This window comes from Taudactylus pleione, unplaced genomic scaffold, assembly GCF_031769625.1.
Source record: "Taudactylus pleione unplaced genomic scaffold, aTauple2 ptg000093l, whole genome shotgun sequence".
Taxonomy (NCBI): Eukaryota; Metazoa; Chordata; class Amphibia; order Anura; family Myobatrachidae; genus Taudactylus; species Taudactylus pleione.
In genome coordinates, this window is record NW_028284495.1 from 908,647 (window position 1) to 980,735 (window position 72,089).

At 46.4% G+C, this 72,089-nt stretch overlaps 1 protein-coding gene across 1 annotated transcript; it reads left to right on the forward strand.

The window, feature by feature from the left end:
- Window positions 1-3,034: 3,034 nt before the first annotated feature.
- Window positions 3,035-58,063, forward strand: SDR16C5 (short chain dehydrogenase/reductase family 16C member 5). Its single transcript, XM_088469518.1, has 7 exons — window positions 3,035-3,243; window positions 21,562-21,910; window positions 35,480-35,611; window positions 37,943-38,042; window positions 44,593-44,737; window positions 54,435-54,560; window positions 56,221-58,063. Exons 2-7 carry the CDS (start codon window positions 21,590-21,592, stop codon window positions 56,312-56,314), a joined length of 918 nt encoding a protein of 305 aa, XP_088325644.1. The 5' UTR covers window positions 3,035-3,243; window positions 21,562-21,589; the 3' UTR covers window positions 56,315-58,063.
- The last annotated feature ends 14,026 nt before the right edge of the window (window positions 58,064-72,089 follow it).

Genomic DNA, 72,089 nt, shown 5'->3' on the forward strand with positions numbered 1-72,089 from the left:
AATTAGCTGGTGTCTAGTAGGTAATTAGGGTGACCCACCACACAAGGTTGTAGCAATGCATCAAGGTAAATAGAAGTGCTCTGGACCAATGACCCCCGAGCAGAAATAATGGGGCGACCTGAGAAGTTGTTTAAGCATGGTGGAATAAGAAAATGTGAACATCCTGGAAAAGGAATTGCTACCCTAGAGCTTACAGAAAACGTTCTTGTTCCCGGAGTCAGTGTAGGTCATATAGTTAATGTTCGTCTCGATTATTCTGCATTGAATATTGCACAGGTAAATGAATATTAGCTGATTTCATACCTTTGGGCTTGATCCAGGCCTCCGTTAATTTGTTAGCAATATCAAAACTCCGCTAGCACACGGCCCCATAGCTGAACGTCCCTTTGTTCAGAACACCGTTGCCTTTCCCCTAACCTCAACTATACCTGTCCTGTCTTAAGTCTTCCGCTCCTAAGGAGTGGAAGCAGGCTAGCATAGAGGAGGTCCAACAGTGTAGGCATGCACCGAGAATACCTGGGAAACGTCTGCATTGCAAACTTAGCCTGTACATCCATTAATTGCTTTCGCTAACAGCGTGCATAATGCCAACTGTTTGCACATGTGCATGGGACGGTTCTGAGAAAAAATGGTGGGAACCGGCCCAAATCGGAAGTCGCGATCAGTGCACTTATTAGCAAATAAAATAGTAAAATATAAATGTATAATATTCTTTAAAAATCAACTTTGTTTTACAAGTCCATGATAAATTATAAATTAATAAATACTTTGGGCAAAATGTAATAAGATCCGAGTTTGTAAAATGTGTGGGTATAGAGCTATACTCTCACATTTTTAGAACTCACCCTATATAATTGAATGTAAGAACATGCAAACTTGCAAGTTTCTCATGCCCACCGCAACTCACAATGGCAAAACACGCATCAGGCAACGTAATACAGTGTGAGTGTTTAACTCGCACAATATTACTGTCTGAAAACTTGAGAAAAAACAGACCTGCTTCCGTCTGGTGAGTCTAGCCTTGAGCAGGTCCGAATCACAGAGAAACATGCACAGATCATCTGCGTATGTTTCCGTGTGTAAAAAAAAGTAAACCATTAAAAAAAAAAAAGTGGGGCCCCCCCGCCACAAGCATAACCAGTCTGAGCTCTATTGAGCCTGTCCTGGTTCTTAAAATACAGGGGAAAAAATTTATTTTATGAACCAGCACATTCTGTGTAGAGCCTCTCCAACCGACATGGGACTTCGGAGAGGTAAGTATTAGAAAGTATGGGTGCAGAGTGTGCGGTGTGGACCCCCTGGACTCAGGGGCCCCTGGAAAAATGCATGGATCTCATGGAACCGTGCATTTTTCTGTGTAACTCGGACCTGCTCAGGCTAGACTCAACTCTTTTTTTTCTGAAGTTTTCAGACAGTAATAGTGTGCGAGTTATACACTCGCACACTATTACATTGCCTGACTCGTATCCTCACAATGGCAAAACATCTAGATGCGTGTTTTGCCATTGTGAGTTGCGGGGGAGGGAATGAGAAACATGCAAGTTTGCATGTTCTCGCACTCTATTACTGTTTACACAGGAGTATAGTTCTATACTCGCAAACTTTACACACTCGGATCCTATTACATTTTGCAGCATCTCTACTTTCAATGATGGAGTGATGCAGAAGGTTGCATTACAGAATACTTAAATGATCTGAATATGGAAAATGAGAGGGAAGACAGTTTCGGGCAATTTGTGTTCACAGGAAGAAACAAAAACTACATGTACATACCACATTATGTGCAATATAAATATTACAAATAAACAACTTATTCCATTTGTTATTTTAGATGTGTGTAAATAGATATTCCTGGTTTGCAAGAAACGTTTATAAACTGTTAATTTTCAATTTGTATGCTCCATGTCATAAAATATTGATCTGATTTTAGTCATGATTTTCAGGGCCAGTTAAGTTGGGTTACACGCTTGTCGATATATTGTACGTTCAATCGACGAACGATATATCAAGAGTGCATCGTTGGGTGTACACGCCCAATATGTCTGTGAACTACGTAATTCAGACATATCAAGTTGGCCCTGCAGCACAGCTGATGCTGATATATCTTGCAGATATAACGGTACGTCTTGCTATATGTCTAAACACTGGCCGCAGGGACAGCCAAGAATGACCGCTGCGACATCCGACACTGACATCACGGCTGGGTGTGTAAATTGAAATGCCTGCCCAGTTGTGATGTCAGGCCAGACAAATTAAGCAGCCGATTGGTAAGTGTGTATAGCTTACAAATTGGTCTCTCGGATGGTGGATCAGTCTTTTGTATAAAATGGTGCCTGTGCCCACTTTACCACCCTATTTTCTGCCCAAAACCTTGTCGGCAAGTCCAATTTCAAGTGGGTCATATATAAGTGACCCCCCCCCCCCTGTGTGGAATCAGTGTCAAATTTGGTGCCCAAGGCTAATTAACCCTTGCACAACTACTTATTCGAATGTATAAAACCTGCCTGTGACGTCTGTACGACCCTATTTCATCCCCAAATTCTTTGTGGGCCAAGCACAATACAATTGAAATTTGTGTAAGACACCCTTCTTTGTTTATACACTGTAACCTTAGTGATCCAATTTGATTTGTTTTAATATAACATGTTCTGAATAAGAAGCTGGAAAATGAATAAGAAGTGAATAAGAATATAACGTCAGCCTCAGCAGCGTGCTATACAGTATATAGACAGACCCTCGCTGCTGCTCTGAGCCACCACCTGCCCCGGGACAAGCAATGTATTGCCATTGCTGTAGTGGGGGAGTCACATCGCCACCTGTCGGTTGGAAAATATAGGTACAGGGAAGGTGTCCTAGTCATGCTATATAAACTGTGATATTCCCTCTGGTTCTCCTTCTCCTCCTAGCCATATTTATTATTCCGGCAATTGCTATTAGTCGCGTCTTTTATCAATTTTTACTCCTAGCCCCTCCCCCTACTACCATATATATTCCTAGCCGGCTCAGCGCTCTCTGTAATATTCCTGGCTGCGCCCCCTGCTGGTTACCCCCACTTAGAGGAAGAGGCGCTGCCTCCGGCTGCTCGGACAGGGAAGTGCTCCCTCTTTCCTTCCTTCTTTTCTGCACAGGCGCAGTGTGGGGGGTTAAGGTTCCTGTATATATTCTATTGCACAATTCATCTTGTGTCACTCACTAGTACATCTGTAGTACGGTGCCAGCCTGTGTCCTATCTCTGCCTGAGTGGTGAGTCTGCAGTACAATACTTCCTAAGTCACTGCATCCCTTCATTGCTGCAAACCGTTAATAATAATATCGCTAAGCTGTGTGTACTGTACTTATAATGCAAATAACAAACACAAATGAATATTAATGTGCGTGCAAATAGTGGCAGACGTTCTAATATATACAGTATGTAGTTCTTTGTGGAATATTTCATTTACAGTGCTGCTCTTTATGAACAGACTTTGCACCAGGTTAGTAGCTTCCTATAGTGTTAGTAGCTTATATTTGATTGACGCCAGAATAGAGCAGTATGTCAGAAATGTCACTGGAACAATCTGTTACCACAGACCCTTCTTACTACATATACTTTGTTTAATCATCACTTTAGTTAAAATAAATAATCAGAAAATGAAGGTTGCATATTGTGTGCTGGAATGGGAAGTCTGCTTCCTCCCTTACATGAGACTGCATTTTTTTGGCATTGCAACATGTATTAATAAGATCAGATATGAATAGGGATATGACATTCACATTATGCTGCAATAAGAACGTAAGCAGCAATATATACAGTATTAGTTCTATAGGTGCCCACACACATAGCTATGTGCTCACGATCAGCCGATGTGTACGATTTCCCTTGAATCTGTCCCCGGCAGCTCTGCACACGATTTGGTGTCCAATCTTCATACGATCTCTCCTGCATCCAGACTTTTCACAGTGCATCGCGTCCTAGATTGTCAGATCTGCCCTACTGCACGGCAGAGCTGACAATGCGATGTGCGACCAGCGGTGACTCGCATCCTGAGTGGGGACTCACGATTTGGGCATATTTTACACGATTTGTCACGATTCGACGAAATCGGCCAAATCGTGTAAAATATCGCTGTGTGTGTGTGCGCACCTTTACCTAAAATGAGGTATTGTATCAATTTTGGTTTTCCACAGTCCCCACAATTTTCCTGTTTGCGTGACCTATTTGTGTTTAGCTATAATACATTATTTAGTGGTTTGTTTGATACAATATTTTATTGCCTATTTAAGTTGTGCACCCTTGTTGTCGTAAGTGAAAATCACTTTTCTCTAGTGTGTCTACATGGATGGGATACAGGATGCCGGCTGTCAAAAAACCGACAGTGGCATCCCGATGCTGAGAATCCTGACGGGATAAGTAAGTATGCTAACCCTCCAATCTTCACCCTCTAACCCTAACCCTCCCCCCTTAGTGCCTAAACCTAACCCTCCCCCCTTAGTGCCTAAACCTATCCTTCCCCCATTAGTGCCTAAACCTAACCCTCCCCCCTTAGTGCCTAACCCCCCTCCGGTGATGCCTAACCCCCCCGTGGGCCTAGCCTAAACCTAACCCCCCCTGGCACGTCTATGGGCGCCCGCTATACTTACAATCGGGATGCTGGTTGGCACGATCCCGGCGTTGGCATCTCCACTCATGTCGGGATTTCGGCGTCGGTCTTCTGTCCGCGGTTTGGGATTCCAGCATCGGGAATTCGTCAGCCGGCATCCAGATGGTAGGTAATGTATCTACATCCCCATTTACTGATATGGCAACGTTATTGCAGCAGCTCTTATTTAAAAAAAAAACAAAAAACTATAAGCTCACTTTAGTGGCTGATTGGTTTTTAACATACTGTCAGGTTTACCTTGCGATGTGTATTGTGAGTCCAGCGTAGCCTGACTGGATGTAAGGTGCATACACACGTAACGATTTAACTATAACGACGTCGTTATTGTTCAATCGTTGAAAGAAATCATTCAGTTTCTGAGTTATAACGATGAACGATTATCGTTCATGCACATTCCAGTTTGTAGTTCATTATGACTGACCAACTGAACGATTTTCATTAAGGGAAGCAACATTTTTCGTTCATCGTTCAAAAAATCGTTCATTACACTTCAAAAAATCGTTCACCTTTTCAAAGGAAAAACTGAACGAAAATCGTTCACTATCAAAATTGATACGTGTGCTTTAGTGTTCATTCTAGTACCCTGCACCTGTCACAACCCATGCAGTTCCTCTTTCTTACCTGGGGTGTCGCTCTCTGCTCTGGTGCTTCTAGCAAACTTCAACAAACTGCTATGATATGTACAGGCCAGAGTGTGCTGGAAGCACCAGAACAAAGAGCAACACCACAGGCAGGAAAGAGGAACTGCATGGGTTGTGAACTTGTGACAGATGCTGGTAGCTAGAATGAACACCAGGATGCATACGCTGTCTGTCTGTATATTAGATTGTGTATTTTTTGCGAACTCTCACATATGTGCATTGAGGCTGGCCAGGACACATGATGTAGCACATTAGCGCTGTGCTGATGAACTATGGGACTTGCAGAGATTGCAGATGAGAGGCAAATCAGAAAGCAGTTTTAGCGGTCACAATATTTGCTTTAGGGTCATTCCATATTAGATCAGCCCCCAAAAAAATGATGTCCACCACCCATCTCAGATTTTTCGAAATGTTTGTAGTGAAGAGCGGATGTAAAAAAAAAAAAAACATTTCTGCCAAATATCTCGACTGTCTGACTGTTAGTTTCCAAAATATTGATTTTTCAATTTACAGTATTAAACTATTTACTAATCGTCGCTTATTTATTCAGTTTATTTGAAATAATAAGGAATCACCACGAAATTTGGACCCCTAAGGTAATTTTTGCTCCTGAATCAAGAAATCGAAACCAAATTACTTTATCTACCTTACATTTCAAGTTACAGCAAAAATTCAAGATTTTAGAACAGAATTAAAAACGCAGGGTTGAATCAACATTAGTTATCCCAATTTTTTTTTAAGGGGCTTAACAAAGGTATACATTGCTACCAGCATGGCACTCTGTTTCATAGTGGAGTAAAAAAATTATGAAAATGACGTTCAATTACTGCTGTACCGCAGGGATCGGTATGAATGACCGTCCGGCCTATGTCCGGCGGTTCAAATCCCGACGCCGGAAGACCGGCAGCAGTGAGGATCCCGACAGGTAATTAAGGTAAGTATAACTAACCCTCAACCCCCCCCTCCCCTCCAAATTTGATTTGTTTTAATATAACTAACATTTTTCGTTCATCGTTCAAAAAATCCTGCATTACTCTTCAAAAAATCGGTCACTTTTTCAAAGGAAAAACTGAACGAAAATCGTTCACTAACAAAATCGATATGTGTGTATGCAGCTTTAGTGTTCATTCTAGCACCCTGCACCTGTCACAACCCGTGAAGTTCCTCTTTCTTACCTGGGGTGTCGCTCTCTGCTCTGGTGCTTCTAGCAAACTTCAACAAACTGCTATGATATGTACAGGCCAGAGTGTGCTGGAAGCACCAGAGCAAAGAGCAACACCCCAGGTAGGAAAGATGAACTGCATGGGTTGTGACAGATGCTGGTTGCTAGAATGAACACCAGGATGCATCCGCTGTCTGTCTATAAATTAGATTGTGTATGTTTTGCGAACTCTCACATATGTGCATTGAGGCTGGCCAGGGCACATGATGTAGCACATTAGCGCTGTGCTGATGAACTATGGGACTTGCAGAGATTGCAGATGAGAGGCAAATCAGAAAGCAGCTTTAGCGGTCACAATATTTGCTTTAGGGTCATTCCATACCAGATCATCCAAAAAAAAAAATATGTCCACCACCCATCTCAGATTTTTTTCTTACATTTTTGTAGTGAAGAGCGGATGTAAAAAAAACCCCCAATTTCTGCCAAATATAATATTTTTCAATTTATTAAACTATTTACTAATCGTGGCTTATTTATTCAGTTTGTTTGAAATATTACGGGTGTTTATCAAGGAATCCAGAAATCCAAACCAAATTACTTTATCTGCCTTACGTTTCAAGTTACAGCAAAAATTCCAGATTTTGGAACAGAATGAAAACGCAGGGTTAAATCAACATTAGTTATCCCCATTTTTTTAAGGGGCTTAACAAAGGTATGGTATATATAACTTCCATTAAAAAATCAGCATGGTAGTGGAGAAAAAATAATGAAGATGACGTTTAATTACTGTTGTACCGCAGGGATCGGTGTGAATGACCGCCGGACCTATGTCCAGCAGTTCAAATCCTGACGCCGAAAGACTGGCAGCAGTGGAGATCCCGACAGGTAATTAAGATAAGTATAACTAACCCTCTCACCCCCCCCCCCTAACATTACCTTAGTGCCTAACCCTAACCTCCCGCCCTACTAGTGCCTAACATCCAGCGTAAGTGTCTAAATCTAACCCTCCCGGCCTCCCCTAGCCTAACCCTCTGGGAGGGGGGGGGGGGGGTGTTCCTAACCTAACGCTCTCCCCCGTGGCCCAGCTTACCTTCGTTCGGTGTGCCGGACGTCGGGCTCCAGGTGTAGGGCTAATGATAGGTGTCGGGATTTTGACGCCTATCATTAGTCCCCTGTCGGGATTGCACAGTCGGGAAGCTGGTGGTCGGCATTAGGACTGTTTCCTGACTGCATACCATACCGCATGAAATGTAAAAACTTAAACATAACTGAAGTTGAGTCAACAATAACATTATTTTCCAATTGTTTGGAACCTGTTGTAACGGTCTGTAATTTTCTTTAGTGTCAGCAGACGGTGTATATAGTCCTTCCAGTACTTCCTTAAACGGTCAGACAGTCGAGATATTTGGCAGAAATAGTTTTTATTTTACATCCTCTCTCTTAACTAAAAAATGGGTGGTGGACACACCTGGTTGAACTGACGTGAAATGACCCCCTAATAATACATGTCCCCCCTGTATTTATAATAATTCACCCTTGTTTACTATGGATGTTAAAATACATATTAGAGATTCCTAACTTTATACTGGTATTATAGTAATTATGCTGTAATAAAAAAGAGAACTGTGAGGCATACTGGGTGGCTCTCCCAGATGCCCAGCAAAGAAGGAAGTCTGCCGGGGGCCGCCCTCGGCTACTCGAAGCCTCTCAATTTCCAAGTGAAGTGTGCAGTCTGGGCGGCTTCTTGCCATTTTCTCGGAATCGCGTCCTTTTTGGTTTACAATGATGGTATTGCCTGTATTGTACAGTGGGCGGGGCCATGATGATGTGATAGTGCTGTCACTCACCTCGCACCGCCCAAATAGCCACGCCCCACCCCCAGTACTGCTCAAAGTTGGTGAGTATGCTGTGAGGTGATATGGCTATTTTCTATGATCAGATATTACTGGTACAGTATATGCAAAGCTGAAGGTTTTTATTTTTTCTGCTCCGCAATCATTCTGTGGTGTAATGATGAGTTGTAGTCTGTAACAGCGATAAAAGGTAGAATTACAGGTGGTATACAATGTGAGAGAGACAGGAAATGGGGAGCTGAAGAGGAGAAGGTGGGGAGAAGACGGTAGAATTCATCCATGCATCATAAAATCTGATATATATATATATATATATATATATATATAATATATATATATATAAAACCAAGCAGGCGGCACTCTGTTCAATAATGGAGGCTTCAACACAGGGGTATCACCCCTATCAGACTCTTGGAAGGCACCTGAACTGTTCATTACGTTTATTGGGAGTGCCACCCTTTGGATAGAGAGATATATATCTCTCTCTATAATATATATATAATATATATATATATAATCTCTATCTATATATATATATATATATATATATATATATATATGTAATTCAATTCTAGGTGAATTTTACAGTGTTAAAGTCATTTTAGCATGCCCTAGTAGCAATTATGGGACAGGGCATGATGGGATCGGTAGTTCCACAGCAGTTGGAGGGCCGCATGTTCTATATCCCTTGTCTAGAGTAAGGAAAGTTGAGAGCTTGCAGCAGTGCAGTACTGAAGCCATCCCAGGGATTCAAGCTGCTAGAATGAGAGGTGTGACTAAAGGAGAGATATTTTAAACCTTCTAACGAGGGAAAGTGGAGAAGTTGGCCAGAGCAACCAATCAGCTTCTAGTCTTAATTTTATAGACTGTACTACATAAATGGTAGCTAGAAGTTGATTGGTAGCTATGGGCATCTTCTCAATTGTCCTCTTTAGAAGGTTTGATACATATCCCCTAAATGTGGCACATGATTGGACGCCTGTGACTAGTGTCTAGTTTGGTAAGCATCCCGCCATTTAAGCAGTCATCTTCATCTCTATACCCTCACAAGCCCAGCTCACATTTAAATTAATCAGGTGCTGAGACTTGGAGATGTCTTTGACAAAGGGACACATGCAGATTTAAAACTTAGGGTAAGGTGTTTGCCCCCCCAAAAATAATCACATTTCTAATTAATGGATGCACAATTATTGCAATTCAATAGTTTCTGAGCGCCCAACAATTATCACGCTTGTCGCGCATAATTAGACAGGTTTAGCCATTTAATACAGCTAAACACAGTCTAAAGAACTGATTAGGATGCACATTCCTGCTTTCCCCCTCAAGAGGGGACGGGCAGGAATGCTGGCGCTGGTGGCAGATCGCATCCGAAATGGCGCTAACAATTGAATTGCCCCTAAAGAATGGTTAAGGCAATTTAATGGTGCGTGAGTGGTAGGTGGCTAGTAATGCATGCAAAAATGGCCTGTCTCATGAGTTTGTTATGGGTGTGTCACGGGCGTGCCACTGAAAGTGTCTTTGTACAGAGATGCTCAGCCATTCACATAGGAGGCCAAGTTCAGACGGCAAAACGGCACCTGTCAAATGGACCAATTTTGCAGATCATCTCCAGTTTTGATAAAATGTTACATGGAGGTTGGCATTGGGTAGTAGGTAAGTGGAATAGCCTCCCATCAGAGGTGGTAGAGGCTAAAGGGGCCTATCCATTACCCGACTTTATGAACAATCCAACCAAAACTAGAAGGTTTTGGTTGCATTGTTCAGAGTTCCGACTGTCTACTGAACATGCCCGTCAACCTGACGACAGACGTCCGTTTCGGCATGTTCAGGGATAGAAAGGTCGGGCTATGCACTGAATGACCTGAAGGTCTGAACGCTTGCCGTTCACTTTCAGGTTGTGTAATGGATACTCCCCTTAAGACAGTAGAACAATTTAAACATGCTTGGGATAGGCATAATAATATCCTTACAAAGAACTAATGATCACATAGGGTTGAGGTTACCAAAAGGTAAAAAAAGGGCAGACTAGATGGGCCAAATGGTTCTCATCTGCCATCAAATTCTATGTTTCTATATGTCAGGCTAACTTTCGGAAAAATCATGCTACTGCAGATATGTGTCTAGTCGCAGAATGGTCCCTGAATGTAACTTGTTCTGTGCAGTGGCAGTGTTTCCACCGTAGTAACGATGGAGTAATGTTTATACAGTACTTCTTTCAGTGTTTGCTCTGCAAGGCAGCACACTATGGGAATATGTGTACTAGCCTTATGTCTGTCAAGGATACAAGTTCCGTTCGAAAGAGCAAAGAATCTCTTCTTATCTCATAGACTTTGATATAATGTGAATTTTATCTTGGTGGCCTGACCTGGACCTATATACCCTAGAGACTTGATTGCAACATCTTAAAAGCGATCTCAAGTTATAATACACACACTTGACAAAGCTATGTATCATGCAGATTTATCCTGATAAACTGGGGTTTCTTCCAGGTGAAAGTCTTAAGGCGCACATCCACAAGCAGATATTAATGGATGACTGAATGATAATGACATAGTTATCTTTCAGTCGTCCATTAATCGTGCATGAATCTGGCACTAAAATGTCGGAAACGACCAGCGATGCGCTCTCCCGTTGGTCGCTTCCGACATCAATCATCGCCCGAACATGCCGGTCATTCTGCCAATAACGACAGATTGACCATGTTCGGGGATGATGGAGGGTGCCTACACTGAACGACTAATTGTTCAGTGTAAGCACTGCAGGGGATGGGGAACGACTGTACTATTACGATGTTGTAATCGTACTGTCTTCCCTGGGTCGTGTAGTGGATACGCACCTTTAGGTTGATCTAAGTGAGGGAAGGGGAGTCTTCATGGAAATTAATATTTATCAAACTTCTGAAGAGGAAATGCCTTAACAATCCAATTCTAGATCATTTATCTAGTTTCTAGTTCTTTCTATAAAATGATACCTGGAATCTGGCTGCTTTGGGAAATACCTCAATTTGTCATCTTTAGAAGGTTTGATAAATATCCCCCATTCTTTTATTTCAGTAAGAGCATAACGCTTGTTTGTTGTCTGAGGCAATAAATACAGAGAGAAAATACTGATTCAAATATTTAAAATGAATTAGATATTACTGTAAACTATCTGTCGACATGAAGTTCAAAAAGTTAGAAGTGCTATTATTTGCTGGAGAGTGTATTACCACTTTCAGACCAAAGCCGGGCTTCGGCCCTGCTTTTTCACAGGTTATTGAACATGAGTTGGACCCGGGTCACAGCTCTTCACACTGCACCTTGGTCCCAGGTTATTTCCGGGTTGACCCCTTTCACACAGAACCCGTGTCAGCCTTGCAAAACAGTGTGTGTCATAAGAAAATTACTTTTTGGGGCACATATTAAAGCTGAGGTAATGAAAAGTGGGCGGTGACTGCTCCACAGTCGCCAATCAGCTCATTTTCGGCATGACCAAGGTTGCACCTTTCACACACCGCAGGCTACCCGGGTCTTTCCCAAGAATAACCCTGGTAGCGACCAGGGATGAGGCCCCGGCAATTTGGACACTGGTAGACCCTTTTACCCAGAGGAAGCACCCAGGCTGATCCGGCTTGCCCCGGCAATATCCCGGGTCCAAATCTCTGTGTGAAAGGAGTATGAGTCACCTAGTGATAGACAAAGTATAGGGGTTACACTGTATTTACACAATTTCCTGTGTGGAAATTGAATGTTTAACCACAAAATGGACCATGTAGCCTTTGGACGCATTTCAAACTTGTATGTTAGTATTATTATTTAGTGTTCATTCTAGCACCCTGCACCTGTCACAGCCCGTGCAGTTCCTCTTTCCTGCCTGGGGTGTCACTTTCTGCTCTGGTGCTTCTAGTACACTGATATGTATCTCAGTAGTTTGCTGCATCAGCTGAGTGTGATAGAAGCACCAGAGTAGTGACACCCCAGGCAGGAAAGTTTAATTGCACAGGTTGTAACAGGTGCAGGGTGCTAGGATGAGCACTATAATAATAATTTTATTTCATCACTCGCATTGTAGATTGGGGAAAAAACCCTCACAAAATGGCTTCCTTTGTGTGAGATCTCTGCCAGGAGATAATTACTTGCTGCTTCTATCTCCCATCTCATCCCAACAGTTTGATATTTTGCTCTTTCTGCCTTGTACAAATTATGGCATGTGTGATAATAGCAGGTGCTCAAATATAATGGTGCATGCTGGTACAGTATCTAGATAGACAGTCAATAGGTAAACACCAAATGGTCAAAAGGTTGACAGTCAAAAGGTCAACACATGGTTTTTCATAATTTTTAAGGTTGAGGGGAGGGTTAGTGTTAGGCAATAGGGGGAGGGGTAAATTAACAAAAAAAAAAGTCTACAATTTGTGTGTTAATAATTTGACGCTGCGGACCTTAGTGTTGACCCTTTGACACTGTCTACTTATTGCCTGTCAACCATTTGGTGTAGACCTATTGACTGTCTAAATACTGTAAATCTTTCAATCCACACCCACTGAAGTCACAAAGTTGGAAACCCACAATTCTGTATAATGTCATTGCATGCTGTAGCATTACAATTTCCTTTCCCTGGAACTAAGTGGCCCAGGCCAAACCATGAAAAGCAGCGTTAGGTCATTATTTCTCCTCCACCAAACTTTACAGCTGGCAATTCAGGCACAAAATGTTTTCCCGACATCCGTCAATCCAGGTTCTTCCATAATACTGCCAGATGGTGAAGTGTGATTCGTCACTACTTAGAACGCATATACACTGCTCCAGAGTCCACTCCAGCTTCATTGGTGATCTGAAGCTTGTGTGCAGCTGATCGGCCGTGGAAACCCAATCCATGGAGCTCCGACAAACAGTTCTTGTACTGATGTTGCTTCCAGAGGCAGTTTAGAACTGGTTAGGGGAGTATTGCAACCAAATACAGACTATTTTTACACACTGCTTGCATCCATGCTCATTGGTCATGTTATGTATGTTTGTGTTGCCTACTGGTTTGCAGCTGGGCTGTTTGTGCTCCTAGATTTTTCCACTTCACAACAGCACAGTTGACTAAAGCTCTGGCAAGAGAGAATTGTTACAAACTGAGTTGTTGGAAAGATGGCATGTTGACGGTGCCATATGCCATGTTGAAAGTCACTAGGGAGTGATTCAGTTCACCCAATATTACTAATAGGGGCCTGGCAGACCTATTCAAGTGTTGCTCCATTTTGGCGCAAATGCCGCCTGTGGACACCTTTCTTTTTGCACCCTCCTGAGGTAGCGAGCATAAATGTGCGAGAAGTTCTGTAGTGTTCACTCTAGCTCCGGCAGCAGGCAGGGCGCCGGAGCTAGAGAAGGCACTTCCGCACGCACGCTCCCGAAAAGGGGGTGTGGCCATTGAAAAGGGGGTATGTCTATAAGACGCGTCACCTTTTCGTCACTCTTAGGGGTGTGTCCGGCACTTACGGACACGCCGGGCAGCCCCCAAGCACATTTCCGCACCCGCGGGACACTGCGGCCCGCGGTTGAAGACGGCACCCACAGGCTGTGAGGGCAGGACGCTTTTTGCTCTCCAGAAGGAGGGCAGGGCGCAGCACCCCGATAAAACAGGGTTTTGGTGCGTCCAACTATTTGTTTAGGCATGCTGACAAGGACTTTAGACTGATGTAGCCATTTTACGCGGCTAAGCCTGTTTTTATGGGCTCGACATACAAAAAAAGGCATGGGCGCACAAGAACAATTGAATATTTCCCCCCCCCCTGATTTCCCGTCACTTTAGATAATCACGTGCGATAAAACAATTGAATCGCCCCCACAGAGCTCTACAGAACGACCCGTTCTGATACTAATGTTTGACTATGAAGACTGCGTGGCTGTGCTTGATATAATACCTGTTGCTCATGGGAGTGCCTTCAATGGACAACCCCAAATATTTTGTCCATGTAGTGTAATTGGTGGCATGTGAGACTGTTATTATGCATTTGATGGGTCATTTTGGTTTGGTGGTGTTTTCTTTTCCATACTGTGCATATGAAATATTTTTTCTTTTTTTTCAAGCATGGTGAAAATGTTAATATCACCTGTCTTGCATGGAGCCCCCGTTTTCTCCTCTTTTATATATTTTTTTTAAGGTCATGAATACATCTTTTTGCAGTAAAGTGTGCTGTATGGCATAGTTTTTACCGCTATAGTATGCTTATGTACAACTTTGGCAGAGTATTATAAATAAATATAAATATTTTTCTACTGCAGGGTCCATAGTCTCCACAGGTCATGGCTTGCCATCGGGCACCTCACAGTTAAAGATCCTCTCCCAGGATGCACCGGGCCCCTCTCCTATAACCTCGCCCCCAGGCCAAGGCACCTTCAGTTTGAGTAGGTGCCCGGCCGGAGTTGGGTCACTACACAGGGGGGCTGTGTCAAACAGCCCCTGAAGAATTTTACAGCAGAGCGGTCAGCACGGACAGTCCAGCGGACATCCGTGCTGCCGCTTCAGCATCCCCGCCTGTGCCGAGCCACCGGTACAGATCCGGGGAACTCGGCAGGCTCTTGGGGGTTCCAGCTAGCGAGAGCCCCCAGGGGCTGAGGACTGTGGCTGGACGCACGGGGGCAGCAAGGTAAGAGCAGCTGGGGTCTGCGGTAGGCGCCCGCTGCCGCACAGTCCAGTGTCCTCAGGGCTGGGGGCTCCCTGGGGACGGCAGTAGTGGAGCGCTGCCACTAGACCACCAGGATAAGGGGCTGGAGCTTTAAGGGCACGCTCCAGCATTTCGGGGGTTAAACACCTGCCAGGGGAGGATGCCTTCCCTGTTCAAGAGTATGGGAAGCTCCTCTCCCGCTGCTCTTGGCGCCTTTCTACAGCGGTCTGGTGGCTAAGACAGCGATCCTCTCCCTGGCCCTCCTCTGTATCTCGGCGGCCATCTTTTTGAGCTATAGGCTGGTGCGGAGCCTGGGTCCCCCCCTACATACCTCTACTCCAAGTGTCAGGTCAGAGTATGTAGCGCTATTCCCCCCAGACTTTAGGTCTGGGTGGTTGATGATAGCGCCATTTGTGCAAGTATTTTCGCTGCATGGTATGTGACCTTATGCTAGTGCTGTATGTCTGTTTTTCTACTTCCAGGCATTTTTTGCTATCACTAATATCTCCTATTATGCCCTCTCGGTGCACAGTGCTGTCAGGGTGGGTATTTGCCTCACAGTTAGTAGTTGCTTACTGTGCAGTGGGTCACATACCAGTATGTCTGGAAGTGAAGATTCTGCTTCGCTAAGTGCCACTCCCCTGGTTTCTTGTTCTAGGTGTTAAACGTGTGGGGGAGGATGAGTTAATTCAGGATGGATTATGCAATGCTTGTTTATTCCTTCCTGTTACTCATGTTGTGGCCAGCACGTCCAAGTGGCCTCCCTGGGCGGCTTTTACGCAAACAGTAAATGCACTGGCGGGTCGTTTGTCTGCACCTCCTGCGTTCCCTCAATTGGGGTTCACGCAGCGGTAGTCCCTTCCCCTTTACTGGGGGTACCAGGACAGTTAATGGTGGCGTCAGGTCCGCCTCCAAAGAGGGTACCCCCAGCACCTGCCTGGGTGAACACTCTGTCCACCACTGTACAAAACCTAATGGATATTTTACAGGTACCTTCACATCGGCCTGCTAAAAGACCGTTGGTATCCCTACAGCTGACACGTTATGACGAAGGATGTCATGACGTCAGATGAGGGTGAGCTTCCGGACTCTGACTCAGAACCACACCCGAAGGAGGTTGAGTCTGTGTCCAATATATACATATCTGGGCTCATTGAGGCTGTTCTCAGGTTCATGCTCATTGAGGATGACAGACTCCCTGTGACTATGCCTTCTTGTGCTTACTTTAAGAATATTAGGGGAAAAACTGCAGCTTCACCTCTATCTGGTCAACTGGTAGACCATATGGAGGAAGTGTGTAAGTATACTGGGAAAAGGTTTCAGCTGCAAAGGAGACTGACATATGCCTATCCTTTTGAGGATGATTATTTCACGAAATGGGAAATCCCCCCTCAGGTGGATCCCCATGTGACGTGCTTGGTTAAAGTGCAACCTTACCCATGTTGTCTATGTCCTTGCTCAAGGATACTATGGACCGTAAGGTCGAAGTTTGCCTGAATTCCATTTACTCCCTGGCTGATGGGTCCTCCAGACCGCTCATGGCTGTCTGTTGGGTGGCTAGGGCCATTGAAAGGTGGGCAGACGCTCTGGAGGCGTCTCTTTCCACTGATGCTACTGAGGAGCAAATGGTGCTTAGAGGTAATATCCGTGATTCCCCTGCTTATATTAATAAAGCAGCTTTGGATGCTAGCCTGCTTACTTCCAAGATTTCAGCAGCAGCGGTTTCGGTTCGCTGCTCCTTGTGGTTACCTTCCTGGAGAAGCTGAATCCAAGAAGGGCCTGGAATGCGTGCCGTTTAACTGTCAAGTTCTATTTGTCCCCGATCTGGATAGAATTGTGGATAGGTTGGCGGCAGCAAAATCCGCATGCTTACTATCGGCTCCATCTGGGTCGGGTACCAAGTCTGATGACAAGCCCTCAGCCTGATGGGACGGGCCTCCCCTTGGGGGATCCCAAGGTGGGAGGCTGACTTCATTGTTTCGCCCAGTGCTGGTGGCAGACTACTACAGACACTTAGGTGAAGGAAGTGGTTTCTCACGGGTACGCCCTCTCCTGCAGAAGGCCTCCCAATCGGTTCTTTTCCACAGGCCTTCATTAGGATCCAGAAAAGGCTCTGGAAATCCAGAAAGTGGTGTGCTCTATGCTCCACAAAGGGGTCATAGTATCAGTCCCGTTTCCCCTACAGGGGATGGGCTATTACTCAAGCCTCTTTCTGGTTCAAAAACCGAACTGATCTTTCCGTCCTATCCTCAACCTCAAGTCCCTAAACAAGTTTTTGAGGGTACCTCTGTTCAGGATGGAAACCCAACATTCCATTATTTTGTCTATGGAACTTGAGGATTTTATCAGCGGTTTCTCAGATTTGCTGTGGTGGATCACCATTACCAGTTTCAGGCGCTACCGTTTGGCCACTCCGTGGGTGTTTACCAAGGTAATGGCGGTTATGGCAACTCGCCTGCGGTTGCAGGGGGTTCGCCTGCTACCTTACTTGGACAACCTACTGCTGCTGGCAAGGTCTCCGGAAGTGGTTCAGTCATCTGTAACTGACAATATCTGTTTTGCAGACTCACGGCTGGCTGATAGATTGGAAGAAGTCCTCACTAACACCGTCCCAGAGGATGATCCATCTGTTGGACTCTCTTCAGCAGAAGAGAAGATCTCAGTCCTGCAGGCCAGGATACGTTCTTGCCTCCTAAGTCGGCGAGTGTTCATTCACTCAACGATGAGATTACTGGGGTGCAGGGTGTCGATGTTCGACATGGTGGAATATGCCCAGTTTCATTTTAGACCTCTGCAGAGGTTGATTCTCCAGATGGGATGGATTACCCCGCAGGATATAGACACAGATGGTGATTTCTCCGGAGGTGCGTCTGTCTCTAACTTGGTGGTTACAGATGTCTCATCTCAACAAGGGACGCCTGTTTTGGATCCCGGACTGGGTCCTTTTAACAACGGATGCCTGTCTTTGGGGCTGGGGCGCTGTGACAGGTCCACGCGTCTTCCAGGGATGGTGCACGTAAGCGGAATCTGGACTCCTGATCAGTACTTTGGAACTTCGGGCAGTGTTCAGAGCGCTGCTACAAGACTCATTCTGCAGGGGAAACCTGTGCAGGTTTAGTCAGACAACACCACCACGGTGGCTTACATAAACAGTCAAGGAGGTACTTGACGTCAGGCGGGCCTAAAGAGGTATCCCGCATTTTGACTTTGGTGTAAGACTATCTCCCAGCCATCTCTGCAGTGTTCATTCCAGGAGTACTCAACTGGGACGTGGACTTCCTCAGTCGGCACAATGTGCTTCCATGGGAGTGGTCCCTTCATCAGGAGGCATTTCGGCTCCTCATGGACAAATGGGGCCTTCCAGAAATGGACCTCATGGCCTCCAGACACAACCGCAAGCTACAAGTGTTTGGGTCCAAGACAAGAGACGCAGAGGCTCTCCTGGTGGATGCTCTGTCGGTACGGTGGACCTTCCAGTTTGTGTACCTGTTTCCTCCGTTCTCCCTCCTTCCTCGAGTACTCCGCAAGTTCAGGCAAGAAGGGGGCACGATCCTGCTGGTGGCTCCAGCGTAGCCAAGACTTCTCTGGTACTCAGATCTTCAGAGTCTCTCCATAGACACTCTGTTGCTGTTGCCTCAACGTCCGGACCTGTTGTCTCAGGGTCCTTGTCTTTATCCGGATCTGGGTCGTCTGTCTTTGACGGCGTGGCTCTTGAGACATCCCTCCTAATGGCCAAAGGGTTCTCCGGCTCGGTAGTGAACACCATGCTCAGAGCTCAGCAACCTGTTTCGACCAGGATTTACCACAGGGTGTGGCATACCTACTTTGAATGGTGTCGCCCCAGGGGGTACGATCCTCAGGTATTTCGGATATCAAGGGTTCCGGCTTTCCTACAGGCAGGCTTAGATACGGGTCTTCGTCTAAGCTCCTTGAAAGTACATGTCTCTGCACTATCAGTGTGGTTTCAGCGTAAGATTGCTCCGCTTCCTGATATCCGCACCTTTATGCAAGGTGCTCTTCGCATTCAGCCTCCCTTTGTCCCACCAGTGGCTTCTTGTGATTTGGCTGTGGTCCTTCGGGCTCTCCAAGGACCTCAATTTGAACCTCTGGGCTCAGTGGACTTCAAATGGCTTTCAACTAAGACTGTTTTCTTCCGGCTATTGCTTCAGCTAGAAGGGTGTCTGATTTGGGGGCTCTCTCATGTCGCTCTCCTTTTTCTGATTTTTCATGGGACTCGCCCTGGTTTCCTTCCTAAGGTGGTCTCTCTAGTTTCCACATTAATGAGGAAATTGTAGTACCGGCCTTTAACTCACCAGACCTTTCAGCAGTTAAGGCCTCAGTGGATGTGGTACATGTTCTCCGGATTTACGTGGACCGTACCAGTTACCTTTGGAAGTCGGACTCTGTTTGTCCTCTACGGTTCCCATAAGAAGGGCATGGCCTGCTAACAAGCAGACTTTGGCAACAATCTCTGAGGCTTACTCTCATGAGGTCTTTCCAGTGCTGCCCTCTTTTACTGCTAATTCTATGAGGTCTGTGGGTCCTTCGTGGACAGCTCGCCATGGCGCCTTGGCTGTTCAGCTGGTAAGGCAGCCACGTGGTCTTCTGTCCATACTTTCGTAAGGTATTATGCATTTAATACCTTTGCCTCTCAGGATGCTTCCTTCGGGCGGCAGATTCTCCTTTCGGCACAGGAGCATCCCCACCATTGAAGGGACTGCTTTGGGACATCCCCAAGGTCTCCTGTGGCGACTATGGACCCTGCAGTAAAAAAATAAGAGATATGGTAAGAACTTACCTTTGTTATCTCTATTTCTGCAAGGTCCATAGGATCCACAGGGCTCCCACCCTGTCGCACCTGTTCTTGATGGGTTTTGTTCTGGTCACTGGTGTTTCCACCTCCTATGTAAGAGTGTGACTCTTGTGTTTTCCAGACTTTCTTCTCTTTTTCGCCTCTGGCTTACTACTAAACTGAAGGTGCCTTGGCCTGGGGGCGGGGTTATAGGAGAGGGGCCCGGTGCATCCTGGGAGAGTATTTTTAACTGTGAGGTGCCCGATGGCAAGCCATGACCTTATAACTCCCAAGGTCTCCTGTGGATCCTATGGACCTCGTAGACATAGAGATAACAAAGGTAAGTTTTTACCATATCTTATGTTTTCTCTACGTACATGGTAATTTAGCGGTTTCACACCAATGCAATAAAAACATTGTGTGGCACATGTAGGTAAAGTGTTTACGTCTTTTATATGCATCAATCAGCCATAGTATTAAAACCACTGACAGGTGAAGTAAATAAGTGATTATCTTGTAACAATGGCAGTTGTCAAGGGATGGGGTATATTAGGAAACAAGTGAACAGTAAGTTCTTGAAGCCAATGTTTTGAAAGCAGGACAAATGGGCAAGCGTAAGGATCTGAGTGACTTTGACAAAGGGCAAATTGTGATGGCTAGACTAGAGCAATCTCCAAAATGGCAGGATTTGTAGGTTGTTATGGATATGCAGTGGTTACTACTTACCAAAAGTGGTCCAAGGAAGGACAACCACTGAACTGGCGACAAGGTCAAGGGCACCGAAGGCTCAGTGCGCATGGGGAGTGAAGGCTAGCCCTTCTGGTCCAATCCCACAGGAGAGCTCCTGTAGCACAAATTGCTGAAAACGTTTAATGCCGGCTATGAGAGAAAGGTGTCAGACCACACAATGTATCACCGCTAGCTGCATAGCCGCAGGCCGGTCAAAGTGCCCATGCAGACCATTGTCCACCGCCGAAAGTGCATACAATGAGCATGTGAGCATCAGAGCTAGATCATAGAGCAATGGAAGAAGGTGGCCTGGTCCAATGAATCACATTTTCTTTTACATTATGTGGATGGCCGGGCACCTATGTAAAGGAAGGCATATACAGCCCCCATTTTCATGTTTCTAGGTCCAGGGGTTTGGGCTGGGCATTGAGTAAGTCAATCAGTCAGGACTTTTGATTTTTTTATATTTATAGACTAGCTTACAGTATGTACCTTGTTTCACCCGGATAGACTTTAGATATTTACTGTTTCCATTTCCATCTTGCCATTCCAGTAACACATTAATCCTTTACCTCTATAGTAATGCATCACTGCTATAGTAACACATTCCCCTCCCTCGCCCCGTAGTAACAGATTAGAAATCCCCCCCCCCCTCAGCTTTCTAGTAACACATCCCCCTCTCATACCTTTTGTAGTAACACATTCCAGCACATATCTCACCTCTGCAGTAACACAGTCCCTTACCTAACTATTCAAAGATGGGAGCCACACCAACTGCCAGTGATGTTTGGCAGCACTTGGGGTGACAGTTGGTGTTTGAATTCTGAGCTATTCTACAGCCACGATTACAGCTAGTCAGGACTTTTCAGAGGGGGAGGAAGCATTTTAGCCCTTTTCACCCCTTTAGGAGTCACATTTAAAAAAAATCTTTTTAGTTGGCACCTACATCATTTACTCGTCGGTTTTCATGTTTCTGGTCCAGGGGTTTGGGCCGGGCATTGATCAGTCAGTCAGTCAGTCAGCCATGACATTTGATATTAATTATAAATTCTGTTTGTTTTATTGTTTCTGCTGATGTTTTATTTTTTGATCATAAACAATAATCTTTTTCAGGTTTTTACCACACAAACAAAGCTCGACCATGAACTTTTTCCTGGAGACACTGAAAGTTTTGCTTATTACAATCTATTTGATCTTTGAGTCAATCATTTTATGGTTTATCCCATCCCGAAGGAAGAATGTTTCCGGTGAGTTGGTGCTCATCACTGGAGCCGGCAGTGGCATAGGGAGACTTATGACGCTGGAATTTGCTCGTCTTGGAGCTACGCTTGTTTTATGGGACGTTAATGAAGAAGGGAACAAGGAAACCGAACGACTGGCTAAAGAAAATGGTGCTATCCGGGTACACACATATAAATGTGACTGCAGCAAAAGGGAAGAGGTGTATAAAGTAGCAGACCAGGTAAGTGGTAATTGTACATGAAGCCAATCTGTTCTCAATCCATCATCTGTCAGAAATAAATCACAGTAGCTGCATGTATTTTTGACATGAAGTTGCAAAGAGCAGAACAGCTAACAATAGGTTTAAATGTAACACATCCTAAACTAAGCAATTAGTACAAATCTACTTCTCTGTTTGGGTGGCGTTACCTGCGGGTGGCCACTCTGATTACAGTAGTCCAGCAGTGTAGTAATTAATTTTAATGTTGTACTGCAGCCTGACGGCACTATAATATTTAGAAAGTATTTGTATGTATTAATGATTTTAAAAATAGAGGATTTCAATACTTGATCCATATCACTCACATTGTCTTAGAGTACAACCATGTGATGTTAAATAGCGATATCTGTACAATAAGGCAAAATGATATGTCCTGAGATGGACATGCACATCGTGCCCCTCCCCTCCTTGTCGTCAGCTTTCACTGTGGTGATGGAAAGGGGACATTCCAGCAGAGGAGAGCCAGCTCTGGCACAGGTATGCATTACAGAATGGCGAGGTCGCGACGGGTGGAATGCAGGTGGGCTGAGCTGACCAGTAATATGCCACCGGGTCCATTCTACTAGTCTACAGTATATGAGAATGGCATGTCCTGCCTCTTGCATGCTCATGTGCGGGAGCTCTCAGGTAATGTCATCACTGTCACAAATGGGAGGGGTCAGAGTTCAGACCAAACATCAGTAACCGTAACGTAGCTGTTACTTAGTAAATGTGTGTTTTTCCATTCATTAGTAACAAGCTACAGAGACAATGGTAAGATGGAGAACATCGAGGATGCATTTTTCAGAAATGCTTTGTGAAACCATATGGCCACATACCTGACATCAAAGTGATCACTCCGATCACCCAACACATCTCACATCCATCGATCTATCAACGGTGTCACATCTCTCGCAGGCATGGCGTGGATGCTGACAGTACAGTTAGTGTTGGTGTGGACCCAGAACAGAGGCGCGGAGTGTAACATAAGTCTGCCTTCACCAGGAGCCCCTGCAAAGGAATTTATACTTCGCTGCATCTGATACCCAGGTTGCAGCCCTCTGACTGGGTTCCTATGTTCAGGGCTGGTGAACACTGGGGGCATTGAAGGCAGGTAGTGGGATTGAATGCTGTGAGGGGTACGGGAGTGTCAGGCCCTGGTGTTGGTTGACCTCTGATGCGGGTGCAGTGGCCGGTGGGCTTGGGTAAGTTGATTGTAATAGACAAGGAGGCAATATGTAAGTTTTCCTCCATGGCCACTCTCTGATGTTGACGAGACCTACTCTGAGGCGTGGAGTCTAATCCACTTGATGGTATTCACTAGTAACCCCTCCAAGCGGGATATGGGTTTCGCTGCACCAAGTGAACAGGTCGAGGCCCCCAGAGTAGGTATCTGAGAGAAGAGAGAAGACAAGGAACAGAACAAGGAATGTACTGGAGGAGTATCTGCTAGGATGAATCAGAAACTGATTAGCGATGGGGACAACTCCGGAGATCCAGATACTGTTTGTCATGAGTAGCTGTACTGGGAATCTAGATGCTGAATAGCGATGAGTAACAGCTCCAGTAATCCTGATGCTGTATAGCAAAGGATTGGTAACTGGTAATCCAGATGCTGAATAGCGATGGGTAGCAGCTCCGGTGATCCTGATGCTGTATAGCAAAGGATAAGTAACTGGGAATCTAAACTTTGAATAGCGATGAGTAACAGCTCCAGTGTTCCTGACGCTGTATAGCAAAGGATAGGTAACTGGGTATCAGATGCTGAATAGCGATGGGTAACAGCTCCGGTGATCCTGATGCTGTATAGCAAAGGATAAGTTACTGAGTATCCAGACGCTGAAAAACGTTGGGTAACACAAGGAATGATTTCTGATAGAGAACACTAAAGAATAGTGTGGAGCCTAGGACACAGGACCTCATTCAGAGCTGGTCGGTCTGAATGAGGGGAGGACGTCTTGAATTTTCAAGACGTCCTCCTTTGCGGTGGTAAGGCTGTGGGTTAACACCCACAGCCTTACGACCGCCTAAGGTGATGGTCGCGATGGTCTTTATCGGGGCTTACGACGAGACCCTAGGGTAGGGACTCCCTTGTCGTTAGCCCCGGAGAACTTTTGGCTCTGTCTGAGCCGGAAGCTCTCCACTGACATCACTAGTGATGTCAGTGGGGCTGCCCCCAAACTGTTTGGGCTGCCACCCCCCCCGGCCCGCCTTCCAAACGGGGCGAGCTGTCAATCAACATCGACAGCTCGCCCCCTTTGGATCGGGACCCGCTACGACCGGCGCTGTCGGTCGTAGTGGGTCTCACGCATGCGCACGCCACCGCCGTCTTGCGCATACTCTGTGGGGGGCCATCGACCCAGTCCGAGCGCATCGGCGCTAACGACCGAATCTGAATGACCCCCACAGTCTCAGCAAATTGTCACTAGAGAAGCGAAGTTGCACAGGCAATTTCCTTTCACGAAACTGGACTTAAATACCCTTAGGTAGCTGGTCATTGGATGCAAAGATCAGCTGAGTGACCGCAAGACTACCATTGGAGGGGCCAGATCAGGTGACACAGACCAACATGGCTGCCCCCATGATCGTGTTACGGAGACGCAGCATGGAAGTCTTAGCAGACCCTGGGAAGAATACTCAGTCCACTACACACCCGCGTGCCTGTCGTCGGACCGCCTCAGAGATCGAAGACGCTGGTACTTAGATGAGAGGTGGCCGCTCCCAGTCCGTAACCTGACAGGGAGCATAGTTGACAGAAATGAGTCAGAACCAGACTGGCAATGTGGCAACAGGGGATAGGCAAAACCAGGTCCGAAGAGTAGCCATGGTCAGAACCAGGAGCCCCCACAAGGGAATTTAGATGATGCTGCGTCCGATACCCAGGTTGTGTTCCTCTGACAGGGTTCCTATGTATGGGGATGGTGAAAACTGGGGCCACTGAAGGCAGGTAGTGTGGGTCATCGTGAGGCGTACAGGAGCTTAGCCGACAGAAACTGGTCAGAGCCAAATGGATAATGTAGAACCAGGTCAGAAGAATAGCCAAGGTTGGAACCAGGAGTTCACCAGAAGCAGTACCAAGGGAACAAGCAACAAACACTGAGTTCACCGAGAACAGACACTATAGTACAGGTATTGAGCCTAATACTCTGGCATTGAATAATGCCCAGAAACTTCACTTTATAGAGAGGAGGTTTGAATCTGGCACCAAACTTGACTTCACGTTTGGCTCGCCTGTCCCTTTAAATTTGAGACAGAGCGGCATGCGTGTTCCTATGGGAGCCGCAGCCGCCGGGAGAGAAGGTGATGCCGGCGGTCCCCACAGCTCCCAGGAAAGGAATAGCTGACGGCGAGGAAATACTGCGGATTAGAGCACCGCAGCCTCGGGGAGAACCAGCGCCGGCCGGACCATGTAACAAATGGCCAGGCTCCAGCGTGCTGTGATAGTAAAATACCTTGCTCAGGCCATTCATTCACCTTCCCCACTTATCCAATCATTTGTCTGCAAACACTTTATCTGAAGGTTAATGCACAATAACGTGTAAGGCGCGTGGCTGTCGTCGGTTCGACATAAATCTAATTTTTTTCGAGCATTATCCAGGTTTACTTCCCGGTGAATGACGGGTCCAATATTTTATATATGTAGTATAGCTACAATCACCTGCCTGCGCTTTATAAGCAGCCAGCGTATATGGATCTCTACCTCCCTGTCTGTCAGATGGTTTGTGTGTAGTATAATATAGCCGTAATATAAATGGATATAGTTACAGAATATAAGGTGCCAGGAAGCTATGGACCGTCGCCTTCTTTTTCCCTCTTACATACAAGCACTGTTTATTAAAGTTTGTTTTACATTGTCCTTGATCTAATACTGGGTTTTAATTGGAATTTTCCAAAAGTGTCTTACACAACTGCAGCTTCTTACATGTGTAATTTTCAGACAAGAACCCAAGTTAGATCCCTGGCAGCGCTATCCAGGTTTAGCTCTGCTGACAAATACAGAAACTGGCAACCTGCGCTGATTTGGTGCCGTCATTTTCTTTCTCCTTGATGTTGTTGACTGCCCTACTCACAGATTCCTAGAAAGACCCACCTGCGTAAAACTATTATTCATTTTATTTCTTCCAAGACTTGAATTCAGAAAATACTTTAGATTGTCCATGTAACATTTACTGGAAATTCATCTACCAAACAATGATGCTGGTTTTATGTATTTATATTTTGAGACATATGATTCGTATTGAGCAGCATCGAAGAAACAGCTGCGTGTTTGTGCCGCTTACATTAATAAAGAAAAAATGAAAGTGATGAAACTGTGCCCAATATCTAAATCCTATAAGAGTAATAAAATAAACTATAAAGAAAATGTGATGGTTGACGTAAAATAAATGTATAGATACACAACAGAGATGCTCCATTGTAGGCTATAAAATGCAGTTCTCAGTGAGGTGGGGGCCCAAGCCAGTAAGGGAGATGGAGCAATATTTGCCTTTATATTATATTGCTTGCAAGAAATCCTTTGTTTACTGTGCATTGCTTATGTGCATTGCTGATTGGGTTGCTTAGCAACATATGGCTGATTCCATTATAATTTCATTATGTTTTTATGCATACAGAATACATAATCAAATTGTTTGTTGAGAGGCCATCTGAATTGGTCCCTTATTCAGATATTCCATAATTAATGCACTGTTGCCCGCCTGTGGGACTGAACAAGTCTGTCCATCCTCTGATCCGCTCAAGCATCTAGTAGGCATTTACGACCACAGGCTTTGGGCTCCATCCCAGTTTTTTCTGCTGGTCCACACTGTGTACACCTTAACAGCTGCCGCCCTCAAACAATTTACCAGTATAGCAGTTCTCCAACAATCATTCCACGTTCAGAGTCCATCAGATCGTGTCATTTACCCATTATTTTGTGAGTGATGTGGAGGGTACACACGGTCAGATATTCTTGACGATATGAACGATAACTATGGAAAAAATTGTTACATCATTCATATCGATGACATGTTTGGCATGCATCGACCAACAATGCGCGTGCCCACATGTCCGATAACGATATCTGAAGTCGTCTGTGTTTGCAGTCCAACTTGGATGACTTCATAATTTAGATACTGTCAGAAATCATTCATCGTTAATGAGATCGTTGGTAAAATCGTTCATCGTTGATCTAGCAAGTCTGACTGTGTGTATGCACCAGTACACTACATTAGTCTGTCTTTTTATACAGATTCAGACATCCTACGTGCGCATTATCTGCTAAATAGCTACTTTGCATAAAATCGCCCGGTGGTTATAATAATTTGTCCATATATGTAATCATATATTATACACACACACACACACCTAATAATATACTTTTGTCACCAGGTGGCGATGTGACAATAATAATCACTTGAATAGTGCAACAATTAGTAAGTCAACACTTTACCGTAGAGCAGGCATAGACTGTATTATCAGCTACTTCTTTCACACAGTTTGGAAACCCCATGTGACTTTTCATTGTTTTTCTTTTTTAGAAACAATGTAGCATTCCTGCTAGACTGCGGGCAGGGCACTGGGGGTGCCGGTAGGGAGGGGGCAGGTCCTTGTGACATGCCTCCAATTTGCTACACTTGGGGGCGTGGCCGTAACGTACGGAAGTGCTGGGCTTCCCCAACGCTACCCTCTCATGGCGAATAGATCCCAGCGGTGATCGTTCACTGCAAGTTTTCCCACCTGCTGGAGGGGAAGGCTCAGGGCAAACTGTTTTAGCGGGGGCCCTGCTAAAACAGTCTATTGAGAACACTACAGATCTACTGGGAAGGATGCCATACCTATCATCTGAAAAACAGCATTTCACATCATGCACTGGCTATGCCACTTGACATGTTACTTTCTGCCATAGAGAATGCTATTCTCCAAATGGAAACTGTTGATGACAGAAAGGAGGACACATTGAAGAGTGTGTTGCGCTGATTTTTATTGGCACTTAGTGACAAAATGTGTGTGTGTGTGTATGTATGTATGTATATGTGTGTGTATATATATATATATATATATATATATATATATATATATAATTATGTCCTGACTCATAAATGCCCAGCCCAAGCCCCTGGACCTAAAACATGAAAATCTGGGAGTACATTCCCTCCGTGACATAGGTGCCCACTAAGAACAATTTTTCTAAATTCGACTCCTAAGGGGGTGAAAAAGGGCTAAAATGTCCGCCCCCCCCCCCCCTCCCCCTGGGCAATGTCCTGCCTGACTGTCTCATCATGGCTGTAGCACAGTTCATATTCAAACACCAACTTTCATCCCAAGTATTACATCACTGGCAGTTGGCGTGACTCCCCTATTTGAATAGTGAGGGAAGGAAATGTGTTACTACAGAGGTGAGAGAGGAAAATGTGTTACTACACAGGTGAGGAAGGGGAATGTCAAATGTGTTACTACGGGGTGAAGAAAGTGAATGTGTTACAACACAGGCGAAGGAGGGGAATGTGTTACTCCAGATGTGAGCAAGGATAATATGTTCCTACAGGTGGGACGGAGGGATTGTATTTCTACACAGGTGAGGGAGGGGAATGTCGACTGTGTTAGTACAGGATAAAGGAAGAGAATGTGTTACAACACGGGCGAGGGAGGGAAATGTTACTGCAGGGGTGAGTGAGGATAATGTGTTAATACAGAGGTGAGGGAGTGGAATGTGTTAGTACACAGGTGAGGGTGGGTAATGTCTTACTATAGCAGTGATGCATTACTATAGAGGTGAAGGATTAATGTGTTACTGGAATGGTGAAATGGAAACAGTAAATATCTAAGGCTAGGTCATCCTCTAAAATACCAACTGTCTAAAATGCACATCATTACGAGCCTTAGAATTTACTCCGGAGTGCTCTAAATAGGGTTACAACACTGTGTGTGTGTGTGTGTATGTAATATATATATATATATATATATATATATATATATCTCATACATATCTCTCATCGTCTTTTCAGTGTTGAGCTCTAACCACAGCCTATACATGTACTATCAATATTGTGACATTCTGTTGTCACCATGATGGCTACATACCGGGCCATCTACATCATGTGGTGAGACTTCATACACCATTCACCCATTTAGCTTGGATCAGTCTATCCAGGCTGTAGGTGACAATATAGATTATTGTTGGTAATACATCTTTCTACTTCAGGGTCCATAGGGGTCCACAGGGTGACCTTGGGGTATAGCTGGATCCTGGATCCTCGGGCACCACGGAGTTAAAGCTTTCAGCTGCTCCCAGGATGCACTTGGGTCCAACCTCCCCTATACCCCGCCCCCGAGCCACAGGCACCTCAGTTTTAGATGGTGCCCGGCCGGAGTCGGGTCACCCTGCGGGGTGGGCTGCAGGAGCAGCCCCCTAAAGCTTTTAATTTTTTATTTAACTTAGTTAAATTTATTTATTTTTTCTCTAGAGCAGCAGCGCTGGGCTGTCTGTACAGACGCCCACGCTGCCGCTCCTTCTCCCTGCTGGCGCCGCGACGCCAGCACTGAACTGGGGATCGCGGCGGGGGAAGCCAGAGTCTGTACTAGCCGGACTCTGGTTTCCCCCGAGACTGCTGCCGGAAGACGCCGGGGAGATCAGGTAAGCCGCGCACCGCTGATTAGCGGCGGTGCGCGGGTTCCTTTCAAATGCAGTCCCATGCCCCCGGTCTAGGGGACAGACCGGGGGCGCTAGCGGTGGCGGCGGGTTCCCCCTCCAGCGGAGGCATACCCCGCCAGACCACTAGACCACCAGGGTTAATATCGCGGCAAGCGGGATGCCGGCAACCCGGGGGTTAATATGCTAGCCAGGGGAGGAAGCCTTCCCTGTCTAGCGGCTCCTCCCCTCAGCTCAGCGCGCCTTTCAGCTCGGAGTCTGGCGTCGCTGAGCTGCAGCTACTCGGGCCACTCCTCCTCTGAGGTCTCCAGTGGCCATTTTCTCTGTGGCAGCGTGGATACTCTCAGGGAGCACGCGGACCGGTCCCCCTGTGTACCTCTCCCCTGCAGAAGGACAGTGTACACAGCACTATAGCCCTCCCAGACACTGAATCTGGGAGGTTGATTGTAGTGGAAAGGTGCAGTGAGTATATCTTCCTGCATGGTATGTGACTTTTGCTAGTGCTGCCTGTCTGTGTCTTTTTTCTACTTACTGTCAGCCTGTACCTATCCCTTTCCTTCTCCTACAAGCCCTACAGGTGTGCGGGGGAAGGGTGTTTCTACTGACCTCACCTATATAGATCACGTATTTGTGAGGTCCGTCACATACAGTTGTGTGCTACACGGTGCCATATTGTGGGCTGTTGTTCAGCACACTGGTGAGTGCGCACGTTTTCTTCCTAAGTCATGTCTGAGGAGGAGATTGAGCACTCCGGGGCTCCAGCATTGTTCTCCTGCAGGCGCTGTTCTGCAGGAGTGGATAGGGAGGATTTGTCACAGGACGGCCTGTGCGGACGGTGCCAGGCGGTCCCTGGTACGTCTAAACCTCCCATTTCGCAGGAGCCACCATGGGCGATGTTTTCCCAGGTGCTGGTGTCCATCGCGGACCGTCTGTCGGTCCCGACTGCCGCCCCTACTAGGGCGTTGCCCCAGCCTGCCATCCCCCATTCCCCGGGTGTCCCACAATTATTGCAGACTCCCCCGGGGTCTCAGCCTGTTGGTCCCTATGCGGGGTTGCCAATGTATATTCAGTCCACCCCTGTGGCACAGCCGGCTGTGGTGCCGTTTCAGGCTCCTGTGACAGCTCCTCCACCCTGGGTGGATGCGCTTTCCCACACTGTCCAAGATTTGGCGGCAGCATCTTCGGCTTTTCAGTCGATGTTGCGCAGTGACGTGCCCTCCAGGGCGTCTAAACGCTCAGTCATGGCACAGGCTGCGCATCTTTCGGATTCTGAGGGGTTCTCGGATGATGGTGAGGTACAGGATGACTCAGCCTCAGATGCCTCAGTCCAGGAGGTAGGTTACTTCTACAGTCTTCCATCAATGTGCGGGCTCTGGTTAAGGCGGTGCGGGCTATTCTTCTGATTGAGGATGAGGCACCCGCTCCCAAGTCAAGGTATCCTAGTTTTAAAAAAGCTAAGGTTACTTCTACAGCGTTCCCCTTGTCTGATCAGTTGACTGATCACATGGCGGTGGCCTGGCAGACGCCCAGTAAGCGTTTCCTGCCACAGAAACGCTTGGCGTCCAATTATCCATTCCCGGAAGCGCATTGTAAGAAATGGGAAACTCCGCCTGCAGTCGATTCCCATGTAACACGCCTCATCAGGAGTGCTACTTTGCCATTGCCGTCTATATCCTCGCTGAAGAATCCTACGGACAAGAAGGTGGAGACTTGTCTAAAGTCTATTTATTCTCTCTCAGGGGCTGTAGCCCGGCCGTCCATGGCCATCTCCTGGGTGGCCAAGGCCATTGAGGGGTGGGCCAACGCCTTGGAGGACACGTTTACGGATGAATCTCCGGACGTCCAGAGGGCGTTGTTAGGACAGATGAGAGATGCCGCCTCCTACATTGGAGAAGCATCTTTGGATGCTAGCCTGTTGACCTCTAGGGTTTCGGCGGCAGCAGTGTCTGCTCGTAGATCCTTGTGGTTGCAGTCTTGGAGAGCAGACGCGGATTCAAAGAAAGGCTTGGAGGCCTTACCTTTTAATGGGGAATTACTATTTGGTCCGGACCTGGACAAAATAGTAGATACCCTGGCAAAATCCAAGTCAGCCTTCCTCCCTTCAGCTACTACACCTGCTAAGGTCCGGAGCTCGGCGTTTCGTTCCTTTCGGGTTCAGGGCAAGGCAAAGGGTCAGTCCTTCCCGAGGCAGTCCGCACCCAAGACCGCCTCAAAGCCAAAGAAGCAAGCCTGGAGTGCTAGGCGCCCTTCTTCCAAGCCAGAAGATAAGCCTTCTGCGTGATGGGACGGGCCTCCCTCTGGGGGACCCCAGAGTGGGAGGCCGACTTCTTCAATTCGCCCAGTGCTGGCACAATACCACCACGGATGCCTGGGTGCGAGAAGTGGTCTCCCAGGGGAACGCCCTGTCTTTTCGGCACAGGCCGCCTGGCCAGTTTTTTTGCACAAGTCCTTCTCAGGACAAAACCAAGGCCTTGCAGGTTCAGGAAGCCATAGAGGCCTTGCTGACGGCGGGGGTCATTATACCCGTACCACAGTCTCAACGTGGGATGGGGTATTACTCTACGCTGTTTCTGGTGCAGAAACCCAATGGCTCTCATCGCCCCATCCTCAATTTGAAGTCCCTGAACAGGTTTCTCAGGGTTCCCAAATTCAGGATGGAAACTTTGCGTTCCATCATACTGGCGATGGAACCGGGGGATTATATGGTCTCCCTGGATATCCAGGACGCCTACCTCCATGTGCCTATAGCAACATCGCACCAACGGTTTCTGCGGTTTGCTATTCTCCACAACCACTACCAATTCAGGGCTCTACCCTTTGGTCTCTCCACGGCACCAAGGGTATTTACCAAGGTGATGGCGGTCATGGCGGCTCACCTTCGGAGCCAGGGGATACGGTTACTACCGTATCTAGACGACCTCCTCTTGCTGGCAAGCTCCCCGGAGGTACTGATCCAGCATCTCCACCTGACGGTCGCTTGTCTACAGGCGCACGGCTGGTTGATCAACTGGAAGAAATCCTCCCTCATCCCATCACAACGGATGGTTCATTTGGGGGCCCTGCTGGACTCTCGTCAGCAACGGACTTTTCTGACTCCAGAGAAGGTCTCCTCCTTACAGCTGCGGATTCACAGTTGTCTGAGCAGTGGCAGAGTGTCGGTGCACTCAGCGATGAGAGTTTTGGGGTCCATGGTGTCGGCATTCGACATGGTGGAGTTTGCCCAGTTCCATTCCAGGCCCCTGCAGGGGCTGATTCTTTCAGAATGGAACGGATTGCCACACAGGATCCGCTCTCAGATGCTGGTGTTGTCCTCGGAGGTGCGTCTGTCCCTAGCCTGGTGGCTGCAGACAGCGCATCTCCTGGAGGGGCGCCCCTTTTGGATCCCGGAATGGGTTCTGCTCACGACAGATGCCAGTCTCCGGGGTTGGGGGGCGGTGACAGGCTCCTTGTCACTTCAGGGTCGTTGGTCGGCGGAGGAAGCGATTCTTCCCATCAACATCCTGGAACTGCGGGCAGTATACAGAGCCCTGCAGTCGTCCGGCACCGCTCTTCACGGAAGGGCCGTTCAGGTGCAGTCGGACAACGCCACCACGGTGGCGTACATCAATCACCAGGGAGGGACTCGCAGTCGTGCTGCGATGTCGGAGGTGTCCCGCGTCCTGGCTTGGGCGGAGCGCTATCTTCCAGCTCTCTCGGCAGTTTTCATCCCAGGAGTCCTCAATTGGGAGGCAGACTTCCTCAGCCGTTACGATGTGCATCCCGGGGAATGGTCGCTTCATCCAGAGGTATTCCAACTACTCGTGGACAAGTGGGGGCTGCCAGAGCTGGACCTGATGGCGTCCCGTTACAATCACAAGCTGCCTGTGTACGGGTCAAGGACAAGGGACGCAGGCGCAAGTCTGATAGACGCGCTGTCGGTGAAATGGCTGTTTCAACTGGCTTACTTGTTCCCTCCGATATCTCTGCTTCCTCGGGTCCTGCGCAAGTTCAAACAGGACGGAGGCACACTGATCCTGGTGGCCCAGAAGGCCGTGGTACTCCGATCTGCGGAGCCTGTCCATCGACGCTCCGTACCTCCTACCTCAACGGCGGGACCTGTTGTCTCAGGGGCCCTGTCTTCACCCGGATCTGGGTCGACTATCTTTGACGGCGTGGCTCTTGAGACAGCCGTCCTGAGGTCTCGGGGCTTTTCTAGCTCCGTTATTACCACCATGCTGAGGGCGCGCAAGCCTGCTTCCGCGAGGATCTATCACAGAGTGTGGCACACTTACTTTCAGTGGTGCGAGGCCAGAAACTATGATCCCCAGGTGTTCCGAGTTTCGCGTATTCTGGCTTTCCTTCAGTCCGGTTTGGACTTAGGATTACGTCTTTCTTCACTGAAGGTACACGTGTCTGGTCTGTCGGTGTGGTTCCAGCGCAGGATCGCTGCTATGCCGGACGTACACACCTTTTTCCAGGGTGTTTTGAGAATCCAGCCTCCCTTTGTGCCACCTGTGGCCCCGTGGGATTTGGCGGTGGTTCTTAGGGCCTTACAGGGTCCTCCTTTTGAGCCCTTGGAGTCAGTGGAGCTCAAGTGGCTAACTTTTAAAACTGTTTTCCTCTTGGCAATTGCTTCTGCCAGGAGGGTTTCAGATTTGGGGGCGCTTTCTTGTCGTCCCCCTTTTCTAATTTTTCATCAGGACAGAGCGGTGCTTCGCACTCGTCCTGATTTCCTGCCTAAGGTGGTTTCCAGGTTCCACATTAATCAGGAAATTGTTGTACCAGCCTTTCAGTCACCTGATCTTTCGGCTGGGGAGACTTCCTTAGACGTTGTAAGGGCACTCCAGGTTTATGTGGACCGGACTAGTTCTGTGAGGAAGTCGGATTCTTTGTTTATCCTCTTTGGTTTTCACAAGAGGGGTTGGCCTGCCAACAAACAGACTCTAGCCCGTTGGCTTCGTTCTGTTATTATTGAGGCTTATATGCAGGAGGGTTTACCTGTTCCAGCCTCTGTTAAGGCTCATTCCACTCGGTCCGTGGGCCCTTCTTGGGCTGCTAGCCGTGGCGCCTCTGTTGTTCAGCTCTGTAAGGCGGCCACCTGGTCTTCCATTCAGACCTTTTTGAGGTTCTATGCGTTTGACACCTTTGCCTCTCAGGATGCATCCTTTGGGCGCCGGGTTCTCCTATCAGCACAGGAGCGTCCCCGCCCTTAGTTGGACTGCTTTGGGACATCCCCAAGGTCACCCTGTGGACCCCTATGGACACTGAAGTAGAAAACAAGAGATATGGTAAGAACTTACCTTTGTTATCTCTGTTTCTACGAAGTCCATAGGGTCCACAGGGCACCCGCCCTGACGCACCTGGCTTCATATCGGCTCTGTGACTGGTCACCGGTTTTCCGTCTCCCATTTCTGTGAGTATGGTTCTTGTGTGTTCCAGTCTTCCTTCTCTCTGTTTCGTCTCCTCCTCCGGCCTGGGCTGCTTACCAACTGAGGTGCCTGTGGCTCGGGGGCGGGGTATAGGGGAGGTTGGACCCAAGTGCATCCTGGGAGCAGCTGAAAGCTTTAACTCCGTGGTGCCCCAGGATCCAGCTATACCCCAAGGTCACCCTGTGGACCCTATGGACTTCGTAGAAACAGAGATAACAAAGGTAAGTTCTTACCATGTCTCTTGTTTTCAACTGTTTACAAAACAGTCTAAAGTGACAAAATATTGGAAGTGAGGGAGGAAAGTGGAATAACTAATTCTATCATGCTCAGAATTTTATAGAAATTCAAACAAAAATTTTATTACACCTATGTTATACATTAGACTAACCTTAATCATAAATATGTAAAAACTGTGTGATTTTATGATTTTTAAATACTTTTCATAAATACAAAGTCTGCCTTTACAGAAATAAAATAAAAAAATCATTGTTTTAATATCCTCTCTCTCCACAGGTAAAAAAAGAAGTTGGTGATGTTACTATCCTCATTAACAATGCCGGAATTGTCACCGGGAGAAAATTCATAGAATCACCTGATGCCCTTGTGGAGAAGACCATGCAAGTGAACACAATGGCCCATTTCTGGGTAATCCAGTTACAGCCCTGTTACTTACATTTTTAAGAAATATTTATACACTGAAAACATTAAACTTACTTTATCCCCTATATCAGAGACCATTAACATAATTGTTTTATTTTATTTAGTCATTGCAAATATTTAACCTAAATATAACCTATTTCATTTTACATTTTTTAAAGACCTTCATTTTCCTATCTTCCTATCTTGGCACCCCTAGTCTAGGAAGAGTCCTTTGTCTTCTTTTAAGTAGAGATTAGCGATTCAGTTTTGGCTCGGATCTTAGAACAAGGTAAAACTTCATCTTTCACGGACATCTCGGAACAGAGATGTTTTGTCTTTGAAAGATGACTTTTTGTCTCGTACCGAGATCTGAACTTGGCGGGAAGATCAGAGCCAAAAGCAAACCACTCATCTCTACTTTTAGTGAGTTCTAACATCTCCTAGGTCAAAATAGCAGCCATAACATTAGTCCAAGTGCTAATGTGAAATCAAAGTTTAGGAAGGACCCTGTTCTTGAGAGCTTACAATGTAGTTGGGAAAGAGCATAGCAGAGACGAGAGGAGCTGGTTCAACATGACGATTGGGACCGCAGCAAGGGTGTGAAAGTGTGAGTAGGGTAGGCTGTAGTAAATGGGGGGGATTTTAGAGAGAGGTGTCCATGGGTGGTTAGCAACATGAGTGAAGTCTTGTAGACTGGAGTGAGACATGGTTATTGGAGAGGAGGCAAGTAGTGTATGGAATTCCCATCGTTACAGCACTGATGCCCTCCCTTCTTACTCTGCCATCACTTAACCACAAAGTGTCTTGAGGCTAGTTGTATGAGGATACATATGTACCCTTCAATAAGGTGATTTTATTTATTTTTTTATTAGGTACTAATACATGCTAAATTATTTAGCAATGACATTGAATTACAAACCACATGTCTTTAAGGGGCATTCTGTCACTCTCTGTGCAGACTTAGGCCCTGATTCAGAGTCGGACGCTCTGACCAGAGTGCTCGCTCTGAATCAGGGCCCACCTCCATAATTATGGAGCGTCCTCCTGGACGCTCGTATAGCTGTGGGTCACCACCCACAGCATATACGAGCGTGCAGGTTGATGGTCGCGATGGTCTTGACCATCGCGACCATCGCCACTGCGAGCCAAAGCCTGCGGTTGAGTTTCTCAACCGCAAGGCCCAGAGTGATTTTGGCTCTATCAGAGCCAAAATCACTCCCACTGACATCACTAGTGATGTCAGTGGGGCCGGCTTCTGACGGTAGGCGTTCCCTTGGGAACGCCCCCGTCTGGCAGGCACGCCCACCAAAGGGGGCGTGCTGTCAATCAACATCGACAGCACGCCCCCTTTGATCAGACACAACGAGCGAAGGAAAGTCCTTCGCTCGTCGCGTGTCGCGCATGCGCACAACGGAGCTCCCTCCGTCGTGAGCATGCGCAGTGCACACCATCGACCCACTTGCGAGCGGACAGCCGCTCGCGAGTGGGTCTGAATCAGGCCCTTATTCCACAAATCCTGCCTTGTCGGAAGCTGCAGCAAATAGACAGGGACAGTTTTGATTTTTATATATATATATATAATGTGTGTAGTTACTGTATATTAGCAGAGACATCTGTCAGCCATCACAGACTCACCGTTTCGAAGTAAAGCTGGGTGGTGCTAGTGGACACAAGTACATGGTTTTTACATAGATGTTCCTTATGCACTAAATATTTAATGGTAAAATATACATTTTGCATGGAGATGCCCTTTCATATGTACTGAAGAGGAATCTGGAAAGTACGTAATAATTAAATATTTGTAACCATACTCTGGGAGCATACTTAGATACAAAGGGTCCTTGAAGATTACATCCAAATGTTGACAGTGTTGTCAAATAAACCTCTTAATCACAGTTAATGAAACGGTAACAGAAAAATGTGCTGAAACCCTTAAATCATTATATGTCCACATCAAGCAGTTTAGTGAAGTCAGACTACATATACAAAAGCTAACGTCTAATTCATTGCCATTGCTGGCAGTACACGTTCTGCTGCTTGCACATAGTGTGTGTGTGTGTGTTTATTTACCTATAGCAAACACTTGGCTCATGGACAGATATTGTACAGCAGTCTAAGGGGTATGTTTACTAAAGGTCGATTTTAATTTGTTTCAGGTTCTAAATCAGACATTTACTAACATGATTTTTTACTTTGTTTTTCTTTTAAACAATGTAAAAAATCATCTGTTAGTAAATGTCTGATTTAGAACCTGAAACAAAAAATCTGATTAAAATCGACCTTTAGTAAATATACCCCAAAATCTTTTATGACCAGTGCATGTTTCATTCATTATAGACCTATAAAGCTTTCCTTCCTGCTATGATGGCCTCCAATCACGGGCATCTTGTGAGCATTGCGAGTTCTGCTGGGCTTATTGGAGTAAATGGACTAGCAGGTGAGGACTTTATTTATTAAAACTTTGTATAGCACTAGCTGATGTACCTGGTTTCACCCTGGAAGTCCTTAGCTATTTACTGTTTCCATTTTCACCACACCACTCCAGTAACACATTAATCCTTCACCTCTATAGTAATGCATCACTTCTATAGTAAGACATTACCATCCCTCACCTGTGTAGAAATACAATCCCTCACACCTGTAGTAACACATTATCCTCACTCACACATGTAGTAACTTATTCCCTTCCATCACCTCTGTAGTAACACATTTCTCCTGCTCACCCCTTTGGTAACTTATTCCTCTCCCTCACCTCCTGTAGCAATACATTACCCCCCCACCCCTGTAGTTAGACTTTGCCCTCCCTCACCTTGTGTAGTAACACTTTCCTCTCTCACCCCTGTAGTAACACATTTCCTTTCCTCACTATTCAAATAGGGGAGCCACACCAACTGCCAGTGATGTTAGTCAGGAAATTGCACAGAGGGATGAAACATTTTAGCTTTATTCACCCCTTTAGGGGTCGAATTTCGAAAAATCCCTTCTTAGTGGACCCCTACATCACATGGATGGAATATACTGCCCGATTTTCATGTATCTAGGTCAAGGGATTTGGGCTGGGCATTGATGAGTCAGTAAGTCAGGACATTTGATTATTTATAATTGTGGAACTATGAGGAAAACCAGAACATTGAATAATCAGAGGTCCTTTATTTAAAACCAAATAATTAATTTTACAGGAATATTTTCTAATTGGCAAATACAAAGATTACAAGTACATACAGTGTAACAATAAAAAAATATACTTGCTGAAGTCAATATGCCTATGATTAGTTTTGTAACACTCACTAACGAGCACTGGCAGATTAACCATGCTTTCTGTAAGAGCAAGGGCCAACATTCCTCTTCGTTTCAGGGGCATTTTATTTATTCACTTGCTTGTTATCTTTTCTAATGATAAAGGGGAAAGCATTTTTCTTCTTCCTCCACTAGGGGGCACAGGGACGACAATGAGTAGCATTTATTAAACACTTTCCTGTTCAATGTAACTAATAACAGAATTAAGTTTCTATTTGAAATCATTCTGAAACAATGACTAAAGCTTTATTTTATTAATAGTTTAATCTGACAATATAGCTGTGTCCTCATACATCTAGCCTTAATACGCCATGTGGTACAAGATTCCTGGCACGAGTGAACCACGCAGAGCAGTGTAGTTTAGCGACTTTTTCTTTAAATTTGCATCTTATTCGCACCGCAGGCGCAGCAAGACATCGTCAATCTGTACCACAGATGCCGGGCTGCAACTTTAACTACACAGGAATTTAGGTTTAAATATGTGCAAAGTCACAGATGAAGCACAACAGAACGTGGCGTGAAACATAGCCGTATATCAGAATAATCAGTGTAAGCTTGTTAAGTGGTTTTGTTGCATCGCAGCTGACGCATATTGGAGCGACAAAGACGCTCAGAGCAAGCCGAATCACACAGGACCTGGTGCACTGAGAAGGGCTGTGTGGCAATAAAGTATGAGAACACATCTGTATATTGGCTTGCTCAAATTAGACGCTCCCCCACAGGCAGCGACTTCTGTGATTTCAGCACTTTTTCACAAATGTTACATCTTTATTCACGAATAGTGTACTAAGACACTAAGGGGTATATTTACTAGAGTGCGGGTTTATAGAAGTGAAGATGTTGCCCATAGTAACCAATCAGATTATACTTATTTATCTAGCACCTTTTAGAAGATAATAGAATCTGATTGGTTGCTATGAGTATCATCTCCACTTCTATAAACTTGCACCTTAATAAATAAACCCCTAATAGGGGGTGTGGTATAAGCGATAGTCAATAGTTAGACATTGACAAAAGGTAGACAGGGACAAAAGTCAGACACTAAAGACACTTTTTTTCCCCTAATCTTCACCCTAACCCTGCCCTTGGTGCCTAACACTCCCTCCTAGTCCCTAACTGTCTGGGTAAGTGCCTAACCCTCCAGTAAGTGCCTAGCCTAAAAAAAATAAATAAATAAAAAGTGTCGACCATTTTCATGTCGAGCTTTTGTACCTGTCGACCTTTTGTATCTGTCGACCTTCTTACATGTCGAACTTTTAGTGTGTCTGACTTTTGTCCCTGTCTAACTATTGACTGTCTAATATCTGGTGTCTATCTTGACATTGACTATCTAAATACTGTCTATCTATAGTCCGGAACCCCTAATAGGGTACAAAGTACTGTATTAGGATTAGTATTGTTTGTTGCACAGGAATTGTTATAAAGTAGCACGTTAAGCATAACTATGCGGGGCACAAGTCACTACTACTGCTTATTCATCTACTTTATACCAATTTCTATGCAAAAAACATACTAATTCTAAATACAGCACTTAGGGTCTGATTCAGGTTGGATCACAATGCTGCGTTCGCACGCAACCGACTGATTTTTGCAATCTGCATATAAGACTAAGTGCGTGAATGCGATCATAGGCAGTACGCAGACCCACCACTCAGTTATTGACAGGAAGAGCCGTTTGTGGGTGGTGACGGGGAGGTGGTCGTGCGAACGCAGGCGTGTCAGTGCGTTTGTATGCCGTTGCAGGGGCGTGCATAAATTATTCACAGCGAATCCATACGCAGCCTGAGTACTCACTGTGTGCAGGAAGTTTAGCAACTTCTGCAGTAGGGTCATGTCAACCACAAGTGTGCGTGCAGCTCCGATGTTACTCAATGTTATCGATGATTTTGCATGCTTGCACATTAGTATGGATGTGAGAAGACAGTAAGGGGGCGGCATTATGTAGTCCTGGGCATTAGCATATTTTTCGCAGTGGCTTGTTCTGTGCGAACGCAGCATTGTGATCCAACCTGAATCAGGCCCTTAGCACAGTATTAGGAGTGAAGTGCCGTGTAGAATTCAGTAAAAAATATTTATTATCAATAAATTCACTATATTCCTATAATGACATAGTAATATAAATCAGCTACAACTGATAATTAGCAATTAATGCAAGCTTGAGAGTGATATACTGGCAAGATCTAACAATATAAAATATATCAATCTTTAGACATACAGAAAATGCATTCTGAGAAAGGATTGGTCTGTATCAAACAGAGATTTGGTTAAATCCTATGATGTTATTAGGATGAAGGTGGTAATCTTTGGATATATGGCAACCCACAGTTCATTGTGGTAATACAAGTGGGAGAATAAGGACAGTCACAAGAACACGTTTCCAACTCCAATAGTCCCAAAATGATACTAAGTAGTCAGAGGACTAGTTTGTATCAAAGAAATATCAAATGGTGTAAGATACTGATTGCTAGTTAATAACAGTGTGTATACACTGCTAAATATACTTGCAAGGATAACGTATAGGTGGAGAAGTTTATTCACACGGCAGGGAGTCTAATATACACCTTTCCAGATGCTGTTTAGATTAATTCTCCAGTAGATTACATCAGCCGGCGCTCCAGTGTGGGACAGTCTCTCCACAATAGGAAGGGACCCGTTGGAGGCTCGGACACCTCTGGTGTGTGCTCCACTGAATCAGGGTATTTTTAACCTCGCAGTGCTAGTCGTATGCCGTTTGGTATCAGAGAGCAGCCCGCAGGTGTATTAATAGGGCTGATTATCTGTGGCCTATGTATACTCCGTTTGTAGGCAATCTTTGTGTAATAAATAGTGGATCCTTGATGCGTTTCTCCGGGTAAAGGCACATTCCCGGTTTCTTCAGAAAGCAAAGTATTGGTTTGTGTTGGAATGGGGAATATATAGCAACGGTAAGTAGTGGGGTGAGGGGTTGGGTTAGGGTTTAAAATACTAATAAGGCAATTCAGTCATGTGCTTGTTTTACTCAGGAATTTATCCTGTAAAAGCACATGACTATTTTATGTGCTTATTCATTGAAACAAATGGAGTCCTATAAATGGTATATACCTGCGCTTCAAAATGACTAAAATGCTAACATTTGAGAGGCAAGGTCCTCAAAACAATTCTATTGCTTTACAGAGATTTCTGATGTATATTTTGTGAAATGCTCATTAGTTGGGAGAAAGTCTGTTCTCTGTAATATGGTTATGGATCCAGAGGGAATGGGTATGATATACCGCCAGCCACATGGCCGGCGGTTTCGATTCCCGTGAGCGGCAGCCCGACAGGAGCAGAGTGCGCCGCAGCGGAAGCCCGACAGCGCCGGAAATCCCGATCGTGGATAGGTAAGTATCCACTAACCTAACCCCCCTAACCCTAACCCTCCTTAGGGGTGCCTAACCCCAACTTCCCCCCCAAGTGCCTAACCCTAATCCCCCCTCTAAGTGCCTAACCCTAACCACCCCCTTCCCCGCTACCTAAACCTAAGTCCCCCGGGGGTTGCCTAACCCTAAGTCCCCCCCCAGGAGCCCTAAACCGAACCCTAAACACCCCGCCCCCCCCCCCGCGGCTGTCCGCTCGCGGCGCCCGGCATCACTACGATCCGGATGCCGGGCGCCGGTCTCCCGGCGTCGGAGAAATGCGGGCGATTGCTTCCCATCCAGTGTGCTCTCCTACATAACCTAAACCTGTGTAGTGACCTAAAACAAGTCTGTATATGTTTGTTCCATATTGCAGCTTATCTATGGTTTCAAACAAGTCAGAAAAGGACATAAAATTGTGCTGGGGACACATTATAAGTTCTCTGTATCACTCCGTATCTTATATTACTAAAATAATGACCTTTGATGTTGACAAATATCTTATCATGCATGATGATGTCACTGCTAAAGTACATCGGCCACACAAGCAGAACAAAGTTTGTGACAGTTTTCGTAAATGCCTCTCAAATTTGTAGTGCACTGTATTCATCATCAAAAACCTTATATCTCTGACCTACAGGCAGTCCCTCACAAAATGTCATTTTGTCAGATGTCTGGTTGTAAAAATGTTCCTCTGTCACCTGTTAGAACTTGCATTTTATTAATGGGAGAGTAGGAGTCAGGGCCACTTTAATGCATTAATGGGCCCATTAGCCATATGCAAAATTTGGTTGGCAACTTACAGCTGTATAAATACAAAAATCACTGGTACAAATTGGACAATTGTCGCTGTGTGAGGGCTACTCACATAGATACTGGGCAGGTGAAACCAGAAGTCTGATCGAGCTTGGGATAGTTTTATATCTTTAGTTTAGTTTTATTGTTTGGGACTCTCTTTTGGATTAAGACTTGCACTTAAATTGGGTGTATAGTTAGCACTTTGGTGGTTTGTTAAAATGTATCCGGAGATTACAGGATTACCTTAGTCAAAGAAAGGATGATAATGAAAAGGAGAATTGCTTGAACTGGTAGGAATAGAAAAGTATAACTATTGAGGGTAGTGTATTTTGTAGACATTTCTAATGTCGACATGCTTTGCATGACAAAATTGACCACGTCGACATTCATCATGTCAACATGATTAAAATGTTGAGAAAATATCCCTGATGGTCTAATGGCGGCTTACTTGGTAAACCGGCGCCAGCGGTATCTTCCAGGTCCGTCAATGACATCAGGATGAGTTCCTGTTGCTAGTATGACTAACCTCTAACCCTTACCCGCCCCCTAGTGTCTAACCTTAACATCCATCCCATAGCCTAACCCTAACAATCCCCCTAGTGCCTAACCCTCCCTCTAGTGTCTAACCCTCCCATAGCCTAACCCTCCCTCTAACCTTAACCTCTATCCCATAGCCTAACAATCTCCCTAGTACCTAACCCTCCCCTCCCGTAGTCTAACCCTAACCTCTCGTCCCATAACCTAACCCTACCTCAGGCTATGGGAGGGGAGGTTAAGGTTAGACAGAGGTAGGGTTAGGTTAAGGGACGAGAGGTTAACCCTAACCTCTCGTCCCATAGCCTAACCCTCCCCCTAGTGCCCAAGCCTAACATCCCGCCCCCTTCCCTAGGCTAACTCTCTCCCCAGTGCCCAACCCTAACATCCCAGTCCAAACCCTAACCTTCCCTCCCTTAGCCTAAGCCTAACAATTCCCTTATGGTCTTACCACAACCCTCCCCTCTCATAGCCTAACCCTTCTCCGTGCAGAATGTTGACATTTCACATGATGTCACTATATACATGTGGGTATTTTGCAGATGCGGACATGTTCAATGTCGACATATCAACAATTTCAACATCATAACTGTCAACATTTGTAAATGCTGATATTATGGCTACATCCCTCCAGTTCTGCTTTAGTTAGTGTGGTCTGTCTGGTCACCTTGTTGTTTTTAAAAAGAAAAAAAAAGTAAATGAAGAATTTGTGAAATTACTGGTGTGTTAAAACATAAAGGTGATCACTTTCCCAACACTACACTATAAGGAGTCAAATGTTCACTGACGTTCTTTCTTACACCATATGGAAAAGGATATTTTAAAGTAACTTATTTAGAGTTGGTGACCATTAGTATAACGTGTTTTGTTTTTTTGTTTTTTTTAATACAATAACATTTAAGAACATTGTTGCTTTATTTAATCTGTCTTTAGCCAAATTGTTATAAAACTATGGATGGTGATGTGAGTGTCTTTCTGTTGCAGATTATTGTGCTAGTAAGTTTGCAGCTATTGGCTTTGCGGAATCGGTGGGCCTTGAAATGTTGGATCTGGGGAAAACAGGAGTGAAGACCACAATTGTTTGTCCATATTTTATAAACACTGGAATGTTTGATGGATGTACATCAAAGTAAGTGTTAATTGTTCAAGAGAAACCACTGAATAGGGCTTTGAAATAGAGGCACTGTATCTCATGTACAGCATCACCTAATACCCCTTTTACACCAAAGTCTCGGGTCTGACCCGGGATTTTGAACAAGTTTCCAACCCGGGACAAACCCCCTTTTACACTGTGGTGGGCACCGTTTACACCACTGACCCGGCTCTCCGGCGCAGGTGAATGACCCGTGCTCAACCCTGCAATCCAGCCGAGTCTGATCCCCGGGTCCCTGGACTCGGGTTGATCCGTTTACAACGACAAAAATCCCGGGTTGATGCGCGTTCACGTGCATCAACCCAGGATTTTTTTCGCTGGTGTAAAATGGGTATAAGTTTTGAAACTATAGTATGTCCACAACCTGGAAAGCTACTTCAGTATAAAGCTCCAGTGCTGTTACTGTTATAGGTTATCTAATAGCTAGGGGACACAAGTAAGAAATGATGGCAAGATTATTTTAATAATAATATAAAGTAATGCACAAATGATCATATAATATAATTTTTGTTTTGTAAATATTCTATCCATTTGGAATGAAAGCAAATCATATACTGACACTTGGTAATTCTAGCAATTGCCAGAAGAGTCAGTAACTCAGAGAATATTCGTGGTCTGAGTTTTTAAACCTTTTTCCCTTCTTTAAACAGCCACACAGATCTGCTGTTAATAACAAAAGTCCTGGTCCGTAGCCCATGCATCCCTTTCACCAACACTACTGTACTGGCTTGACCTCATTGATTCTCCTCCCACTCTCATTTCTGTCCCTTAAACCTGTAAAATCTGTCAGCCTCCCAGTTATTCATGTATTGTCACGCTTGACAGTGGAGTATTGAAAGCCGAGGTCTGTGGTTGTGGGAGGAATCGGAGGCCAGGGGCCTGGATATATGACCTACTCATCCACAGGTCTTGGACGTTGGCGAGGCCTGGTCAATGGTGCGGAGTCAAACCGGCAGAGGTGTTCGCCAGTGACCCCTCCAAGCGGGATATGGGCTTAGCTGCACCCTGCAGGCATGTCGTGGTCCTTTGACCAGGTATCTAAGCCCTGTGGGAATAGAGACTCAACATATCAGTCGCCAAGGGGAAATGCCTAACAAAGGCACAATTATCCAGAGAGGTTTCACTAGAAGGTGGTACCCAGGAAGGGGTACTCAGACGCACTTTTGCACTAGAAGATGGCACTTGAGGTGTACTCCGGCAGTGGTGAACTGACGCACTCTTGCGTCAAAGGTGGCACTTGAAATAGTACTCAGGCTGTGGTGCACTGATGCACCTTTGCACAACGGAATGCACAGGTAACGCACACAGGCAGGGATATAATCACACTGTTGCTTGAGATGGTATTGATTGTTAGTACACAGGCAGAGATGTTAGATGCACTGTTGCTCAAGATGACGCTTGATAATGGCACACAAGCAGAGGTGTTGGACGCATTGTTGCTCAAAGATAGACACTGGTAACTAATCATGAAGAAGCAAGGGAACCTGGAACAAGGACTCTGCTAGTTTGCACTAGAAGCGACAAACATTGTTCAGGCAACTTCCTGGAGATCTGGAGCCGGATATATGCCCATGGGTAGCCGTTGATAGGAGCGCAGGAACTGTCTTGGCGGCGCCCATGACGGGAACTCCGATCCCCGACACACGGCCGACCATGGAAGTCCGCAAGCACCTAAGGCGGAATACTCAGTGCATCACCTGCCGCCGCACCAGACGTCTGACCGCACAAGAAGTCAGGGGAAGCCGACGCGGAGGAGAGAGATGGCCGATCCTAGGCTGAACCCTGACATGTATACAGCTGTTACTGCTATACTGATACTGACTATTCACCCACCTTTCAACTCCAGTGACCCTCCTAAGCTACTTGAGAAACTTATCTACGCTCTTTTTGGATACTCTTCAATCAGGCTTTTGTTCCCAAGAACCAGAGAGACTGCACGGACTAAGGTGGTCAATAATTTCACTGTTAAATCTAAAGGCAACAAGTAATTTTTAATTTCACTGGACAGATCTGCTGCATTTAACACTGTTAACTATTTCTTTTGCAAACACTACAATAAGGGGAAAAATTACTAAGAATGTTGTTTGAAGTCAAACCTGAATCACTGGACATCGCCAGAGCGTTTTACGATCAAAAACCCTAATTTACTAATCAGTGCACTTGACTATTTACATTTAATGGTGATACACAGCGATTTCTGTTGTGGGCGAGATCATTCAATTTGCCTCATTTACAATAGACTCTGCTGTAAAAACATAAATTCGTTGACCGTTGGCAACGGATTCAAAGCAGTGCACAGATCATACTTTGCAGGCTTTGGTATTGAAATGTGTAATTAAAGTGTTAATTGAAAAAAGAAAAATTATGTGGGGTCCCCCCTATTTTCCAGTAACCAGCACCATGCTGAATCAGCCTGGCTTTCACTATAGGAGGGAGGCACATAGCGTACGGTCCCCCTGCCGTAATGTAAACCAACCCCAAACTGGTCAGCCCAGGACTGAAAATCCTCCGAAAGTGGGAACCCCAAAAATAACCTGAGGATCTACCAGCCCTGGGCGTGAAAGCCTAGGGTTCCCTGCATCCCTGGAGGCATTGAGTGCAGGGGTAATGGTGTAAAAGATAGAATTATTATTGTTCTTTACAGGTCCCAGCAAGCCTACCCCTGCATGCAAAGCATTTGGAGAACTACAAGCGACTGAATGCCCAGACATTAAGGGCCCGCTGGCACCTATAATTTCTCTGTAAAGAGAACATTACAAAAACCACAGGACTTGCACACCAAATGTTTTAATCCTTTATTACACACACGTCATACTCACCTACTCCTTGGCGGTGCTGGTTCCCCTTGTCCATGTAGAAATCCGGTCTTGAAAAAATAAAACAATGCAGATTCCCAAGCTAACTGATGCACTGTACTATCTATACAGTACAGCACCCGAATGCCCGTTCCCACGTGCTTCTCTGCTCTAGTGCTGCTTGGGTAAGATTCAAACCGCTCTCAGCCAATCAGCGGGTGTTGCCATAGACCCCAAACCATTTTGTTTCCCCCCAATTTTCCAGTACTAGACCGGAGTCAGAGGTCTGCGCTAGTTATGCTTTTTGGGGGATATCCCCCTCAATGATTTTTACAATTAACGCTCGAATTACACATTTTAACACCAAAGCCTGTGCAGATCATACTGATCTGTGCAGTGCTGTAATCAAACACACTGCTCACAGACAGGTCTATTTATTTCATGCACTGTGCTGCGATTATGGTGTGACTTTAATAGTGTTTGACAACACGATTCTTAGTAAATACGTAATTTGTATTTGAGTAAGTGTTAAATGTTCGATGTTTGGTCCGATGGTGTATTGTGCCGAATTGGTGTGTTAAGTCTTGTTTAACCTGCGAGTTACCGATGATTTGGGCTTTGGTAATTTTCCGATATTGCAAATTCATACCGAAATCGTAGAAAACCAACAAATCTACCACAAAACATTTCTTAGAAAATTTACCCCTAAGTTTTTAGGACACTGTCTTATCCTAGTTCTCTGATTTGTCAAACTGCTCTTTCGGTGTATTATTTCCCTGTTTTGCTGCCTATCAGATTACAAGGTTTGGTTCTAGGCCCTCTGCAATTTAATATATATCCCACTTCTCTTGGAGACCTAATAACATAATTTGGATTTCAGATGCACTTCTATACGGATGATACAGTACCAAAATTGACCTATCCATTCCCAACTGCATCTCTCACGATCTATGTTGTCCTGTGCGACTGAATATCTTTCTGCCAGTCCATCTTGGGTGTTCTCTTGGCAACTCAATCTTTCAAAAACTGACATTTTAATATTCACACTAGACACCTATTTGAGATTTGTCTATTGGCAACACGACCATAAACCCTATATTGCAAGATTGCTTCTAATGTATCCTGATTTATGTCCTTTGTTCGCTATATACAAATCCTGTTATATACATCTAATAAACTTTTCCAGAATGTCTCACAAATAGACACTGCAAAACGCTTCATTCATGCACTCTTTATCTCCTATATTGTGTATTGCAATTCCTTTCTTACTGATCTTTCCCCTGACAATACTTTCACACCTATGATCTATTTTGAATGCAGCAAATAGAGGAATTTTCATTGTAAAATGTTCTTCAACTACTGCTCTGCTTCAAATCTTCTCCCAACTCAACCTCTCTGCTTTGTCCAAGATCTGCATCCTTCAGCCACAACCATTACCTGTTCACAGGTTACCGGACTTTCAGGCTGCAACCATCCCTTGGAATTCTTATCCTTGTACAACAAGTCTTTATTCTCCAAACTTTCAAACATTCCCTAATAAACCCCACCTCTTTAGAGAAGCTTACTAAATTTCTGATCCACCTTGTGAACAGTTCTAGGCTATTTCATACCCAGTCACCACCCCTCTAATCAATTTACTCAAAATTTACACGTATTCCTCTTCTATGATCAGACAACTCTCAGGTTTCCAAACCAACATTGCTGTGTGCCTGAGTTACATAGCACAATAAGCACTTTTTCCAACTGCAATCTGGCTGGATCAACATGTGATAAGTGGCTGCAGCAGAGTTGGGTGTATACTACTCAAATAAATGACCCAAGAAAAGAAAAGTGCACAGAAATATATCTTATTTCCGTACATAAGCAGAACCATACATATCTCGAGGTGCGTACAACTCCACATCAGCAACATGTACGCCTAGTTTTCGTCAGGTCCTTCTCTGGGTGTATTTGCGCCTGCCCTATAACATCTGCAATAGTAGTAAATTTGCACAACTGTAGGTCAGGGGTTTGGGTACGGGATGTCGGCGCTCGGGATCCTGGCGGTAGGAAATCCGACACCGGCATCCCGACAGAAGGAGGTAAGTATACTCTCCTTCCCCTACAGCACCCTAAACCTAACCCCCCCAAGTGCCTAACGCTAGCCCTCCTGCTAGTGCCTAACCCTCCCCCTAACTCCAATACTTACTGTCGGGATTCTGACTGGTGTCAGGATTCTGGCGCCGGGAGTCTGAGCACCGGTCCTGACAGCATGGATAATAACTACATCCTTCTGATCTGTATGAGAAGCACTTGCATGAACACACCCTTTACGGAACTTGGATTAGGCTAGAACGCATCTTCCCTCCCCTATTCGACTTTGACGGTTCCAACAAGTCATAAAGGGTAGTTGTGTGCAGGTCTGCAATCGCACATATTCACTTTCTGAGCATGTGCAAAACATATATTTCTACTTCAGGGTCCAGTATCCACAGGATACCTTGGGGTATAAGTGATGACGTCAGGCATCGGGCACCATAGAGTTAAGCTTTTCAGCCTCCCAGGATGCACTAGGGTCTCCCTCCTATACCCCGCCCCCGAGCCAAGGCATCTCCGTTTCGTTGGTGCCCGGCTCAGAGTCGGATGCACCTGTTTAGAAGGGGGGCTAAGGATAGCCCCTGCAGTTTTTCTACAAGGCAGCTGTGGCTGCACATCTGGAGGTACAGCATGGACAGTCATTCTTGACGTCCATGCTGTCTTCCCTACACCCCTGCCGGTACCAGAACGCCGGTACTGATCCGGGGATGCTGGTAGGCATCTGGGGTCACAGCTAGCGGCGACCCCAGTTGTTTCTGGCCATGACCGGATTTAAGGGGGACAGCAGGTAAGCAGCGGGGTCCCATGGTGGGTCCCTGCTGGAACATGGTCCGGAGTCCCCAGGCAGGGGGCTCCCTGGGGACTGGCTGCAGCGTGGAGCCAGGTTTCGGACCTGCGCTTCCACTATCCCCCTGGGACAGCGGACCGCAGCTGAGCGGTAGCGCTGCAGCGTCCCAGGGGTTAATTGCATGCCAGGGGAGCGCGCCTTCCCTGTACACAGCCGGCGCCTCCCCCGCTGCACACAGCCCTCTCTGCTCCTGCCGATTGGCCCTGTGGCAGCGCTCCTCCCCCAGGCCGGCCTCCTCTCTGCTCCTCGGTGGCCATCTTTATGGAAGCATGGTGGAAGCTGCTGATCAGTGGCATCGTGGTCTGGGTCCCCCAGCATACCTCTCCTCCGTTGGAACAGGTCTGTGTATGCAGCGCTGAGTCCTACCAGGCCCTGTGTCTGCGTAGTTGAAGATCAGCGCTGATGGTGCAGGGATTGATTTCTTTGCATTGTATGTGACTGCTGCTAGCGTCTGCTGCCGGTACTTTTACTTTCTACTGTCAGCCTTTTCACTGTCCCTGCTCTTCTGCTAAATCCCTTACGGTACGGTGATTGCAGGGCGGTTCTCTCACTATACTAACGCGTATCAGTGAGAGGGGTCACATACTTGCCATCATGTCTGAAAGTTATTTTCCTCTCCAGCTTCTGTGTACTACATGTAAGGTACCTATAGCGGAGGGGGAGGGTAGCGCGGAGGGGCTATGTCGGCTGTGTTTTTTATTGACGCTGCCAATTACTGTCACTGCTCCGGTATAGGAACCGCCCTGGGCTTGTTTCGCTAAAGCGCTTACAACCCTAGTGGGCCAGCTAGCTCAGCAACCTGCGTTTCCTCAAATGGGATTGTCCCAGCAGTCAGTGGTGTCGTCACCCATGCAGGGGTTCCCGAGACAACTGATGGTACCCCACAGTCTCCCTATTTCTCCTCCTCAGGTCTCTCAGGAGCCTGCGTGGGTTAATTCTCTGACAAGTTCTGTGCAGCATTTGTCAGACGTGTTACAAGGGGAGTCTGTGTTGCGGCCTCACAAGCGGCCGGTGGCGTCTCTGTCCACTCCTTATGAGGATGACGAGGGGACGACCGATGATGGGGAGATTCTGGATCTGTCGGACCAAGAACCTCTCCGTACTAAAGAGTCGGACGCTAAGTCTAAGGTTTATATTCCTGGCCTTATTCGTGCAGTCCGCACAGCTTTAGTTATTGAGGATGATGAACCTCCGGTATCAAAATCCAAATATGCCTTTTTCAAAGATGTTAAGGGTGACGCCACAGTGTTTCCTCCTTCAGGTCAATTGGTGGACCACTTGGAGGAAGCGTGGAAACATCCTGGCAGACTGGTTGCGATCTTGGAAGGCGGACGCCGATTCCAAAAAGGGTTTGGAAGCTTTGCCTTTTAATGGAGAAGTCCTATTTGGTCCGGATCTGGACAAAATTGTAGCCACGCTGGCGGCAGGCAAATCGGCATGTCTCCCGTCTGCTGCAGTTCCTTCCAGTTCAGGTACGTCAACCTTTCGGCCTTACAGGGCCCAGGGTAGGCCTAAAGCACAGTCCTTTCCCCGTCAGGCTGGCCCCCAAAAATCGGCCAAGCCCCGGAAGCAGGTCTGGAGTACCAGACGTCCGGCCCCAAGTCCGATGACAAACCTGCGGCCTGACGGTCCGGGCCTCCCTTTGGGGGATCCCAGTGTGGGAGGCCGCCTGCTACGGTTCGCCCAGTGTTGGTCGGTAACCACGACAGACAGTTGGGTTCACGAGGTGGTTTCTCACGGGTATGCCCTCTCCTTTCGGCACAGGCCCCCATCCCGATTCTTCACCACGGGTCTTCCATCAGACCGGAACAAAGCCTCGGAACTGCGGAAGGTTTTGCACACTATGCTCCAGGCTGGAGTTATAGTGCCTGTTCCTTTCTCCCAGAGGGGCCGAGGTTTCTATTGCAATCTCTTTTTGGTGCGGAAACCCAATGGGTTGTACCGTCCGATCCTCAACCTAAAAGCACTCAAAGGCGTCTCTGGTGGATGCCCTGTCCGTCCAGTGGACGTTCCGGTTTGCCTATCTCTTTCCTCCGTTTTCCCTTCTTCCACGGGTAATCCGGAAATTCAAACAGGAAGGAGGGACGCTCCTGTTGATAGCTCCCGCGTGGCCCAGACGGCACTGGTTCTCAGACCTTCAGGGTCTGTCCATGGACATCCCTCTATGGTTGCCGCTATGACCGGACCTACTGTCACAGGGTCCTTGTCTTCACCCGGACCTGACTCCGCTGTCTTTGACGGCGTGGCTGTTGAGATGGCCATGTTAAGGTCCAGGGGGTTTTCCAGCTCTGTAGTATGCACTATGCTGAGAGCTTGGAAACAGTCTTCTGCAAGAATATACCATCGTGTGTGGCATACTTTCTTCCAATGGTGTCGACCGAGAGGTTATGCACCTCTGGAGTTCTGTCTGTCTAGAGTGCTAGCCTTCCTACAGGCGGGACTAGATCATGGGCTTCGCCTTGCTTCTTTGAAGGTGCAGGTGTCTGCCCTGTCTGTCTGGTTCCATCGTAGGATTGCTACAATCCCTGATGTGCGCACCTTTATGCAAGGTGTTCTTAGAATTCAGCCACCATTTGTTCCACCGGTGGCGCCTTGGGATTTAGCTGTGGTCCTGAGGGTTCTCCAGGGACCGCCGTTTGAACCACTGGGCTCAGTGGATCTTAAATAGCTGACAGCTAAAACAATTTTCATTCTGGCCATCGCTTCAGCCAGACGTGTTTCTGATTTAGGGGCTCTCTCTTGTAGACCCCCTTTCTTGATTTTTCATGGGAACAGGGCGGTGCTGCGCACTCGTCCTGATTTTCTTCCCAAAGTTGTTTCCCGTTTTCATATCAACGAGGCAATAGTTGTGCCGGCTTTTAACTCACCTGACCTGTCGGTGGGTGAGGCCACTTTGGACGTTGTGCGGGCCTTAAGGATTTATGTTGACCGCACTTCTTCGTTTAGGAAGTCGGACGCCTTGTTTGTCCTCTATGGCTTCCGTTAAAAGGGTTGGCCTGCTTCAAAGCAAACTTTGGCAGCTTATATCCGTATGGTCATTTCGGAAGCTTATCTTCATGAAGGCCTGCCGGTTCCATCCTCTGTGAGGGCTCATTCCACTAGATCTGTGGGTCCTTCGTGGGCAGCTCGACGTGGTGCCTCTGCAGTCCAGATCTGCAAGGCTGCCACGTGGTCCTCGATCCATGCATTTGTGAGGTATTACGCGTTTGACACCTTTGCCTCTCAGGATGCTTCCTTCGGGCGGCGGATTCTCCTTTCAGCACAGGAGCGTCCCCACCCTTGAAGGATACTGCTTTGGGACATCCCCAAGGTATCCTGTGGATACCCTATGGACCCTGAAGTAGAAAATATGAGATATGGTAAGAACTTACCCTTGTTATCTTTATTTTATACGAAGTCCATAGGGTTCCACAGGACTCCTGCCCTGTCGCACCTGTGCTGCAGATGGGCTTTATTCTGGTCACCGGTTTTTCTGTCTCCCTCTGGTGAGAATGTGATTCTTGTGTGTGTGTCCATATCTTTTTCTCTCTCTTCTTTATCCTCCTCCGGCCTATGGCTTGGTACGTAACTTGAGATGCCTTGGCTCGGGAGCGGGGTATAGGAGGGGGACCCTAGTGCATCCTGGGAGGCTGAAAGCTTAACTCTATGGTGCCCGATGCCTGACGTCATCACCTATACCCCAAGGTATCCTGTGGAACCCTATGGACTTCATAGAAATACAGATAACAAAGGTAAGTTCTTACCATATCTCATATTTTTCCTATATGTTTTAAGCTTGGGTGTTTGTTATACCTCTAACTGCTAACAATCTGTTTTGTTTAGCTACTGTGTTTCCTGTTGTAAAGTGCTGTAAAATGCATTGTTGGTATAGAATTCATGAATAAATAAGTAAAAAACTATTATTTATCATCGTTTTTTCTTTTTCTTGTATCTGACAATATGTTTAATGTTGCAGATGGCCTCGATTCATGCCAATTTTAGAGCCAGAATATGCTAGTAAGAAGATTGTGGATGCTATCTTAAAAGAACAAGTGTATCTAGTGATGCCTCGTAGTCTGTACCTCATTTTTGGTTTCAAAAAGTGAGTCCTTTTTTTATTTATTTTTTTTTAAGCCTGTTGTATTCATGGTACAGTCATCTTCTCCCTGTAATTATAAATGAGTGTAAGGTTGGTGAGTACTGATTTCCCACTATGTGCTGCCCACATAGCAATCCATAACTATCTGTGAGCACCTTATTGTTGTGTATCTTTGTCTCCTGTCCATGTCAAGCCAGATTATAAACCAATCAGATCACAGGAATGTTCACAGCATGGTAGTCAGATCAGTGGCATACTCGCAGTGGGCTGATCTTGTCTGAGGTTTATGTAAAGCTTGGTACACACCCTCAGCACGATCACCAGATATTTGTGTATGCAGGACTGTTGCAGGAGCCTTAGCTGATAAACTGCTTATAATGATCCTGCAACCAGGGCCGGTGCTAGGGTGTTCAGAGCCCCGCTGCAAACTATAAATTTGCACCCGTCCTCCCATTTTTTTATAAAGGAACAGCACGCACTGCAATAAAGGGGCGTTGTCTCACAAGTACCCCAAATTCAAATTACACCAGACAGTTCATTCTTATTCACATTACACCACATAGTAGTCTCTTATTCACGTTACGCCACACAGTAGTGACTTGGCTGATCAATAGCGTTTACCCGATCATACAGGTTCGTACATCTCTGTATGAATATAAGTTCATACATACCTTTTTTTTTTTTTTTTAAAGATTTTAAAACTGCTCAAACTGGGCTGCTCTTGGGGTTGATTAGAAATCTGGATGGGTACTGGGGACCCCTCTAGTTTTACTGAGACTTGATTTGTCCTTTTAAAAAGTACAAAACAAGGATTGGTTACAAAATCATTGACTTTTAAGCCAATTGTTTTTGTTTTGCTAAATCTAATTAAAATTTTATTTTTATGTTTTTAAAAATCACAATGCATATATTTAAGTCTATGCATACTGTGAAGTAGACCTTTTTCATTCCAATTTGGAATGATTAGACTCTGCAATTTAAATGTGAAGGTTTTTTTTTCTAATGGACATACTCCAGTGGGTTTTAAAAGTCTGAGTGTAACATTTCAGACAAGTCTCCATAGTTCTTTCCAATGTACAAATGTTGTAAAGCTGGAGATGGGAAAAAGCGCCTGTGTGTCTTCACCGTACCATGTTGAAGTGGAATTCTTCCTTTACTATCTTCACTAGTGTATAGTCCAGTGGTTCCCAAACTTTTTTGAATCACGGCGCCCTAGGGTATCAGCATTGTTATCACGGCACCCCTAAGCCAGAAGTTTGTTGTTGAGAAATTCAGAAAAAATGTAGTACAAAGTGAAGTAAATTGTGCTTATCTGTCATCCTTAGGGTCAGTTATGTGATGGTGGACAGGTTTGCGCTTCTGTTTGTCCACATATTTACATTACATTGACCATAAATTAATTTGATTTGGTGCTGGACCACCAATCAGAGGCACCCCTGCAAGTGTCCCGAGGCACCCCAGGGTGCCACGACACACAATTTGGGAACCACTGGTCTAGTCATATGAGCATTGTCATACACGTGTAAACTTGCTTAGGATGCTGAGCTCCCTCCTGGGATCTTACTTTACATTCTTTCCAGATCTGGTTTTGTATGATTTATATTTTGTAACATTATTATAAAATGTTTTCTTTTTTTTCCCACTTTCTCTCTTCCCCAATCAGCATTATATCTGCAAAACTGGGAGTTGTGCTGGGAGATTACTTTGGAGCTTTCCATTTTATGGACCATTTCAAAGGCCGGGTCAAAAAGGACTAACAAGATGTACAGTGATCAGAGTTAAAATGACTAGTGAATGTACAACAGATTTCTTTAATAAGTACATAAATTAAATACACATCTCAAACACTAGGGGTCCAAAACATTTTTTTTTTAGTGAAGACTACTTTATAGAGCAACTTGCCAGATATTTCAGTAAAAACCTCAAAAAGTATTGGGGGAAAAAAAAGTAATATATAGTAGCAAAACAGTAGAATTTTCTATCTTAATTACAAATGTGTCCTTGCTCATTTTAGTCTTAAAACACCATGCAGCACGATATGCCTGGCGTGAATGAGCCGCCAGGTCCTGGGCAACTCTGATGGCATCGGGCGTCCTTTTATGTCACCAAAAATGTTTCTAAGTCGCTGCAATACGACTAGGACGCATCAGGAGACTATGCTGATTCATTTGATATGTGACACTTTTTGTAAACTGAACTCTGCATGGAAAAAAATCTTTAGCCGTTGCATTGTAGCACTTTGCATGTTGATTGACAGATATACAAGTGTCACATATCAAATTAATCAGCGCTGTCTCCTGGTGCGTACTAGTCGCCCGGTGCTAACAGAGTCTCACGGAACCAGGTGCACAAAAATAGGCTGTTGGTACGACTGTAGCAAAGACGAGTGAGGATACATCTGTAGTAAACATAGGTTTACATGTATAAAGGTGTGTTTGTTTTTAACGATGCCCAGAAATTTTTCTACTAATTGATATATAATAATATACTCAGATTAAGGTAATCATCGGCCACTGCTTTAACATTATCTTTATTGTTATTTTTTAGCCGATAATTTCACAGTATAAACTACTATAAAATGTTGGACTTGTTTTGTCAAACTTATTGCATTATAAATGTAAATGGCAGTGCTGACTGGGAAGAAAAATATGGTCACATAATAAATTGTGGAGGATTTCTATTTTACTGCTAGCCCAGGCCTTAGACACAGGGCCTAATTCATAGTTGGGAATAGAGTAAGAAAGAGCAAGTAACTGATCATCTTGGTAATACCATGCTGCACTGCATGTGGGGCAGATGTAAAATGTGCAGAGAAAGATAGATTTGGGAGGGGTGTGTCCAAACTGAACTCTAATTTGCAGTGTAAAAATAAAGCTGTCTAGCATTTGTGGGCTACATGCAAAAGCAGCTAGTATTTACGCCACATGCAGAAATAATGTATGTATTTGCACCTCTTGTATTGCAACATGGTCTGTCCAGGTACTCAGTTACTTGCTCTTTCTTACTCTATTCCCAAATCTGAATCAGGCCCATAGACAATTGTCAGCTTTCAAATGGAGTACTATTTGCTGAATGAGGCCGGTTTAATGAGGCACATGGCCCAGCCAAGTGCTTGTGTGTACATTTGCAGAGAAAACCTTGCTTTTATTTGCTTGAATTGTCTGTAAGCGTTGTTTAGTAACTGTAACATCCCGCAAAGCTCCAGCAGGACCTTGTGTTTATTTGAATATGCCCCTAACAGTTTACGATTGGCTCAATCTTCCAATAAGTTATAAACATTCCAGAATAACTAATTTGGGGGTTTTCGACACTAACATAGCTTTTTTTTTTTCTTGTATAATATTGACGAATAAGACTACAGCGTGCATCAAATTTGCCAGAAAGCAGACATTTACCATGTATAATTTCAAATACTTAAAGCCGTAATCTCGTATAGATGTGCTTCTAAACAGCAAGTTTTGTACATTGTTAGCACTAAACTGATTAAATGTTTCTATTATCTCTTCCTATAACTCTCTTCCCTTTGCAGAATCTCTCTGCGGGAGAGACTGTATGTGGCTGCAGGGTCTCAGCTGGAATGCTGATAAGATGAGTGTTCCAAAATCTCTCGCTGCGTAACATGTTGCAGATGTGTTCTCATGCATTATTGTTGCAGTCGTGCCAAAAAGCCCTTAATGGCGCACCGGGTCCCATGCGATTTATCTTGCACCGAGTGTCTTTTTCTTGCCAGAAAATGCATCTTCGTTGCAAATGACTAAGATGCAATAAACCGCTTCACAAGACTGCACTGTTGTAACAGAGTCTGAAACTGTATACGAAGTGCTACAATGCATTGGCCGCCACTTTTTTTTTCAAGCCAAGTGTTGTTGTACACCATATGCAGACTCACAAAAAAACAAATATAGCATATAATTTTTTCGATTGTGACTAATGCTAGGTATACACGATGTCGTTCAGACATATTGTGTCAGCTGTGTTGCACAGCCGATGCCCAATTTATCTGCAGATATATTGGGGCATCATACTGTGTGTACGGGCAATCAGCCGACCACCTGTACACTTGCTGCAAAGGCCGTGGGGCGAGACACGCCCCCCTGCCAGCGGAACCCGTGACCAGAAGACATGATGTTTTTTTCAGTGTGTATGAACAACCATCATCTGCAGATATATCTGTTATGCATGTACTCAGCATAAGGCGCATTTTCAGGTGTAAAAAGATGCTTGGCGAAAGCCAATTCGCACGAGACCTGGTGGCTCACTTGAGGCTAGGGGGTAAATTTACTAATAATGGAGATTGCATTCTCAGGTGTGTTTGTCCATTATTTTTTTTTTTTAAACTCTCAAATTTATTAAAGGCAAACTCAGGTGAGAAATCATGAAACTCTGCAAAACACAGGTGAAAACACAAATAGAAATAAATACACCATCAGCCAAACTTGCAGGAATTTACCAAGAATCGTGATTGTAATCACGGGTGTAATTTAAGCAGCGTGCTTAGCAGAATCATGCACATATATGTGTAATTCACTCATGTTTCTGCCTGTAATTAAGTAAAAAAGGGTTAAAGTGAAAAATAAAATAATGTGGGGTCCCCCCACAAAAATACTACCATCCCCGGGCTATATGAGCCAGCCCTGGCTCAATAAATACGGGGGGACAAAATGTGTAGGGGTCCCCTGTATTTAGCGAACCAGCACTGGGCTTTGTGAGAAGATCCTGGTTTTAAAAATACAGGGAAAAAATAGCGTGGGGTTTTAAATTTTAAACACTAGCCGGGGTATAATGCCACAGCCGCCACTAGTCAGCCCAGGCCGGAGATCTCAGGGGAGGAGTACAGAGGTAGGCAAAAGGTGCCTAGCGGCCCATAGCTTTATGCTCCCACTCTGATTTATTCTCTAAAATATTCTTAAAGCAGGGAATAAGACTAAACTTGAGCAGTAGGCTTGTGTGTCATGTGACATCTGCAGGTAATCATCCTGCACATCAGGTCTCCCTCCTTCATCTGCAGGCTCAAGACTGAAGGTAAGACATGTTCTAGCTTCCGCTGCTAATTAATGCTTTATTTAGTAACTAATTACAGTAGGTTACTAGAAGGGATTAGTGTGGTCACCGGTGCTCCAGGTAAGAGGGGGAGTTTTGAGGTACATGTGAGATCTGAGTAGATGTGGAGTTATCCCTCTGTGATGTTCCTAAATAAATGAAACAACTCCAGGCAGTATAGTATTTCTTAAACAGTGTAACTGATAAGAAGACACTTACATGGACAGGCTGTACATTATGGGGGGTCATGTACAGTTGGATATACATCCAAAAGGGAAGTGCCAAATTCACTACACTGCATGCCCAACAAAGAGTACATCTGGGGTATGTACGCACATTGAGAAGTATCTCCTGGGTTACGTGTAATGGGTGAGGGAAGGGGCAGGTTGACGTAGCACGAGTGCAGGAAATGTATGGTAATGCACCTTACATAGCATGCAAAGCAGACCACTATATCTCTCAGATAGTGTATTTGGTGCAGGCGCAGGATTTGTGATGATTATAAGCATGAACAAAGCATTACTGGAAAAAGAGGAAAAAAAAATGGTGAAACCAGCACTAGCCCTGCCATCCTTAGCTGGTATATTGGGTGGTCAAAAAAAATGGAGTCCCTCTGATTTGCAAATACCAACACTAGGCTAGGACCTGTGATGCTCCAAGGAGAAATGTAACAAAAATATTAATTTCCTTTTTTATTATAAATGAACACTCTCTACCATACAAATCCTTGTTCTCAAATGTATTGCTCACTTAAGCCATTGAGTCTGAGGCGTCCTCTTTGACATTTTTTTCTTCTATCCGTGGATGTCTACATGCATGAAACAAACGATATCTTGGTCCGTCCAGAGCTCTGCCATGAATGACTGACCAGCAGTGTATCACTTCTATTTATACAGTGGAGTTTTCCCACAGTCTGAAGTCAGGGCCTGATTCAGAGCCGGACGCTCTGACAGAACGCTCACTCTGAATCAGGGCTGGCCCTCTGGTTTTTCAGAACGGCCTCCTGGCCGCTCGCATAGCTCTGGGTGACCACCCACAGCTATAGCGAGCAGCCATGATGATGGTCGCGATGGTCAATACCTTGTGGTAGGGTCTCGTTGCCGAAAGCACTCCCACTGACATCACCACGGGAACGCCTCAGTCTGGGCAGCCGCGCCCATGGCCCGCCCACCAAAGGGGGCGTGCTGTCACAACATCAACAGCATGCCCCCTTTGGTACGAGACCCGGAGCCACTGTTTGCCCGTCACTATCCGGGTCTCGCGCATGCGCACAACGGAGCCGGCTCCGTCGTGCGCATGTGCACTGGGCCACCATCAACCCGCTTGCGAGCGGGTCTGAATCAGGCTCTCAGTCCATAGGAAGTCCCCACTGTAATACAAAGTGATACATCTCTAATGTAAGATAGGCTAATAGCTTATCTGACACTGTTAGCTTGAATATGCTGTTTGTGTATATTCTGAAAAATACGCATTCTACTTAACATGCACAGTGGCAGGCATTTTAATATCACAAATTGTGTATATTTACCCCTACCTTGTAAAGCTGCTCAATAACTTGCATATAAATATAAACAAACAACCTCAGTAAACAGTGGGTCTCATTCAGAGTTGGGAATAGAGTAATGCTGCCCATCTACTAGCAGACCATAGAAACGACCGCACGATTACGACATTGTAATCGTGCAGTCGTTTCTAGGTCTGTGATAAGCCTAGACTGAACGAGCAGTCGTTCAGTGCAGGCTCATCAATCATCTGGCAACATGCTGAACCTGACGTTCTCGTCAGGTTGACCAGCATGTTGGAAAGATGATGTCTAAACGACCAGCGGGCACGCGCATTGCTGGTCGTTTTAGACATTTTTGCAAACGATTGAACGATTGTTATCGTTCAATCGCTCAACTTAATCGTCTAGTGGATGGGCAGCATAAGATCGAGCAAGTGACCGTGTACTTTGACAAACCATGTTGCAGTGCAAGGGGTACAAATGCATACTTTTTTTTTTTTTTGCACGTGGGGTAAATACTGGCTGCTGTTGCATGTAGCCCACAAATGCCGGATAGCTTTATTTTTACATTGCAAATTAGATTTCAGTTTGGACTAGGGGTGGGCACCGGCCACTTTTCCTGCTTTGAAGTGACTAAGTGGGGTAAGCCACTGGGCGATGACTTCCATCAGTTTCTCTACGAGGTTGTCGGCGGTGTGCCTCTTACTGAAACCGGTGATACACAGCGTAGCCTGCCTTGGAATGAGCTGGCGTTTCTGAGATGCTGCTGTTGTTACTGCGTAAGGTGATACATCTACCCAGTGGGCTGTCAGTCATATAGTCCTTAGTCTGCCCTGTTAGACTTGTCCACATGTCCGTGGTTAAGTGGACATTGGGTACAACCGCATTTTTTAGGACACTGAGGACACTTTCTGACGTTTCTGTACAGTCTCGGTATCGCCTTCCTAGTGAAGTGGAATCTAGACGGAATTTGGGACCGGGGACACACTACCTCCATCAATTGTCTAAATCCCACTGCACTAATGACTGATACCGGACGCACGTCTTAACACCAACATAGCAGTCAAGGCCTCAGTTATATGTTTTGCTTCAGGATGACCACTGTCGTACTTCATCCTCCTTGCTAAGGACTGTTGGAGGGTCAATAGTTTAGTAAATGTAGTGGTGTACCTACTTCCTCTCTGGGATGATGAATGACTCCCAGCAGCAGCGGCAGCAGTAGGCATAGCAATGCAGGATCCTCCGGAGGAATCCCGGATAGGAGAGTCAGTCATGCCAGTGAGATGGCCTGCAGGACTACTTCCGATCCTGACTAAGGAGGAAATTGATGAGGAGAGAGTTGACGGTGTGGTTTGCAGGGGCTTGGATACAACAGGACAAAGGGATTTAGGTGTCCCTGGACTGCTTATGGTCTTAGCCAAAGTTTCTAAACTTGATAGTAACTTTTTATGAACGCGCTGCAGGTGACGTATAAGGGAGGATGTTCCTAGGTGGTTAACGTCCCTACCCCTACTTATTTCACCTTTACATATGGTATACGGTGGAATGTTTAGTCTTCTGCCCAGGCATGACCGTGATGGGCTTTTTCATCCCACGGACAACAACTGTCTCCCCCGGAGCCTGATTTAAACAAACCACATCACCATCAGAATCCTCCTCGCCAACTTCCTCCTCAGCGCCAGCTACACCAGTATCTTCATCCTGTTGTCCTTCAACAGTGACATCTTCAATTTGCATATCAGCAAGTGGACAGTGGGTGCTCCTTCAAGCACTTGCAGAGGGTGTGCAAATGGTGGAAAGAGCCACCTCTTCCCGTCCAGTGCTGGGATGGTCAGTCATCGCAACTGCCACCCCTCTTGGACTCTCCTTGGGGATTTGTGATACCTTCTTAGAACACACAGTTCTTCGCTGTGCTTTTGCCAGCTTAACTCATTTGATTTTTTTAGCGGGAGGAGGGCTTCCATCGTCATGTGAAACTGAACCACTAGTCATGAACATAGGGAAAGACCTTAGCCGTTCCTTGCCACTCCGTGTCGTAAATGGCATATTGGCAAGTTTACGATTCTCCTCAGATGATTTAAATGTTTTTTTAAGGTCATTTTCCTGAACCTTGTCATTTGGGATTTTATATGTCCTCTTACTATGACGTTGGGTATTGACCTTGGCAGACGACGTTGATGGCATTTTATCGTCTGTCATGACTAGTGGCAGCAGCTTCAGCACTAGGAGGAAGTGGTTCTTGATCTTTCCCTATTTTATTTTTAGGGTACAAAGTTTGGTCCTCCATTTATGTTATGTTGATATATACAGTCAGGTCCATAAACATTGGGACATTGACAGAATTTTCATATTTTGGCCTCTATTCACCACCACAATGGCTTTGAAATGAAACAAACAAGATGTGCTTTAACTGCAGACTTTCAGATTTAATTTGAGGGTAATTATATCCAAATCAGGTGAATGGTGTAGGAATTACAACGGTTTCTATATGTGCCTCCCACTTTTTAAGGGGTCAAAAGTAGGGATGTGCAGGCTCGGTTCTACTCGGTTCCGTTCGGTTCTTTTTACCGAATCTTATTGGCTATCCAAAACTCGTGACAGCTGATACCCAATAAGATCCGGTAAAAAGAACCGAACGGAACCGAGTAGAACCGAGCCTGCACATCCCTAGTCAAAAGTAATGGGACAAACTAAACAATCCTAAATCGAACTTTCACTTTTTAATACTTTGTTGCAAATCCTTTGCAGGCAATTACAGCCTGAAGTCTGGAACGCATAGACATCACCAGACGCTGGGTTTCATCCCTGGTGATGCTCTGCCACAGCTATGCGAGCAGCCAGGAGCCGCTCCAAAAAGGAGCAGGGACCGCCCTGATTCAGAGCGAGCGCTCTGTCAGAGCGTCCGGCTCTGAATCAGGGCCACAATTCACAACACAGAAAGAAGACTTTTTTTATTTTTGTTGGAGTGCACTTTGGGGGTTACAGCACCCTTTAAGAGATGAGCCAGCTGGCCCTTTACTTATGGGACAAAGGCGCACGCTTGGCGGTGCTCCTTTGTTGATGCACAACCACAGTGCACACAATTCACAAACACAGAAAATATTTTATTTTGTTTGGAGTGCACTTTGGGTGTTACACCACCCTTTAACAGACGAGCCAGCTGGCCCTTTACTTATGACACAGGCGCACGCTTGGCGCTACAGTACTTTGTTGATGCACGTGCGGCTACAGTGCACACAATTCACAAACAGAAAAAGAAATGGGGTTTTTTGGAGTGCACTTTGGGGATTACAGCACCCTTTAACGGACAAGCCAGCCGGCCCTTGATTTATGACACAGGCGCACGCTTGGCGCTACTTTGTTGATGCACCTGCGGCTACTGCGTACACAATTCACAAACACAGAAAAAAAAATTTTGTAATTTTATTTGGAGTGCACTTTGAGGGAGCACCCCTGATGGACAGATCACCCCCTGGGCAACACTACCGCACCCCTTTAGGACTACAGCCTTTATGGGACACTGCACAACACAGTCCAGCCTGCCCCTTTGAAAGCAGCACAACACAGCCCAGTCAGCCCCTATGGACAACAGCAGCACAACACAGCCTAGCCAGCCCTAGCTCCCACCCTGCCTTTTCACTGACCACAGCCGGAGCGAAAAATGTCGCCGAAGCGGGGACCTTTTAAAGAATCCAAAACCCGCAAGACCCGGAAGGCGGGATGATGACGTTTTGCTTCGATTTGAGATCCGAGTCAGGCGGGAAAACCCGAGCCGGACTCTGTTCCCGACTCGGATCGGGGGGGTTCGGATTTCAGAAATCCAAACCTGCTCATCCCTAGTTGGACACACCCCTCCCAACTCTATATCTCTCTGCACATTTTAAATCTGCCCCATCTGCAGTTCAGCTTGGTTTTACCAAGATGCACAGTTACTTGCTCTTTCTTACTCTATTCCCAGCTCTGAATCAGGCCCAATGTCTTTACAATCTGTGTATCCCATGAAATAAAAACTCCAAACTTAATGTTTATTGGCAGGGACATCCTCTATAATATGCCTTTCTTCTTCAGGGAGACAATGGGATGTAGTTTGTTCTTGGAGGACCGGACACCAACAGCAAAGCTTCTTTCTGTCCCAGGATGCTCCGGTCCTTCCCCCCATACCCTGCCCACAGCCTGAAGGCAACTCAGATTTGTTGGTGTTCGGCATTAGCTGGATTACTGTTATACAGTGGGGCGCAGCCTAAGCTTTATTTTATGATTTATTTGTATTTCTACTTCAGGGTCCATAGGGGGTCCACAGGGTTGACCTTGGGGTATAGCTGGATCTGGATCCACGGGCACCACGCAGTTAAAGCTTTAGCTGCTCCCAGGATGCACTTGGGTCCGTCCTTTATACCCCGCCCCCGAGCCACAGACACCCCAGTTTGAGTTGGTGCTCGGCCGGAGTCGGGTCACCCTGCGCAGAGGGGCTGCAGGAGCAGCCCCCCAAAGCTTTTTCATTTTTTATAGAGCCTTTTTCATTTTTTATTTTTACTCGGCTCTTCAGAGTGTCAGCGAAGGGCTGTCTGTGCAGACGCCCACGCTGCCGTTCTTACTCCCCGCTGGCGCCGCGACGCCAGTATTGCACTGGGGATCGTGGCGGGAGGCCAGAGTCCGTACTAGCCGGACTCTGGGGACCTCCCTGGACTGCTGCTGGAGATGCTGGGGAGTGACAGGTAAGCCGCGAGTCGCTGATTAGCGGCGGCTTGCGGGTGCCTGTAAAATGCAGTCCTGTGCCCCCTGTCTTGGGGACAGACCGGGGGAGGTGGCGGTGGGCTCCCCCTCCATCAGAGGAATACCCTGTCAGTCCACTAGACCACCAGGGTTATTTAGCGGCAAGCGGGATGCCGGCAACCCGGGGGTTAATAGCTAGCCAGGGGAGGAAGCCTTCCCTGTTTAGCGGCTCCACAGCTCAGCGCACCTTTCAGCTCGTAGTCTGGCGTCGCTGAGCTGCAGTTACTCGGCCACTCCTCTGAGGTCTCTGGCGGCCATTTTCTCTGTGGCAGCACAGATCTCTCAGGGAGCACGCAGACCGGTCCCCCTGTGTACCTCTCCCCCGATCAAGGACAGTGTACACAGTGCTATAGCCCTCCCAGACACTAAATCTGGGCAGGTTGATTGTAGTGGAAAGGTGCAGTAAGTATATCTTCCTGCATGGTATGTGACTTTTGCTAGTGCTGCCTGTCTGTGGTTGTTTCTACTTACTGTCAGCCTATATCTATCTCTTTACTTCTCCTACAAGCCCTACAGGTGTGTGGGGGAGGGGCGTGTCTACAGATCTCACCTATATAAATCACGTATTTGTGAGGTCCGTCACATACAGTTGTGTGCTACACAGTGCCATATTGTGGGCTGTTGTTCAGCACACTGGTGAGTGCGCTTGATTCTGCTCTGTTGCCAGATATATTTATTTATGATATATTTTGTCATGTCGGAAGAGGAGATTGAGCACTCCGTGGCTCCGGTGTTGGTCTCCTGCGGACGCTGTTCTGCAGGAGTGGATAGGGAGGATCTGTCACAGGATGGCCTGTGTAGACGGTGCCAGGTGGTTCCTGGCCCATCAAAACCTCCTATGACGCAGGAACCACCATAGGCAATGTTTTCTTAGGTGCTGGTGTCTATTGCGGACCGTCTGTTGGTCCCGACTGCTGTCCCTACTAGGGCATTGCCCCAGCCGGCCATCCCCCATTCCCCGGGTGTCCCACAATTATTGCAGAGCCCCCCCCGGGTCTCAGTCTGTTGGTCCTTATGCGGGGTTACCTATGTATATACAGGCTTCCCCTGTGACGCAGCAGTCTGTGGTGCCCTTCCAGGCCCCTGTGGCGACTCCTCCACCCTGGGTGGATGTGCTCTCCAACTAAGTACAAAATTTGGTGGCCGCGTCTTCGGCTTTTCAGTCAATATTGCAGAGTGACATGCCTTCAAGGGTGTCAAAACGCACACTAATGGCGCAGGCGGCGCATTTATCGGACGCCGGGTCCTTAGATGATGGGAAGGTTCATGAAGACACTGACTCGGACACATCGGTCCAGGAGGTAGATACCAAGTCGTCCATTAATGTGCGAGCACTGGTTAGGGCGGTGCGAGCCATTCTCCTAATAGAGGATGAGGCACCAGCTCCTAAGTCGAAGTATCCTAGTTTAAAAAAAACTAAGGTGGCTTCTGCGGCGTTTCCCCTGTCTGATCAGTTGACTGATCATATGGCGGTGGCTTGGCAGGCGCCCAGTAAGAGATTCCTGCCACAGAACCGGTTGGCTTCTAATTATCCTTTTCCTGAGGCACATTGTAAAAAATGTGAAACTCCACCGGCGGTGGATTCCCATGTCACCCGTTTAATAAGGAGCGCTACTCTGCCATTACCGTCTATATCCTCGCTGAAGGATCCCACGGACAGAAAAGTTGAGACTTGCTTAAAGTCCATTTACTCCCTCTCAGGGGCAGTGGCCCGACTGTCCATGGCCATCTCCTGGGTGGCCAAGGCAATTGAGGGTTGGGCCAACGCATTAGAAGATATCTTTCCTGACGATGCTTCGGATGTCCAGAGGGCGTTAGGACAGATGAGACGCTGCTTCCTACATTGGAGAAGCCTCTTTGGATGCTAGTCTGCTGACCTCTGGAGTATCGGCTGCAGCAGTGTCTGCCCGCCGATCCTTATGGCTGAGGTCCTGGAGAGCGGACGCTGATTCAAAGAAAGGTCTGGAGGCCTTACCTTTCAATGGAGAATTGCTATTTGGTCCGAACTTGGACAAAATAGTGGATACCCTGGCTAAATCCAAGTCAGCTTTCCTTCCTTCAGCAGCAACGCCTGCCAAGGTACGGAGCTTGGACTTTCATTCCTTTCAGGTTCAGGGTAAGGCAAAAGGTCAGGCCTTCCCAAGGCAGTCAGCGGCTAAGACCGCCTCTAAACCCAAAAAGCAAGCCTGGTGTGCTCGGTGCCCTTCTTCCAAGCAGTAGGATAAACCTGCTGCCTGATGGGACGGGTCTCCCTCTGGGGGACCTCAGAGTGGGAGGCCGACTTCTCCAATTCGCCCAGTGTTCGCACAATACCACCACGGATGCCTGGGTTCGAGAAGTAGTTTCTCAGGGGTACGCCCTGTCTTTTCGGTTCAGGCCGCCCCACCAGTTTTTTTGCACGAGTCCTTCTCTGGACAAGACCAAAGCTTCCCAGATTCAGGTGGCTATACAATCCTTGCTACAAGCAGGGGTCATTGTTCCTGTTCCGCAGTCTCAATGTGGGACGGGGTACTATTCTACTCTGTTTCTGGTACAGAAGCCCAATGGTTCTCAACGCCCTATCCTGAATTTGAAGTCTCTGAACAAATACCTCAGAGTTCCCAAGTTGAGGATGGAAATGTTATGTTCCATCATTCTGGCGATGGAACTCGGGGATTACATGGTCTCCATGGATATCCAGAACGCCTATCTCCACGTGCCCATAGCACCTGCACACCAGCGGTATCTGAGGTTTGCTATCCTGCAACATCACTACCAGTTTCGGGTGTTTGCCCTTTTGGCCTTTCCACAGCTCCGAGGGTGTTCACCAAGGTGATGGCAATTATGGCCATCCACCTTCGGGGCCAGGGTATACGGCTGCTGCCGTATCTGGACGATCTTTTGTTGGCGAGCTCTCCGGAGGTACTTCTTGGACATGTCCACCTGACTATTGCTTGTCTTCTGGCACACGGGTGGTTGATAAATTGGAACAAGTCATCTCTGATCCCATCGCAAAGGATGGTCCATTTGGGAGCCCTTCTGGATTCTCGTCAGCAGAGGATTTTCCTGACTCCAGAAAAGGTGTCCTCCCTACAACTGAGGATACACAGTTTCCTGAGCAGTCGCAGGGTGTCGGTCCACTCGGCAATGAGAGTCCTAGGGTCCATGGTGTCAGCATTCGACATGGTGGAGTTTGCCCAGTTCCATTCCAGGCCCCTGCAGGGGCAGATTCTGTCCGAATGGAACGGGTTACCTCACCGGATCCGATCCCAGACGCTGGTCTTGTCCCCGGAAGTGCGCCGGTCTCTAGCTTGGTGGCTTCAGACAGCTCATCTCATCGAGGGTCGCCCCTTTTGGATCCCGGACTGGGTGCTGCTCACAACAGATGCCAGTCTCTGGGGTTGGGGGGCAGTGACCGGCTCATTGTCTCTTCAGGGCCGTTGGTCTGTGGTGGAAGCGGTTCTTCCCATAAACGTTCTGGAGCTGCGGGCCGTGTACAGGGCTCTGCTGTCGTCTGGCACCGCTCTTCACGGAAGGGCGGTACAGGTGCAATCCGTCAACGCCACCACAGTGGCGTACATCAATCACCAGGGAGGAACTCGCAGTCGGGCAGCGATGTTAGAAGTGTCTCGCATCCTGGCTTGGGCAGAGTGCCACCTTCCTGCGATCTCGGCAGTCTTCATCCCGGGAGTCCTCAACTGGGAGGCAGACTTCCTCAGCCGTCACGACGTGCACCCAGGGGAATGGTCGCTTCACCCAGAGGTGTTTCAACTTCTCGTGGACAAATGGGGACTGCCGGAGTTGGACCTGATGGCCTCCTGTCACAACTACAAGTTGCCTGTTTACAGCTCAAGGACAAGGGACGCAAGCGCAAGTCTGGTGGACGCGCTGTCGGTGAAGTGGACATTTCACCTAGCGTACCTGTTTCCTCCGATCTCCCTGCTGCCTCGGGTACTAAGTAAAGTCAAACGGGACGGAGTCATTTTTATGCTGGTGGCTCCAGCATGGCCCAGACGTCCTTGGTACTCCGATCTCAGGAGCTTGTCTATCGACGTGCCGTACCTTATACCTCAGCGTCGGGACCTGCTGTCTCAGGGGCCCTGCCTTTACCCAGATCTGGGTCGACTGTCTTTGACGGCGTGGCTCTTGAGACCACCGTCTTAAGGTCCCGGGGATTTTCAAGCTCTGTCATCAGTACCATGCTCAGGGCGTGTAAACCTGCCTCCGCTCAGATTTACCACAGGGTGTGGCATACTTTCAGTGGTGTGAGTCCAGAAACTTTGATCCTCAGGTGTTCAGGGTTTCTAGGATTTTGGCATTTCTCCAGTCAGGTCTTGACCTGGGCTTATGTCTGGCTTCCCTGAAGATTCATGTGTCAGCTCTGTCTGTGTGGTTCCAACGTAGGATCGCTACACTGCCTGATGTTCACACCTTTTTCCAGGGTGTTCTTCGAATCCAGCCTCCCTTTGTGCCTCCAGTGGCTCCGTGGGACTTGGCGGTGATTCTTCGGGTCCTGCAGGGACCTCCGTTTCAGCCTCTTGAGTCAGTTGACCTCAAGTGGTTAACACTTAAGACTGTTTTTCTCCTGGCTATTGCTTCAGCCAGGAGGGTATCTGAGTTGGGGAGGCTTTCCTGTAGTCCGCCCTTCTTAATTTTTCACCAGGACAGAGCAGTGCTTTGCACTCGTCCTGAGTTTTTGCCTAAAGTTGTCTCTAAGTTCCACATCAATCAGGAACTGGTGGTGCCAGCTTTTCAGTCACCTGACCTTACAGCTGGTGAGGCTTTGTTGGACGTTGTCCGTGCTCTCAGAACTTATGTGGACCGGACTGTTTCTGTTAGAAAATCCGATTCTTTCTCCTCTTTGGTTTTCACAGGAGGGGTTTGCCTGCCAACAAACAAACTGTTGCCCGTTGGCTTTGTTCTGTTATTCGTGAGGCTTATATACAGGAAGGTTTACCTGTCCCAGCCTCTGTTAAGGCTCATTCCACTCGGTCTGTGGGTCCTTCTTGGGCTGCTAGACGTGGTGCCTCCGCTGTTCAGCTGTGCAAGGCAGCCACTTGGTCTTCAATTCAGATGTTTTTGAGGTTTTATGCGTTTGACACCTTCGCCTCTCAGGATGAATCCTTTGGGCGCAGGATTCTCCTTTCTGCACAGGAGCGTCCCCGCCCTTAGTTGAACTGCTTTGGGACATCCCCAAGGTCAACCCTGTGGACCCCCTATGGACCCTGAAGTAGAAAACAGGAGATTTGGCAAGCACTTATGTGACCGGACGCCTTTCGCCTAGGCCGTCCCTGGTCACGGGTTAGCGCTTTTGGACTCCCACTCACCGTCAGTGACCGCCTGTCACTGACTCCGCCCACTGCGCCGTGGGCGTGTAACTATGCTGCCACCACCAAACTCTACCATCGGCGTTTGGAACCGCTTACTAGGTACACTCAGGCTCCTGCCTCAGAACCTGGAACCACTTCTGCTGCGTATGCGTTTGACTAACTGCGGACACACCTCCGGTTTGGTGTCGGCTGTATCCTCCTGATCCCTCGCAATGGACCAGGTCTGCACGGTAGCTGGCAGAGGGCTTGAACTTGGAGACACGGAGCTCTTACCCAGAACAGCAGGAGAACGGAATAGCGTTTTGTGCAATTCTGTTAGTCGCAGGATTGAGATACCATTGAAGTCAGGCAAGGTGTTTATTGCTCAAAGTCTTAAAAAAGACCCTCCCTTCGGATTGAAGGGGAATATCAGCATACAAGATGTTACAGCAATTCTTCTCCACACAGGATTTACAAGGATGTACCACATACAGGAATCTTATCAGCAGGTCTTCTCCACACAGAAGTTACAGGGTTGTACACATACAGGGCTCACAGTCCCTCTTTTTATGTCATTCTAACACACAACATCACAGGGGGGCAAATCCACCCTGTGCTCCTTCTAGCCAATCATTCTAGCTCAGAAAACATAAATTAACAACATATTACATTTCAAAGGAGTCTCTCAATATCCTCCTTCCTAATCACAAACTGATTTATCATACATCATACTGTCTCCTAAAATGTTGGTATAACATGTCACAGGAAATAGTAAATGACATTCATCCTTATCAGTTTGGCATTTCCAACCTTAACACATTCAGTGACATCCAAAAGGTTCTTAACAACAAATTGTCTTTTCAAAGGAAGTTCTGTACATGTAGTGTTTGGCTATATGACACCATTCACACCTTCACACAGAGAACT

What these genes read in the sequence shown, in the direction of transcription:
- SDR16C5 (XM_088469518.1), top strand. Translation starts at nt 21,590, where the DNA reads ATGAACTTTTTCCTGGAGACACTGAAAGTTTTGCTTATTACAATCTAT. An exon ending in ACACAATGGCCCATTTCTGG is followed by an intron (nt 35,612 to 37,942) that starts GTAATCCAGTTA and finishes CATTCATTATAG; the next exon opens with ACCTATAAAGCTTTCCTTCC. An exon ending in TGGAGTAAATGGACTAGCAG is followed by an intron (nt 38,043 to 44,592) that starts GTGAGGACTTTA and finishes TTTCTGTTGCAG; the next exon opens with ATTATTGTGCTAGTAAGTTT.